We start from the raw sequence: 72,089 nt of genomic DNA, 5'->3' as shown, positions 1-72,089 counted from the left end.
TCTGATTTGCTTAGCTTTCCCTTACTTAAGTAAGTGTTAAATTCAGTTTCTAGGTTTCAGATTTGGGGTTGTGGTCTCACCCTTTGATATACTGTACATTTTTCTTAAGAAAAGAGACTTGTTCTTAATTTAATAAGAGTTAAAAAAAACACAAAGTACCAGGTTTTGGTACTAACTATAGTAAGTAGTAAGTGAAGGGATGTGGGAAAGCAGTATGTGAGCATTTGTTTTAATTATGTGAAGAAATAACTTTATGTGTTTAAAACTTTTGATTTTGTCCTATTTTTTTTTGCAAAACAAAAACCCTAAAAGTAAATAAAGTCACTCATGATCCCATCATCTTCATTTTTGAAATATTTAAAAAAGTAAAAGTCTTCTCTGATCTTCTTTTTACCAATCCCACCCAACAGAGGTAAGTGCTATTGACTATTTTATGTCAAATGTAAATTGGGCACAGGGGTGTTATTAATAAGCCTATTTTAACCAATTGCCATGATGTTGCTGTAGTGTTTGGAATGTATTTTATATAGTTGGATATAGTTTAGTAGTTTTAACTTGGTTGTGAACTTCTTGAGAACAGTAGTCATGCTATATTCACCTTTGCAAAACAGATTAGGTATGTTACATAATAGGTTTTTGACAAATATTTATTGAATTGAATTAAGAACTAAATTTCTCTTCTAAGATCCCATTTAATCTCTGGTATAAGAATATAACACTTAGTCCTAAGGGGATATGGGTCCAACTGTAGTAGACTCTTTGGGATCTAAAGTTTAAAGTTCTAGGACAGTGTTACTCAAAGAGTGGTCAACTGGTAGTCTATCGAGTAGTCAAGAGAATTTGGCATCTCAGAGGAAAAAGCAAAAGTAATTTTGTTGACACACAGTTTGTAAATGTGAAAGTAAGAGTAGTTACTACTTTTTCAAAAATCCTCTTATATTCTTAGTTTATTATTTTTAAAATAGATATGATTTTCACATGATTCAAAATTGGAAAAGGTCTCCATCCAACCACATTCCCTAGCCAATATCGATCAGTTTATGTATCCTTCCAGAGGTATTTTACAACATACAAGAAAACACCACACACACACAACTTCCCCTCTTTTTACACAAGTAATTTAGGCTATACACTCTTCTGCAACTTATTACGTGCAACAGTATGTCTAAGACAACTTTCCATATCAGTACACCAAGAGTGGCCTCATTCTCTTTTATAGCTACAGAGAATTCTTGAATGGGCCCAGAGATTGTTTTCTTATTGCAATGAAGGTCTTAATAAATAACTTTGTACAAATGTCACTTCATATACATTAAAATCTATTTGTAGAACAAATTTCTAGAAACAGAATTGCTGGTGTAAAACCATGTAACTTTACTAACAATTGTCACTCCAATAAACTTTGATGGAAAAAAAAGAAAAAGAAACAGAATTGCTGAGTTAAGATGTATATGAATTTGTAACTTTTAAAGTTACTACCAAAATCACCCTTCATGGAAGGCAATTCATGGTCTCATGCAAATTAGAGTGTCTGTTTCCCCATAGTCTCAGCCACACAATACATTTTACATATATATATATATATATTCTGATACAATAGTTCAAAAATGACCTTTCAGTGGGACACTAATTTGCATTCTATTGTGAGTGAAATTAACAGTTTTTTCCTATGTTTGAGCCATTTGTGTTACCTTTTCTGTGACTTGTCTGGTTGTATGAATTGCCCATTTTTCTACTGGTTTTTTTTTTTTCCTTAGATTTTAGGTGCTCTTTCTATTAGGAAAAACAGCCCTTTATGACACTAGTATCAAGTGATTTTCCTCAAATTGCCATTGCCTTCTGACTTAGTTAATGGTACCTTTTTCCATGTAGAATTTTTTTTAGTACAGGATTGAATTTATCAAGCTTTCTTTAGCAGCTTTTGAGCTCCTAAAAAACTACTTGTAAATTTCTCCAATGATTTAATCTTTTTTATTGTTATAAATGGATCTTTTCATCTGCTTGATGACTGATTTCTGAATATTAATTTCATACCAATCCTCCTGAATTCACTTACAATCTCTGAAATTTTGTGTGTTTTTTCCTCAGATTTTCCAGATATATATAATCATATCATCTGCAAATAATTTATAAATTTACCATTTCCTTTACCCCCAAATGAATCTTTTTTATTTTTCTCAAAAAGTTTATTACTATATAATAAACTCAACACTTAGCAATCTTTTTGAGATATAATTAAATTATACATATAATATATATAAATAAGTTATGTAATTAAAATATAGTAAAAGTTACCATTTGAAAGTGTGTATGTTAGTGATTTTTAGTATATTTGTAAGATTATACAACCATCACCACTATCTAATTCCAGAACATTTTTGTTACCCCAAAATAAAACCCCAGCTATTTTCCATTCTTCCCTCTTCTTGACCTCTGGCAACCACCAGTCTATTTTTTGATTCTATGGATTTGCCTATTCTGGATATTTCATATAGAAGGAATCATACAGTATGTGTCCTTTTATGAATAGCTCCTTTTACTTAGCATGATGTTTTCAATGTTCATTTATGTTGTAGCATGTACCAAAACTTCATTTCCTGGCAAAATAATATTCCATTTTTATGGATTTACCATGTTTTTTAATCCATTCATCAGTTGATGGACATTTAGCCACTTTTTCGCTATTCTGGATAATGCTGCTATGAACACTTATGTACAAGATTGTGTGCAGATGTATGTTTTCATTATATATACCTAGGAGAAGAATTGCTTGGTCATACAGTAACTGTAGGTTTAACTTTTAAGGAACTGTCAAACTGTTTTCCACAGGTGCTGAACCTTTTTTATTCCTGCCAGCAATGTATGAAGGTTCCTGTTTTTCCACATTCTCGCCAACACTTATTATCCTTTTTAAAAATTATTATAGCCATCATAGTGGGTATAAAGTGGTATCTCATTATAGTTTTGATTTGCATTTCCCTAGTGATTCGTGGTGTTAAGCATCTTTTCATGTGCTTACTGGCCATTTGTATATCTTCTTTGGAGAAATGTCTATTCAGATCTTTTGTCCATTTTTTCAGTTGGGTTGTCTGTTACTAAGTTGTTAGATTCTTTATCTATTCTAGATAAAGTCCCTTATTAGATATAGGACTTGCAAATACTTTATCCTATTTTGTAGGTTGAGTTTTCACTTTTTGGATAGTGTCTTTTGAAATAAAAAATTAAATTTTAATCTTAATGAAGTCCAATTTATCTGTTTTTCTCTTTTGTTGCTTGTGTTTTTGGTGTCATATCTAAGAAACAATTTCCTAATGCAAGGTCACAAAGATTTACATCTATGTTTTCTCATAAAAGTTTTACAATTTTAGCTCTTAGATTTGGGTCTCAATCCATTTTGAGTTAATTTTTGTATATAGTGTGTGGTACTCATGTTCCAAATTCATTCTTTTGTATGTAGATATCCAGTTATCCCAGAACCATTTGTTGAAAGTCTATTCCTTCTCCCATTGAATTGTCTTGACACCTATGTTGAAAATCAATTGACCATAAGTGTATGGATTTGTTTCTGGACTCCTAATTTATTCCATTCATCTATATATCTATCTTTACACCTGTACCACACAGTTTTGATTACTATAGTGTTGAAGTAAGTTTTGAAATAGGGAAGTGTGAGTCCTCCAACTTGGAACTTCTTTTTCAAGGTCATTTTGGCTATGTAAGGCCCCTAGTAATTCCATATGAATTTGAGAATCTGCAAAAAAGGCTATGGAATTTTAGCAGGGATTGTATTGAATCAATAGATTAATTTGGTGGAATACTGTCTTCTAGTACCAATATTAGGTATGCCAATCCATGAACACAGATATCTTTTCAATTAGTCTTTAATTTCTTCCAATGGTATTCTAGGTTTTACAGTATGAAACATCCACTTTTTCTGTTAAATTTATTTTTAAGTTTTTTTTTTTTTTATGCTACTGTAAATGGAATTTTTTTTTTTCCATTGGGGAAGGAGAACAGGACTTTTTGGGGGAACAATGAGTACTACCAGGACTCTTTTTTTCCAAGTCAAGTGGTTGAACTTTCAATCTTAGTTGTGGAGGGCACAGCTCAGCTCCAGGTTCAGTTGCCGTTGCTAGTTGCAGGGTGCGCAGCCCACCATTCCTTGCGGGAGTCGAACCGGCAACCTTGTGGTTGAGAGGATGTGCTCCAACCAACTGAGCCATCCGGGAGCTCAGCGGCAGCTCAGCTCAATGTGCTGTGTTCAATCTTAGTTGCAGGGGGTGGAGCCCACCATCCCTTGTGGGACTCCAGGAGTTGAACCGGCAACCTTATGGTTGAGAGCCCATTGGCCCATGTGGGAATCGAACCGGCAGCCTTCGGAGTTAGGAGCACGGAGCTCCAACTGCCTGGGCCACCAAACCGGCCCGGAATTGTTTTCTTAATTTCATCTTTTGATTGTTATTGCTAGCGTGTAGAAATACAACTCTTTTTGCATATTGAACTTATATCTCTGCCTCATTGCTGAACTCATTTATTAACCCTAATGGAGTTTTAAAAATTCTTTAGGATTCTCTCTACGTAAGATTATGACATCTGCAGATTGAGCTTTACATCTTCCTTTCCAATCCTGATGTCTTTTATTTCATTTTCTTGCTTAATGGCCTTGACTAGAACCTCTAGTACAATGCTGAATACAAGTGGCAAGAGCAGGCACCCTTGTTTCCAATATTTTTTACTTTATAATTTTTCCCCAAATTATAAAGATAACTTCATTAGCTAGGAAAATTTTGGTGGTGATAATAATTGTCATTTTTTTAACCTTGTTAATGGGAATGCTTTTAATATTTTTCCTCTTGAACATAAGCTGTCTTAGGGGTTAAAATAGATTCATGTCAAGGAAGTGTGATACAGTCTTATTCTTTTATGAATTATTTTTGAGTCACAAGTATATGTTAAAAGTTTTTATTAACTTTGTTTCAGTCTGTAGAGTTGATCTTCCTTAGATCTATTCCTAAGATAGATGTCCTAATATTTAATCATCCTGGATATCTGAAATAAACCCCATTTTGTCATTACTCTTTGAAGATATTTCAAGATTCTTTCTCCTAATATTTTATTTAGTATTGTCCTATCAATATTTATAGGTGAGATTAATGGGCATTTGTTTCCCTACAGCCTTTGTCACATTTAGTATCAAAATTATTCTTGCATCAGATAAAGAATTTGGAAGGTTTCTTTCTTTCTCTACGTACAGGAATAGCTTAAATAGTTTTGAAATTATGTGTTCCTTAAAGATGCAGCATAGTCACCTATGCAAAGCACCTGGTGCTTTTTGTGTGGGATAGTTCTTCGTACTTTCTTTTGTGGTAATCGATTTGTTTAAATTTTCTGTATCTTTTGAGAGCAGATTTGGTATAGTTTCTTAAAGAATCCAAATTATTGCCTGAAGTATATTTTGCTTTTTTTCTTAATTAACTTAGCTAAATGTTTACCTTTCTTTTTTTTTTTTTCCTTCAAGCAACCAGCTTTTGGATTATTTAATTCTACCATTTTTTTTTTTTTTTGGTTTCTAATTAAGTAGTTTCTACTTTTGTCTTTTTAACCTCTTGTCTTTGCTTTCTTGGATTTATTTTGCTGACCATTATTTAACTTCATTTAAATGCTTACTTCGTTTGTTTTCATTCTTTCTTAATAGTTCATATAGTGACGATTTCCAGCTTCTTTGTAATTTATTCACCTGTGGATAAGACCTAGTTTGAAATATTTGTAGATTCAGATTCTAGGATGTTTGTGTCAGCATAAATATAAGCAATTTATATCTGCTTAAGAACCAAAATCATTTACACAGGCACTGATAGGCAATGACAAGGCTGGTCAAACTTAGTGTTGGACATAACTTTAGTCTGCTAAAGGATGGCTAGGCCCTGAACTTTATGCAAACTTTTTGCATGGTAACTTGTTTACCCCATCTCAGATGGAAACTGCACCCCATGTACCTAACACTGACTAAAATTTCCTGCTTCCACCTTACTGTTTTTGCAATACTTGACACAGTTCACTAAGTTCAAGACTCCCTCTAAGCAATTTTAGTATACCCTTCCTCTTTCTACAGCCACCTGTCCCATGGTCTCTGCATATATATGTTTTGCTTTCTCATTCTTTCTCAGAGATGTTTCAACTTAGGGTTTGAGTGTCTCTCACTGCTACTAGTAGTCTCCCATCATCAAGTCTTGCCTTGCTAATATCCAGACTTTCATTTCTGCTCCATACCATAAGAAGTTGAAAGACGCTTTGAGTCCCAGAACACCATTGATTTTGGATGATAATTTTGTTGTTAGTGAGTTTTGCTTATTAAATAGTATATTTATATATGTAGTAGGTTTTTGGAACCCCTTAGAAAAATCCCTAGCTATTCTGAACAAATCTAGGTCAATGAACCACTATTCCGGCATGTTGTAAAAGTATTTAAAATGTTTCCTCAGTTACCAGTATCACATGGGATCTGATAGTAATGTTTTTATGATTGTTATTTTCTATTTTATGATTGTCTGCAATTCTATTTGGAATTTTCTCTTGGGCCCAAGAGCTGTTTAACCCAAGATATTTTATTTCCAAGTAGGTAGGGCTTTTGTTTCCTTGTTCGTCTATTGCTTTCTCATTTACTGAATTGCTACTAGAGGAAGTTGTCTGTACTGTTTTATCTTTTTGGAATATATTGAGCTTTCCTTTTTAATTGGAAATATAAATAGGAGATATATCTGTTTTCAGAATAACAGAATTTGACATATATCAATCAGCTCTATCTTATAAATTATGATATTTAAGTCCATTATATTCTCTTTTTTTATGCTTTGTCATGGACTGAGGAGTCCATGTGAATTAAAGTATCCTGCCACTAATGTATTGCTGTCTACTTCTCTGTGTAGACCTTAACTTTTGCTCTAAGGGCTCTGCTTATATTGATGCTGTTATTTGTATACAGAGATTCATAACTGTTATCTCTGAATTTTATACTTTAGCATATGAAGTGCCCTTCTTTGTAATGCTTTTTGTTCCAAACTCAGTCATATTTGAAATTAAGATTGTGACCATTTTTGTTTACATTAGCCTAGTCTGATTTACCCATTCATTTATCACTTTTTTAATTTTCATTTTCCATTCTTCTGAATCCCTTATTTTTAGGTTTTTCTTTTTAAAGTGTAGAATTTTTTTTTGTACCCCACATAACTTTTCCCCTATAAGTGGATGAGTTTAATTCATTTATAATTGTTACAATTATTTATAATTATTGATATGAAAGCTATGTTTAGTCATGGTTATGTCATGTTATTTTGTTACTATTCATGTTTTCAAAGTTAAAAATAATTTCCTGTGTGAGATTTTGCTTATTTATATGTGCATTTCTCCTGATGATTGTTTGCGTTTTGTCTAATGTCTAATCTTCTCTTTCTTTAGACAGTACTATAAATACTGTCTGAGCAATAATTCTTAGTATTCCTCTTCCACCTCTCCTCTCTCTCCACAGCTTCCAAATTTTAATTATATTATCTTAATGTTTATCTTTCTGTTTAATAACAATAATTTCCACATTTGTAAGTTTTAGTCCTACTTATCAGCAGTCCCTGTGATATCTACCTTATGCTTTCTAGTCATCGCTTCTTTGATAAAATTTGTCCACTGGTACGTTCTGCAAATGAGTTAATGTAAACAGTATCCCGAAGATCTTGTATTTTCAAAACCGTTTTCCTTTATACTTAAGCAATGGTTTGATTGGATATAAAATCCCTGGGTACCCCCTCTTTCCTTGAGGATTTTGTCTGTTTTGCTTTGTCTATAATGTCTTCTAGGAACGAATGTTGAAGAGAAATCTGAAGTAGGCCTAAGTTTTCTTCATTATGAGTAATATATTTTCTTTGACTTTCAAAGAATGCTTTATTTTTGAAATCTAATAATTTTATGAGCACCTATATTGGTGCTGACCATTTTAAAAAATAATACATGCCCTTTTACATTTTCAGACTCAAGTCTCCTATATCTGTAATTTTTTTATTGAGTTATATTTTTAATTTTCTTATTCCTTTATTTTTTCTTCTTTGCTTTCAAGATCTATGGATGTATGTTTTTCTCAGTTCTGGCTAATTCATATCATTATATTTATATATTACCTCTCCTCCTTTCCCATTTTTCTTTCTATTTAGAACTCTCACTAAGTGTTAGATCTTCTTATTCTATATTCCATATCTTTTAACCTTTTTTTTCCCCCCACATTGTCATTTCCTTTTTCCCTTCACTGCATTCTGGATCAGTTCTTCAGAGATATCTTCTGGTTCACAAATTCTCACTTGAGTTATCTAATTTAGTTAATCCCTCCACTGAGATTGTTGTTGTTTTAGGTTCTTATTTTGCCACTAACAATTATATATTTTTATTTCTGGTTTCTTTTGAATTGTTTCCATAATGTTTCTGTTCATTCTTTTCCAAAGCGTTTCTAGTTGAATGCCCACTTTTTCAACTGCATGATTTATTTAAGCACTTCACACATAATCTATTTTATGTTGTACGTATGTAATTGTAATTCCAATCCTTGAAATCTTTGGGTAATCTAAGTCTCTTGTTTCTGCTGACTCTCACTCATGATTATTGTGTTCTTGTGTGTTTGGTAATCTTGTTTGTGAATTCATTGCTTGATCATAATCTGTGGGAGTCCTCTGAACCAAATTTGGAGAGCTCTTCTCTAGACAAAGTTTGTTTCTATTTCTGTCAGTAACAAAGACCACTTCAGCCCTCCTTGGGGTTTTGGCTTAGAGTGTCTCATGTTCAGCTTGTCCACATGCTACCATTCCAAGGTTTGGTACACACAACAATTTTGTTGCCATGGAAACACTTTCTCAGGGCCAACACTGTACTTCCTGGCTCCCTGCCCATCCAAGCAGCTTCCTGTTACTTTGGCTCTCTACTCTTCTCCAAGCCATCAGAAATGAGGCTTCTGATCCAGTATTTTATGTGTGAGTATGACCCTGATTTCTCCCCAGCCAATGGAAACAGGACATAACAGGGATGTTCACAATGCAAACTCTCTCTTCTCCCCCACTATCACACATGCACACTGTTTTCTGCAAATACAACTTGTCCATGTGATAAATATGTTGCTGCACTTTCTCTGCTTCTTGGAATAATATGGGGTCCAAGAAAATTCTTGCAACCTCCTTTGAATCTCATTCCTGCCTTTGACACAAAAGATTTTGGCTATCCACAGGAGACTGAAGTTATGTCCTTAACCTTCAAGCAATATATTTTGCTACTTAACCCTATCCCTAACCCAAATCCAATCCTAAATCCTAAATCTAATGAGATTTTTCTAAAATAGGCACTCTTATCATCCTCCCATACTCAACCCTTCTGCTTATTTTGTAATTTAGCAACTTGTCTCATAGAGTTTTTTTCTTCTCATTCTTCTCTTTACTTTGGGGTGATTACCCCTCAAAAAGGAAAAATGCTAACTTCACACTACTGTTTTCAAATCTTAAGTGCCACTACATTCTTTGTGACAATTTCATTTCAGAAGATGGCAAATATACTTTAAAAATTGTGTTTGGCAGTTTATCTGGCACTAACACAGTTACACTAATATTCCATTACCAGGTACAACTCATCTTGGTCTAAAATTTTTTTCCCCCTTCTTCCACCTCCCCCCCTCCAGTTCAAGCTGTTGTTTCTTACTCTAGTTCTGTAGGACAGCAACCTGGACCATACTGGTATTATGAGCCTTGCTCTCCTCCCTGGCTGAGGCAGTCAGTCTCCAGTCAGCCGCTCACAGCAGCTCACAGCAGCTCACGGCAGTTCTCACCAGCCGCCCAGCTCCAGGGAAAGCCATTGTTCACAACCATAGCTGTAGAGGGCGAAACTCACTGGCCCAGGTAGGAATTGAACCAGCAACCTCGGCCTTAGGAGCACAGCGCTCCAACCACCTGAGCCACCGGGCCGGCCCTAAAATATTTTTATAACACTTTTATTTTACATGTGGTTACTCTTGTGTGGTCTTATATGCCCAATGTTTAAAGAAATGTTATCAAAGATGTTGAAAGTGTTTTACTAAAGCGAAAACATAGTGATGAAAAGAGTAATGTAATATTAAAGCTCAGAATGTCATAAATGTAAAAATTAAACAGGACCTCGATTTTTAGCTAAGTGAAGAGGCAAATGTGATAATTTCATAGAAACAAGTGAAAAAGAAAAACATGAAAAAAGTGTGACAGTGGATAGCTGAGAATTAGCAATCCAGCTATTTTTTTCATTGTGTTATCTTCTAAGAAACTTTATCAAGTTTGGGCATGAAGTTACATATGCTTTCATTTCAACTTCTAACCAAACACTGTAACCTCTGGCAGGCAACCCAATTAAACATTTCATTACTAAAATAAACAATATGGTTACAAAATTAAATAATTATTTTTGCTAAAATCAGAAATGTACCTGTACATGAACTTCATTTCTTTAGCATACATTTTGCTTTAATCCAAGCTAGCTTTGTCTAGCCTAACAGAACTGTGACTCACTTGCACCAGATCCTTCTACCTGTACACATACCATATGTCCACTCCCTTTCATCAGTAAGCCCTTAGGACATTAGGTTCTGCTCCAAACTCATCTAAGAAGAAAGCTTCAGGTCTATCAACCATGACCGAAATACAATAACCAGACCTCAACCTAGAATAAGGTTTTAGTCAAACAAAGAAAACACCATGGCCTTAGTGATAGTTCAGCTCCAGACTCATGAAAGCAGAATGGCCCCACCTACTTGCATCCCCTGGGAACCAGACAGAACAATGCCGTGATTGCCACCAGAAACTGAAGCCATGATCAATTGCCTGCTGCCTTAGCCCCCACCAATCAGGAGAGCCCATGACCATGATTAATGATTTCTCCTGATATAGCCCAGCCACTAGAGGCCACCAGGAGCCAGGTTTTTGAGAGCACAGGCTCACCTGTATCTCCAGGCTTGGCATCAATTCTTTAAATAAACCTTTACTTTCTTTGCTGCAATTTTCTGTTTGTGTTTTGTTTGGCTTGGATGCACTCAGGCAAATGGACCCTTTGAGTCTGTGGCAATAACAGGATCACATCGAGAAGGGAACACCAGGAGGTGGGGATTGTGGGGCCACTTTAAGAGTCTGTTTACCATAATACCTTTCAATGCTGAAAGATTAATGCTTGATTATGCCCTAGACCCTCATGGGGGTATCTCATAATATCTGGTATATGCACCATGATAGCTTTCTAAAATCCTGAAATTTAAAAATTTTGAGACATATCTGTATTCATGAGTTTTGGATAAGGTACTATATTACTATCATCATTTTACAAGTGAAAAAACTGTTACCAAGGATTTAAGTGACTCAGTCTAAGGAAAACTCACTTCCATGTTTCTCCTCTGCTCTCAATACTTCACTACTATACTACCTCACTTCCGACACCACCAGCTGTGTGGGTCTTCTACACATCAAGCAATTCTTCAATACCTACAACATAACTCAATTCTGACACTATCTATCTGGAGATAGCGTCAGATCTATTTGGAGATAGTCGTTCAGTCCTACAAGTACCCTCCCCATCCCACCCCCACTTCAGATGACAATCTCAACTCCAGGTTATCTGCTTTCTGACCTACTGGCTGTAAATTGGAGGTGCCCATGAACACCTCCAGGAGTTCAATCAATTTGCTAGAGCACCTCACAAAACTCAGGAAAACATTTTACTAGATTACCAGTTTATTATAAAAAAATATAATTCGGGAACAGCCAGATGGAAAAGATGCATAGGGCAAGTTTTGTGGAAAGAGGCACGGAGCTCCCATGCCCTCTCTAGATACACCACTCTCCCCAAATCTCCACGTGTTCACAAAGCTAGAAGCTCTCCAAACGCTGTCCTTTGAGTTTTTATCCAGGCTTCATTACACAGACATGATTGATTAAATTACTGGCCATTGGTGATTGACTCAACCTCCAGCCCCTCTCCCCTCCCCAGAGGTGAGGGGTGGGACTGAAAGTTCCAACCCTCCAATCATAGTTGGTTTCTCTGGCAACCAACCCCAGCCTTAACATACACTCAGGTGTAGCTGAAAGGCGGTTGTTATGAATAACAACCTTAAGGCTTAACCTTTAAGGCTCTGGAGCTATTTCAGGAAACCAGATCAAAAGACCAAATAATATAATAAAAGATGCTCCCATTGTTGTTAGGAAATTCCAAGTTTTAGGAGCTTTGTGCCAGAAACAAAATGAAAGCCAAATATTTATTTATTATAAATAATACCACACTCACCTTAAGCAAAAACAAGGCTTAGACTCTGAGGTCAGAACCTAAGGTTTTCCACATATGCAGACTCCAGGGTTCTGGGATTTAGGAATCTATGATGGAGATCGTCCAAGAGCTATCACCACCATGACAGCAAGCCAGGACTGAAGGCTTCAGAGCCCTCTACTCTGGGTCCTACTAGGCCTCTTTTATAAACTGCATAAACTGGGATCCTTGACCTCTAACTTCTGGTTGGTTGAAGCTATGAGAGGCACCAGCAGGAGAGGAAAAGGAAAATGGAGAACACGTTAGAATATTTATTCTTCCAGCTCCCTCCTGGCTGGGTTGCCATAGCCTGGCTATATCCCTCTACTGACCCAAAAGTCATAGCTACTTCTAGATGGCTTTACCTATGGCCACTCTCTCCAGGTTTTGGTAACTGCTCCCTCCCCACCCTTTCAGGACTAGGAGAGTTAAGAGCTTCCTGCTATTGCTAGCCCTAGGGTACTAAACCACCCTTACCCCTTTTTGTGACAGGTTTCTAAGAAAGCAGTTCCCAGGCTCTCAGCCCCACTTACAAAGTCACTAGGAGAGTAGTTCCCAGGCTCTCGGCCCTGCTTACAAGGTCACTGGCTGCCCATGCATGGGCAGGACACATCCCTGGGCAAGCACCTTTGTTCTACATGCTATGTAATTGTTGTGGCTACTCCAGCAAATGTGGGTATTGCGGATAATGACAGGTGCATAGATGTTGCCTCCTGCGCCCCCACCATTGGGGCTGTGATGCAGGAGGATCCCTTGTTGGGGTGTTGGCGAGTGTTGCTTCCCGCTTCCTACCTCCCAACAGGCTGCCATCGAGAATATAGTGGTATGAACCCCCTGTCTTTGGCTCCGTTATTGTTCCTTTTGGGTCATACCGTATACAGTATTCACCTGCCCAGGAGGGAGCTGAGTTCCTGTGTTACCATGGCATTATATATACCCCTGCTTTCCCTTAACTCCACCCATACCTTTGTAAACAGCCTCTTTATTAATATCTCCTTGCTTATCCTGTTTGAACTTGCCCAGCTTTCTCCTGCTTGAATCCTGAGTCATACATTGTATGCCTCAAACTCCTGGGAACTTGAAAGACACAGGTCTACAGTGAAGGGAACCAAACTTTTGCCACCGTGAAGCTACCATTTTGGGATATTGATTTAAGGTGGTTATTAAGGAATAAGACGTGACCCGCCCACTTCCTGCCTAAGAGATTCATATGGAAAGGCCTACTCCAGGAAGGGAAATGTTAGGATGTCCCCCTTAGCCTGAATAGCCTAATTTGAATTAAATATGGTAACTAGGAGGGCTTTAGGTAGGGGCCTGTTAGCTAGATACACCCTGTGTCCCATTGTTTCTGGGTTGCCTAGCAAGAATTTGCCTGCCTTGTGTTTTTAACTCTTCCTCAGCTACTTGTAAATCACCTTTTCTCACTTCCTAAATCTAAGACCCCATTCCCCGCCTTTCTCCTTTGTCCAAAATGTCATTTAAACCCTATATTGCCTCACTGTCTTTGGAATTTTCATGCTTATGTAAATTCCCCATGAGCATATACTAAAATTTGATTTTTCTCCTGTTAATCTCTGTTAATTTGATTATTAGTCTAGCTAGAAGAACTTAGAAGGTAGGAGGAAAAGAACTAATTTTTTTTAGCACCCACGATAGCCGAGAACTCAATAAAATAAATGGCCAGCTAATGGAAAATTTTAACAATACACAAGAATTCACAAGCATGGGCACTATTGTTTCCAGTTTGGAGTAAGACATCATAATGAGATTAAAAAAAAAAAAAAGAAACAAAAAGAGCACGTGTTATTTTCACATTGGCACAAATTAAGGGCTCTCCTACTTGGAAATAACCGGCACATGGTAGAATATAAAGTAGTGGCTCATCTGGCTTATCTTTATTCTGTTTATCTTCAGCCCCCTTCAGAGTTATAACCTAAAAATCAGGTTTATAAAATATATTGGACAAGAGATTGGCAAACTGAGGTTCTAGTTCCATCTTTGCCAATCGGCTGCTCAGAAATCTTGAAAAATCAGTCAACTTTTCTGAAAGTTTCCCAAACTGTAAAATTAAGGTGTTGGAATAAATTATAGCTATGATATCCTTTAGCTTTAAATCTCTGATAGCTGTATTTTATATGGTGAACACTGTCAGACGTTTTTATTTTGAAAATTAGGGACAGTACTATATATACATAGTCACACTTAAGAACCCAGCTCTACGTCCATATTGCTTGGTTTCAAATCCCAGCTCTACAATGAGTAGCCACGTGGACTGGGCATGTTTCTTAATCTCTTTGGGCCTCTGTTTCCTCATCTGGAAAATGGGTGATAATGGTAAAAATACCTACCAATCAGGGTTTCCTTAAGGGTTAAGTAAATTAGAATTTGCAAAATATTTACTGTGTGCAAGGCATTATTTTAACCACTCAATAAATGTTCACAGTTATCATTGATAAGATCAAAAGACACAGACAATTTACTGATCTAGTAGGCTTTTATTCAGCAATTCGTAAGTGAGGCAGCATCTAATCTAGCAGCAGATTGAGAGGAGCTCTGAAGAGCTGTACAAGGCAAGAAATGTCTACAAAGTGAGAAGGAAGGTATACTGGGCATTTGCTGATTGGTTAAGCAGGGCTACTTTCTTTATATGGAGCAAAGGGAAGTCTAGGTGCAGGGTCATGTAACTCGTATTAAGCAAGTAAGTGCTGATTGGTTGGCCTAGGACTTCCCTTTTCTGAGAGAGCTGAGCATAGAAACTTAAATTCCAGTTGGCAGTCAGCATAAGTGACTCCACCTTAGGCTTATTCTGGACACTTTAACAATAGCCAACTGAAATGATTTGGAGTTAACAATAGGTGATGATGTATATGTTATACTTTATTAAAACAGGAATTGATATTTTGAATCTAAATATAAGCAGGATGGCTTAAAAGTGAAGAGCCTAACTCATAGCCTTTTCTTATATTTTGAGCTATGACATGTAAAGATGATTTGAACAAAAATTTATTGCCATATATAAAATTGTAAGATATATATAGATATATATATACATATATATAAAGTTATACTTAATCATTTAATATAATTATTATACTTTTATACACACATACACTAGGAATAAATAGCACTATTTAAGGAAAATAATATCGCTTATTATTCTTATGTAACCTACCCTGAGGAACTAGCTATAATAAAGTTTTCTATATATGGTATCGAGGGTAGGAAGTGGAGGAGGTTCTGAGCTAGAGGACACTACAGTAAAGTGGACACAGCAAACCAAGAAGTGAGAAAGAGAAAATGACTTTTGCCCTTAACCTTGTCCTGTCCACAAATCACTTACCATGTACCAGAAAAGACTTCCATTCTTAATAACCTTGCATTCCAAGATAAACCATGAATAACAAGAATGTCCTAAAAGCCTTGACTAACAGGAAATCCTAAAAACTTTGCCTCCCAAGATAAGCCACAAAAACAATAACATCCTGTTTTCTGTATCAAAAGACGGGAACATACTGTTCTTATCCAATCTGAACTGTCAATTGCCATATCTGAGCTATAAATATCTGCCATATAATTTGAGCTATAAATCCCTCTTATTCTATTTGATGAGCCACTATTTTTGAAAACCTGGTTCCCTTGAACTGCTAGTAAAAATGTTCCTGTGTTCATATTTGTCTCGGAATTTATTTTGACAGAGAGTTCCTGAAAAGTCAGTAGTTGGAACTGATTTTCTTGGGAAGTCCTGAGGTTGGATGCACCAAGAGCTATCTTCAGGGGCGGGCCACTTGTGTAGTTGCACAGGACCCCGCCCTTGGTTTAATGCTCTATAACCATCTTGAAATTCTTAATAACTTTTTTAAAAGGGGCTCTGCAATTTATATTGCTGGTCTTGGAGACACCATAAACCTCTCTCCTGAGCACCCAAAAGGAGTAGAAAGAAGATGGTCGGTCTTTGGACTCTGACAGACCTTTTGATTTGGGAAGCTCCCACCTTCATCTATAAAATGATATACTTGTTTGATGATTACATGAGATCACAAAAGTAAGTATTTACCATGTTTGACACCTAGAAGGTCCACAGTAGTTCTGAATTGTCTCATTTTACTTTCTTTGAATTAGAGTTATGTCTTTATACCATCTACTTTTTTTCTCAGCAAGAGTCTAACTAGAATCAGCAATTCATTTGAACAAGTATTCATTATGAGAGTTGGGCTACTTATGTGTTCATTTCTTGGCTTCCCATTCATTCTTCCCATTATAATCAGGCTATAATCCTCCACCACCACCTCAGTGACAATCAGTGACCTTCTTGTTGCTAAATCACCTTGAAGTGTTATCATACTTGACCTCTCTACCGCATGTGACAATTTTGATCATGTTTACTTTCTGTAGCACCCCACTACTTTTTTCCCTGCCTCTTGGGTGCTCCTTCTCAGTGTCAATTGCCAGCCAATTGCTCTTCATCAGCTCTTTCTCCAAGGACTAGTTCTCGCTTTATATACATGTGTTGGGTGAGTTCATCTATTCCTTCCATTTCCATCTATATGCTATGAATATATAATTGTTCGGGTGTTTTTGATAGCAAGATAGAGAAAATTCAACTTCACTGATTTTAATAAACAACAAAGGGTATTAACTGAATTATGTAACAGAAAGTAAGTGTTGAAGTAAATTTCTAAGCCCAATGATGGAGCTGCTCCTGCCCAGGATGCCATGTCAGCAAATCAAAACATGGATAAACTTTATGTTCCTGTAAATGCTCTGCTTGAGCAGAAGTGCAGTTAATCCAGCCATCCAATCCCCAACTGCCAAGAATCTGTAATGATTTCCTTATTCTCAGATATGCAACCCCAGCCTATCAACTTAAGCGAAATACTCTTTACTTATTCCCCGATTGAGCTGTTAGCCTTATATGGAAATTTCTACCCTCCTAGTCTATCATACCCTGTTTCTTTGTTGCTGCTTCAAACATTCTATAAAACTCACTTTTGCCAAAACATCCCTCAGGAAGAGTGCTCCACTGCTTGTGAGGTACTGTATGCCCCTAATCCAGGATTGTTTTCCCTTGAATAAAGGACATCAAACTCATTGCTAAATTGTTTGATTTTTGTCATTTGATAGTAGAGAGGAGGGGTGGTGTTCAGGTATAGTTCAATCAGGACCCTAGCTGTTCTCCTGTGATTCTCTTACTTTGTCTTCCTCTATTTAATTTCATTCACCATGACAACGCTGAGAAAAGAGAGTGTGTTGCTTCACAAAGCATTGTCATAAATTTAAGGAAACTTCGTTCCCAGAAATCTTCAGTAAAACTTTTCCTCTTTTTCCCCCACTTTATATCCCTTAACTCATTTAATTGTCACAATAACCCTACGAGAGTGATACCATTTTTTTCATTGTGTTACTTATTTATTTTTAATTAAAATTCATTGGGGTGACTTTTCCTCCTTATTGGCCCCAAATGTGTCACATGCCCATGTGCCAATACTTGAACCTATTACTGTGGCTGAGGAAATATGGTGATTTCTTGATTGGTAAAGGCCTGCTAATCTTTGAATCAATCACTGCAATAATCACTGATTAGTTTAATCTAGACCCACCTCTGAAGATGGGGTCAGTTCCCCAAACCATATGGCTGTTACAAAATAAGGAATGGATGAAATGAGTATGTCAAGGCAACCACATGTACATCAGATCTATCTTATCAGTGGCAAGAGACTCAAAATAAATTCTTGATACAGTTATGCTAAGTATCTGAGAGGCTGGTTTGTACATACTGCAGGAGGCCCTAAAATTTCCAGCAAATTACTGTAAAAATAGTTCTAAGAATTGTGATCTCATGAGGACTTACACATCTTTGACCTTTAAAATAAGTGGCTACAAATAACTAGGACTTACCTTGTTATGTAATTACTAACTTACCTTGTTATGTAATTGGTATTTTCTTAAAAGAAAAAAAACCCCAGGTGTGATTACTTTTTTGACTATCTAGAAGAATGCAGGCACTCAAAGCTGAACACTTCATAATACTGGGGCAGTGACCTGCATTCTCCTGGTCTTGAAGAATCAGACAATCAATGGGAAGACCTAGATGGACAGCTGTGCAGCACCCAAGCTGGGCAAAACTCAGCAGGTAGGAAAGACCATGAAATCCTGTCCTTACCTGCTCTGTCAAGATCTTCCACGGTCTTCCAAAATCTAATGGGCCCCCAGAGCAACAGAGGATTCTTCCACAAAATTACTATATTTGTAAGTAAATGGATGTACTGTCACTGCTATTTAACCTCTTCTTTAAAAGTAAACCAGCACAATATCCAGATTTATAGCTCCAAGTCTATTTTCCATAGGTACTTCAAAATCCACATGTCCAAAATTTAAATAATCTCCCCCCCCCGCCCCCGCTTCAAAAAACCTAATCCTCTCAGCTCAATAAATGACAGTATCACATGCCACCCAATTCTCCAAACCCAAAGCCTAGAATTTATCCTGGAGTCATTTTCTCCTGCCCCACTCCCAATGAATCTCTAAATACTATCAGTTCTACCTCCATTACCTCTTGAATCTGTTCATTCTACTATTACTTTAGCTTACGATGTCATCAAAAGACGCCCATCAGTTCTCTGAGCCTCAACCTTGTGTCCTGTACAATTCACTAACCACTTAACAGTTTTAGAGTTCTTTCTAAAACTCATCTTTCCAGTGTATGTTCTGTCCTTACTTAAAAGAACATGCTCTTACTCTGCCCAAACTCCTACAGACAAAGCCTAAATTGCTTTACATAACACAAGCCATCAGGCCCATTTTAGCTTCTTAGATCAGGAGAGGACAAACCACCAGCCAGCCAAATCCAGCCCACTGCCTGCTTTTATACCATTTAAAGTTCCTACATTTTTAAATGGTTGAAAGAAATCCAATGATGAATATTTGATTATACTGAGAACTATGCAATTCAACTTCTGTGTCCATAAATAAAGGTTTATTGGAATACTATCCTGACCATTTATAATCTCTGTAGCTACTTTTGAGATATAAGTTAATAGTCGTTACTAAACCTGTATGGACTACAAACCCTAAAATACTTGCTATCTGGCCCTTTATAGAAAAAGTTTGCCAGCCCTTGCCCTACACTCATCTCTTACCACTCTCCTCTATAGCCATCCTGAACTAACTGAAGTTCCTAACAAACCACCCTTTTCTCTTTGACCTGCTCCGACCATCCCTCCATGGGTGCTCTCATAGAACTAACTCTGTCTTATCATTTAACAGTTATTCTGATTGTCCTTTTACTTGTCTGGTAAAAGTGTTCACCACCTAAATCCTCAGCACCCAGTACAATCCCTGCCCTCCTTCAGTGCTTGATAAATGTGTGTTGATGAATGAACAGCATCCTGAAGAGATGAACAAGACTGGGTTCCAATTTTCAAGAGCTTACAAAGGGAAAAGAGTAATATGAACAACAAATTAATCTACAAGGAAGAATAAAAAAGCACTAAAAAGTAACACATACTCTGCAACATATCCAAGGAGAGATAATTCCACCTGGAGAAAGGTGCTCCTTCTTTGTAAGGAAAGAGTGAAGAAATATATATATGTATATATATATATATATATATATATATATATATATATATATATATATATATATATACTGTTTCCCCGAAAAATAAAACCTAGTCAGATAATCAGCTCTAATGCATCTTTTGGAGCAAAAATTAATATAAGACCCGGTATTATATATTATGTTATGTTATGTTATATTATATTATATTAAAGACCGGGTCTTATATTATAGTAAAATAAGACCAGGCCTTATTGTGGGGAGCCATGGTTACAGGAAACTCTGAGCTTTGCAGAATGGCTCAGTTTATGCTACCTGTTTCCTCCCCCTGAGGCAATTGTCTCTGCCTGCACCTGAGGGGAGCTTGAGCTTGTAAGCTGCTGAGGAATTTGGTGGGAGCGGCCAGTTCCCAGACACAGAAGGCTGATGCCTATCAGGGCAATTGATAAGATAATTACTTGTGAGTTTCGGTGAATTTTGTATCCTCTATGTGAAAGCTAAAGAATTTACATTTGTTATGTTAATACATACTTGCACGTGCTCAAACTGCTTATATGGGAGCAGTAAAATAAACAGTGTCTTCAGGATCACTGAAGTCCCGCGATCGCCATCATATGTGAGAGTGTCTTTTATTCATTCCCACTCCCCCATTCGGGAACCCATCGACTCGTGACGGCTGGCCCGTCACACCTTATATTAATTTTTGCTCCAAAAGACACATCAGAGCTGATCTAAGTCTTATTTTCAGGGAAACATGGCATATATATATATATATATATATATATATATATATATATATATATATAAAAATATCTATCTATCTATCTATCTATCTATCTATCTATATATATATATATTTTTTTTTTTCAATGACAGACTGTCCAGCCTGAGAAAGTCTTACAAGAGTTTATTTGAGTCAAACCGATGACGATTGCTGGGAAGCAAAATCTCAACAGATTGAGAAAATGCTCCAGAGAATGGCAGTTTTGCAACTTATTTTATACATTAGAATCAAAGGAGAAGACGTAAATTTACATGAAGTTCATTGGTGTTAGATTAGGGAGGTGGGAGAAAGCAAAGGGGGAAAATCTCTGAGATCGGATAAAAAGCAAAATGGGGAGACACATACTTCTTTTACATTGGTGGGTACAGGATAGTTCACATTTACAGCACATAGAGATGGTATGCAGGCAACAAGTTAACAATGAGGGGGTTTTGTGGTATGGTGCTTCGGTGCCCGCAGTTGTGCTTTCGAGGAGTCTGGAAAAGAAAATTACTCTGACATTTCAAAGGTATGTTATCTTAGATGCACAAAGACAAGAGACAATTTCAAAGGTTGAGATTGATCTTTATCAAGGAAGCCACAAGCCTAGGACATGACTACCCACCATGATCTTCTATTAGTTAGGAATTTTTACGTTCAGACCACCATGTGGTTGCTTTTGGTCTCTGGGTCTGTAAGGTCAGTCATGCGGGCCTCCCCTGAGCTTGTCAGATTTAGTATGTGGCCCCCTTTTCATCCACAATATAAATATACCCTACAGATAACCCTTTGATAACCCTCTGAAGAACTTAGAAAAGAATGTTCACAACTCCAGACCACCTGACATCCATCATCCACACCGCCTGACACCTGGCTGATTACCATCTTGAACTAATCCAAAGACTGAGAATGCAGGACTGATTCTCAACAATGTGAATTTTGCTATAAAAACTCACCTTAATATTGTAATAACTTTGCATGGCGACACATAGTTACTAGACTTAGTGTGGTGATCACATTATAAGATAAATAAACATCAAATCACTATGCTGCACACCTGAAACTAATGTAGTATTGTATGCCAACTATAATTTAAAAATTTTAATAAAAAATAAAACCTCTCAACTTTTCTTTCTTCCTATCAACACTATGGGTAGTGCCTAGTTGTGTTTCTGACTTGAATAGGCTAAGATTCTAACAATTCTTTATCACTTATTTCTAATCAAAGCCTCCGGTCTGTGCTTGGTGGACATTTAGAATCCTTTCTGATATGAACACAAAGCTTCTACCTCCAGGATGAAATTGTTTCTGAGGTTTTTTGTTGTTGTTGGCATGCAATGTCTTCATCTGTAACATAAGGCTGAATAATTCCAACTTCACAGGATTAAATGAATATGGTTACTATTGAAAGCACGTAGCTCAGTGTTCGCTTCACAGAAAGTGCTAGCTAAAGGGCAGTCACTCCCGGATCCTCTAAAATGCTCGTCTTTCGGGTCATGGAGTCTGTATCTAAGGGGCTCTCCAATGTGCACCGCCAAGTGTACGGCCCAGCATCAACTGCATCCCTGCAGTAAGAGCAGCGATCTCTCGGCAACGCGCGACTTCAGGTGTACCGGGCTAGTCTGCGCGAGAGCCGAACTCCGACAAAACCGCCTGGAGCCGGAGCCCGCAAAGTGGAAAAACTACAATTCCCGTAGTGCTTCACGCGAGCTTAGGGCTACTCTATATTTTATCACCCCCCCAACCCCTGCCGCGGAGCCCTCAGAGGCTCCGCCCCAAGGATTCTTTGTTCTTTGCTTCTGCAGGCCCGAGCGCGGCCCCGCCCCAGTCACCGGAAGAACCCGTGCGTCGTCACTAGGTTCTACGCGTTGTGTGAGGGGTGGGAGTTGAAGGACGGTCTCTGGCCGGGCCTACGCGGCCTTGGCACCGCGGAAGAGGCTCCCGAGAATAGCCGCGATGTCCAACCCGCGGCCGGTCAGTCAGCTCCTGGATCTGTGAGTCCACCCTGTTTCCGCCTCTTCTTCGTCCAGGCCCAGCACCTCCACCGCCCGGCGTGCCCTTAAATGCTTTCCCTCCCGCCCCTTCCCACCTCCGGACCTACGTAGAGGCCCCACTGGTGTTTCTCTTCCTGGGCTCCTGGGTAGTCGTCTCTTCATTGAGGACAGTTGTGCCCAAGGCTGCTGGGCAGGGTTGCCCGTCTGTCCTCCGCCCATGGCGCCTCTGGGTGGGCGTACGGATTCCCAGTCAGCCTTGACAGCGCGACACCCCGGTGTTTCCCGGGAGTGGCCTGTTTGTGGCCGGAGCCGAAAGCCTTGGTAGAACAAAATTCTAGATGGGACTGTCAAACGCCTTCTGCAAAGTTCCCCCCAGTTACTGTGACTGGGATACATTGAGGCAGCACGGATTTTCGATTGCGATAACGGGGTTCAGCTGCCGGCACTGCCAGTCTCGAGCTGTGTGACCAGGGGAGAGCAACACGCTCTTGATCTGTAAAATGAGTGTAGCAAAGAGTACCTGTCTCATGGAGTTGTCGTGAAGGATAAGTTTAACGTGTGAAGTCCTTAGAAGGATGTCTAGTGTCAAAAGAAATGTCAAAGAGCTTTACTTGGTATGAATATTATATTGAGGGAGAAACAAGTAGCTCAGAGGCATGTAGTGATAGGATGGCTTATAAACAGAATGAGAAAGTTGTTTACCATGCTTATTACTCTGGGAGTTGACAGACAGCAGGGGGTTTGTTAAAAGTGATTATCTTATCCTGTTTTAGGAAGACTACTTAAGTTGGTGATCAGAGGCATTTACAAGAAATAACCTGTTAAATTTTGCTTTGTTCATGAAATAAACTAGGTTAAGTTTCTCATGTATGTGGCCTAATTGGTTTGGTCTGCTTGGGGGATTTTCCAGTGTGGTCTCCATTGTATTTTATTTAGAAAATCATTCCCTTTTGGTCATTCAGCAAGCTAAGAGTGTGAACCCATATAGTGTTACTGTCACCACCATTGCCCATGTAGTCATTGGGATGGATGGTCATGTAATCACTGTTATCTGTAGTTGCCTGGTCATCCCGGACATGGGCGGTGGGGTAGTGAATGTTTCAAGTTGTCTAATCCTGATAGATGTGTGAGTGGTTGCCAAAAGGCATTTAAAACTTTTGAGAGCATACAATGCACTAAGGAGGTTAATATGATTGTGAGGAGAATAGCCCTGCCTTGAAAAATTCCCTGGAGTAGAGATTTCCAGGAGCCAAAATTTAATCAAACAAATCAGTGGAAGAAGTGTTGCCTATTTGGTGAAAGATTGGTATCTGATCTTTAAGATCTGTTAAATTTGGGGGAACAATTCGTGATTTATTAACATAGAAACAACAGTTTTTACCAGTTACAGCACATGCACCTCCTTGTTGGGTGGTTAGCATTCTAAGGCTATGTAGTTGTCTAATGTAATTCTGACTAAATGGTTTATAGATTCATGCTATAATGATAGAGATTTTGCAAAGGCTAAGTTCTCTCCTAATGACATTTAAGTGAAGTCTTTTGTTGATATCCTTTCCAATAAACTCTCTAGGTTCTAATGTGTGGGGCACATTGTCTTCTTTTGGAAGTGAATCACAGAAAGCTTTCTGAGCCTGGTGGAAAGCCTTTCAATATTGCATTAGTGCCTTATAGTATTGAACTATGTCATGATTACTTAGGACAGGACAAACATGAGGATATCTTATTTCAGGAGGCAGTATAGGTAAGCTTCCATCTAAGTTAGGCTTCTATATGTAATCAATCAGGTATTTAATAAGAGGCATTTCTATGGAAACAAAAAAAAGATAAAGGTTAATAATTGGAGCAATTATAAACTCAGTTTCTGAGTATAAAGAGCAGCCAGGTGAGAAAATTTCTGGATTTGAGCATGAATCTTTAGATGATGGACTGAGGACGGCAGTTTTAATCTGATGGATTTTCCTGGTTTGCAGTTTGAATGTCTTTGATGATGCAATCAGGTGTTCTGGTAAGTGGCCCACACAGAAGTTTATGTGACTATTGTCTATACATGATCTATTATAGCCTCAACTCTGCCATTAGAGTGTGAAAGCAGTCATAGATAATACATAAATGACTGGACATGGCTGTGTTCTAAGAAAACTTTATTTACAGAAGCAGAAAACAGGCCAGATTTGGCTGATAGGCCATAGTTTTCTGACCAGTAGTCTAAGGCAAAGGTAACAGCTTTCCTTCATGCATTGTGCTGATCAGCCCATAATTGCAGTCTGTCTTCCAAAGTTATCATTTGGGCTGGACAGCTACTGACACCTAGTGAACACCATCAGCTTTCAACTGAGCTGACCTTCAATGAATCGGGCCGAGACATTTTGGGAAACCTCGGTGAATCAAGGGCCCCACTGAGCCAATGGCATTACTTCAGGTGGTATGAGTGACGATTAAAGTGTCCCTGAAAGCGGTCATTTTTCCACAAAAAAGGAAGATCCCTCTAGAGCCAGGTCAACTGTGATTTTTCAAAAAAATTATAGTTGAGGGGCAGCCGGATGGCTCAGTTGCTTAGAGTGGGAGATCTGAAGAACAGGGTTGCTGGTTCAATTCCCACATGGGCCAGTGAGCTGTGCCCTCCACAACTAGATTGAAGACAATGAGCTGCCTCTGAGCTTCCAGAGGGGCGGCCGGTTGGCTCAGTTGGTTAGAGCCCGAGCTCTGAGCAACAAGGTTGCCGGTTCAATTCACTCATGGGATGGTGGGCTATGCCCCCTGCAACTAAAGATTGAAAACAGCAACTGGACTTGGAGCTGAGTTGCGTCCTCCACAACTAGACTGAAAGACAGCGATTTGGAGCTGATGGGCCCTGGAGAAACACACTGTTCCCCAATAAAATTAAAACAAAACAAAACAATTCATTAAAAAAAATTTATAGTTAACATACAACATATTTGTTTCAAGTGTACAACACAGTGACTGAACACCTACATACCTTACAAAGTAAAGTGACCACCATAATAAGTCTAGTAACTATCACTGTATGAAGTTATTAAAATAGTATTGACTGTATTCCCTATGCTATACATTACATCCCCGTGACTTATTTATTTTGTAACTAGAAGTTTGTACCTCTCAATCCTCTTCACCTTTTTTGTCCTTCCCCTTACAACCTTTCCCTCTGGCAACCATCAGTTTGTTCTCTGTATCACTGTGTCTGTTTCCGTTTTGTTTGTTCATTTGTTTTGTTTTTTAGATTCCCTGTATAAGTGAAATCATACAGTATTTGTCCTTCTCTGTCTGACTTATTTCACTTAGCATAATACCCTCTAGGTCCATCCATGTTGTTGCAAGCAGCAAGATTTTATTCTTTTTATGGCTAATGTTACGTTGTGTACATGTATGCCATATCTTCTTTATCCATTCTTCTATTGATGGAAACCTAGGTTGCTTCCATATCTTGGCTATTGTAAATAATGTTGCAGTGAACATAGGGGTATGTGTACCTTTTTGAATTACTGTTTTGATTTTCTTCAGATATATGCCCAGAGGTGGAATTGTTGGGTTGTATGATACCATGTTTCCCCGAAAATAAGACCTAGCTGGACAATCAGCTCTAATGCATCTTTTGGAGCAAAAAATTAATATAAGACCTGGTCTTATTTTACAATAAGACTGAGTCTAATATAATGTAATGTAATATAATACAATACAATACAATACCAGGTATAATATAGGTGAACCACACCCATATAAGATGGCAAACTTAATCGATAAATGTGTGTGTTCTGACTGTTCCACTGACTGGCCATTCCCCCATCTCTCTCCCTTTCCTTGGGCCTCCCTGTTCCTTGAGACCCAACAATATTGATGGTAGGCAATTTAATAACCCTACAATGGCCTCTAAATGTTCAAGTGAAAGGAAGAGTCACATGTCTCACTTTAAAACAAGCTGGAAATGATTAAACTTAATGAGAAGGCATCTCAAAAGTTGAGAAACCAAAAGCTAGGCCTCTTGCTCCAAACAGCCAAGTTGTGAATCTAAGGGAAAAATTCTTAAAGGAAATGAAAAGTGCTACTCTAGGGAACATATGAATGATAAAAAAATGAAACGGCCTTTTTGCTGATATGGAGAAAGTTTTGGTTATGTTTGATCTGTATAGAAGATCAAACTAATCACAACATTATTCCCTTAGGTCAAAAGCCTAATCCAGAACAAGTCCTTAATGCTCTTCAACTCTATGATGGCTAAGATTGGTGAGAAAGCTGCAGAAGAAAAGTTTGAAATTAACAGAGGTTGGTTCATGAGGTTTAAGGAAAGAAGCCATCTCTAACATAAAAGTGCAAGGTGAAGCAGCAAGTGCTGATGTAGAAGCTGCAGCAAATTATCCAGAAGATCTAGGTAAGATAATTAATGAAGGTGGCTACACTAAACAGCAGATTTACAATGTAGATAAAACAGCCTTCTATTGTAAGAAGATGCCATCTAGGATTTTTATAGCTAGAAAAGAGAAGTTAATATCTGGCTTCAAAGCTTCAAGGGACAGGCTGACTCTCTTGTTGGGGCTAATGCAGCTGGTGACTCCCAGTTGAAGCCAATGCTTATTTGCCATTCCCCAAATCCTAGGGCCCTTAAGAGTTATGCTCATTTTACTTTGCCTGTGCTCTCTAAATAGAACAGCAAAGCCTGGATGACAACACGTATGTTTACAGTGTGGTTTACTGAATAGTTCACTGTTGAGACCTACTGCTCAGAAAAAAAGATTCCTTTCAAAATATTGCTGCTCATTGACAATGTACATGGTCACCTAAAAGCTCTGATGGAGATGCACAACAAGGTTAATGTTAAAAAAAATTTTTTTTTAAATAATGTTTTCATGCCTGCTAATACAATATCCATTCTGCAGTGCATGGATCAAGGACTAATTTCGACTCTCAAGTCTTATTATTTAAGAAATACATTTTGTAAGGCCATAGCTGCCATGGTGGCAGCTAGAGGTGTAGATTGGTGGATTATAGTGATGGATCTGGGCAAAGTAAATTGAAAACCTTCTGGAAAGAATTCACCATTGCAGATACTATTAAGAACATTCATGATTCATAGGAAGAAGTCAAAATATCAGCATTAACAGGAGTTTGGATTCTTCCCTATGGTTGATTCCAACTCTTATGGATGACTTTGAGGATCCAAGACTATAGTGGAGGAAATAGCAAGAGAACTAGAGTTAGAAGTGGAGCCTGAAGATGTGACTTAATTTTCTGTACTCTCATGATGAAGCTTTAATTGGTGAGGAGTTGCTTCTTATGGATGAGCAAAGAAAGTGGTTTCTTGAGATGGAATTGACTTCTGGTGAACATGCCATGAAGATTGTTGAAATGACAACGAAGGATTTAGAATATTATATAAACGTAGTTGATAAAGCAGTGGCAGAGTTTGAGAGGATTGACTCCAATTTTAAAAGAAGTTCTACAGTGGGTAAAATGTTATGAAAAGCATCACAGGCTACAGAGAAGTTGTTCGTGAAAGGAAGAGTCAATCAATGTGGCAAACTTCATTGTTTTCTTATTTTAAGAAATTTCCACAACCACTCCAACCTTCAGCAGCTATCAACATCATTCAGCAGCTATCAACATCAAGGCAAAACCCTCCAGCAGCAAAAACATTACAATTTGCAGAATTGTAATGATGGTTAGCATTTTTTAACAATAAAGTATTTGCATATTAAAATACAAGTGTGTATATTTTTAGACATAATGCTATTATACACTTAATAAACTAGAATATAATGTAAACATTTATATGCATTGGGAAACCAACAAATTTCATGTCATTCACTTTATTGCAGTATTTGCTCTATTGTGGTGGTTTGGAACTAAACCTGCAGTATCTCCGAGGTATGCTTATACTTGAGAAAGGCTTGTCTGAATACTCTGGCAGCTATTAAGTCTTTAAAGCTGTGGTTTCCCCTTTCCTTCTTGGGATTCTATTTTGTTTCTACTGGGGTCCTCAGGGGACAGAGATAGGCTAGGAGGCTAGTTACATATTCCCTTTACCTCTCTACATGTGGCAGAGGCTCTATTTCGGCATATTATGCTGAGAATATTGGGGTCTCAGTCTCACTCATGCCAGCTCATTCATGGGTGGAGGTTCTATCCTAGAAGAGGCAAGCCCAGAAGACTAGAGGCTACTGCTCAACATCCTACTCCTAAATCAGGAGTGTCACTCAGAGAGAAGCATATCATTATCCCTGCTTTCAGCTCTGAAATTGTGGCTCAGAGATATTTTCCACAGTGGGGGAGCAAGCTGCAAAACAAAGAATACCACAGCTCTCAAGAAACTGACTTTATTTGAAACAGAGGGTTGGTAAAGTTAAAGCCTAAGGGCACTCTCAAAATCAATGGAGGTTTTGGTATTAATTACAAAAAGGCTTATCGCTTCATGTGAGACACAAGCTAAACATAGGCTAGCAAGTTTACTAGAGAAAACTCAGGAAAGATACATTTAAGAGGAGTCTTGAGGTCAGAACAAACCTTAGAAACTAATACCACAAAGGAGTCCAAAGTGAACTGGATGACATTGTGGAGCAATGTACTCCCAGGTATTGTTGAAAACATTAATTGAGCAGTCAGTCTGCAATGGGTGAATGCTAACAACGAGGTGTGATACCAATAGAGCAGGGGTGTCAAACTGCAGCCCATGGTCCGCAATCCATTGTTAATTGGCCCGCAGCAAATTCCAAAAATATATTTAGTTTACTTAAATAAAGCAGGTGAGGCAATACTTACTTCACCTCTAGTGAGTGGCCCAGCTGTTTGTGTATTTTACTGCATATGGCCCTTGGTAAAAAACGTTGAAAAAAGTTTGGGCACCCCTGCAATAGAGGCTTAACAGAATAATCAAAGAGATAGTCAAAGAGAGCCCTACTAAAACCACTGTCGTTGCAGGGTGACAATGCTTGTGCCCACTAAGGAACAACATCAGTGTTTGCATACAGTAAGGGAAATAAACTTCACTAAAATAGTCCTGCCGTGTTACTAAACAAGTAAGCAAGTACACAACCACAAGTCTGGGGGGAATCTGTATCCAGAGTTACTACATTATATTATTTAAACAGTTTTAAAAAATTTGCAAGATAAAGAAACAAAAAGTATGACCCATACACAAGGGGAAACAAACAGACCACAGAAACTGTCTTTGAGAGGACCCAGATGTTGAGCTTCATACAAACTATTATGAAGGTGTTCAGAGAACTAAAGAAAACTACACTTAAAGAAGTAAAGGGGAAAACAGTTTGGCAGTTCATCAAAAAGTTAAACATAGAATTACCATATTACTGAGCAGTTCCACTCCTAAGTGTATACCTAATAGAATTGAAACTAGGTACTCAAATAAATATTTGTACACAAATGTTCATAGTGACACTATTCACAATAGTCAAAAGATGGAAACAAACAAAATGTTCATCGCCAATGAATCAATAAACAAGACATGGTATAGTCATACAATGAAATGTTATTCAGCCCTAAAAAGGAATGAAGTACCAATACATGCTACAACATGGATGAACCTTGGAAACATTATGCTAAGTGGAAGAAGCCAGACACAAAGGGCCACATATTGTATGAATTTATTTATATGAAATATCTGAAATAGATAAATCCATAGCAACAGAAACCAAATTGGTAGTTGCCAGGTACTGGGGAGAGAGAGGAATGGGGATTGACACCTTAATTCGTACAGTTTTTTAATTGAGCTAATGAAAATGTTTTAAAGCTACATACAGGTGATGGTTGTACAATATTGTAAATGCACAAAATGCCTTTGAATTGTACACTTTACATGATTTTATACTATCTGAATTTCACCTTAATTTTCCCCCTTTCTTCCACCTCCTCCCACCCCCACTCGGATTCAAGCTGTTGTTTCTCAGTCTAGTTGTGTAGGACACAGCTCCCTGGCCCATGCTGGTATTGTGAGCTTTGCACTCCCCCCGGTTGAGGCAGTCAGTTACCAATCGCCAGTCGGCTGCTCACAGCAGCTCATGGCAGCTCTTGCTGGCTGCTGGCCACTCACACAGACTGCCGACCACTTAACACTGGCCACTGGCCGCTCCTGGCAACACACAGTAGCCCACGGCAGCATAGCAGCCCGTGGCAGCTCACAACAGCTTACGCCAACTTCCGGCTGCTCATAGTAGCCCAGCTCCAGGGAGAGCCATTGTTCACAATCTTAGCTATTCCCACACTGGCCCATGTGGGAATCAAACCAGCAAACTCGGTGTTTGGAGGATGGCGCTCCAACCACCTGAGCCACCAGGCCAGCTCCCTCACCTAATTTTTAAAAAGAAAAATGAAAGAAGTAAGGGAAGGTATGACAATGTCTCATCAAATAGAGAATATCAGTAGAGATAGAAATTATCTATAAAGAAGAACCAAATGGAAATTGATAGAAATTATATATATAAAAAAGAACCAAACATACAATGTGACATATAGATGATGTATTACAGAATTGTACACCTGAAATTTATGTAACTTTACTAACAATTGTCACCCTAATAAACTAATTAAAACAATAAAATAAAAAAGAACCAAACAGAAATTGAAAAAGCACAATAACTGAAATAAAATTGTCTAGAGGGACTCAACAGTAGATTTGAACTGGCAGAAGAAAGAATTAATGAACTTGAAGATAAATTAATAGAGAGTATGCCATTTAAGGAACAGAAAGAAAATGAAATGAAGAAAATGGAACAGAACCTCAGACAAGTATGGGATACCATTAAATATGTCAACATACATGTGTTGGGAGTACCAGAATGAAAGGAGAGAGAAAGGAAGAGAAAACTTTTTTAAAGAAATAATAGCTAAAAGCCAGATTTAATGAGCAACATTAATCAGCACATCCAAGAAACTCAATGAAATGAAATTAACTCAATGAATTTGTAAGATAAACAGAAAATGATCCATACATAGAAATATAGTAAAAATGCTGAAGCCAAAGGCCAAAAAAAATCTGAAAGCAGCAAAAGGAAAACTACACATGTATAAGGGAACCCCAATAAGCTTAATAGTGGACTGCTTACCAGAAACAATGAAGGCAAAAAGCAGTGGGATGACATATTCAAAGTGCTGAAAGAAAAAAGTCAACTGAGAATCCAATAACTAGCAAAACGCAACTTAAAAATGAGAAAAGGATCTGATTAGACAGTTCTGTAAAGAACATACACAAATGGCCAACAAACACATGCAAAGATGCTCAATATCACTAACCATTAGTGAAATGCAAATCAAAACCATGAGATACTACTACATAGCCACTAGGATGGTTATAATAAAAAAGACAAATAATATCCAGTGTTGGAAGAATGAGAAATTGGAAACCTCATACCCTGCTTGCAGGATATAAAATGGGGCAGCCACTTTGGAAAACGATTTGGCAGTTCCTCAAAAGTTTATACATACCCTATGACCCAGCAGCTTATGTGACCCAGCAGTTGAACTCCTAGATATGTTCCCAAGAGAAATGAAAGCATATGTCCACCCCAAAACTTGTACATGAATGTTTATAGCAGTATTATCCATGACAGCCCCAAAGTGGAAACAATCCAAATATAAAAATAGAATATCTATGACCCAGCAGTTCCACTTTTGGGTATTTATCCAAAGAAATCTAAAACAGTAATTCAAAAAGATATATGCAGGGGCCGGCCCGGTGGCTCAGGTGGTTAGAGCTCCATGCTCCTAATTCCAAAGGCTGCCCTTTCGATTCCCACATGGGCCAGTGGGCTGTCAACCACAAGGTTGCCAGTTCAATTCCTCGAATCCCACAAGGGATGGTGGGCTCCGCCCCCTGCAACTAAGATTGAACACGGCACCTTGAGCTGAGCTGCCACTGAGCTCCCGGATGGCTCAGTTGGTTGGAGCACAGGCTCTCAACCAGAAGGTTGCTGGTTCGACTCCCGCAAAGGATGGTGGGCTGTGCCCCCTGCAACTAGCAATGGCAACTGGACCTGGAGCGGAGCTGCGCCCTCAACAACTGACTGAAAGGACAACAACTTGAAGCTGAACGGCACCCTCCACAACTAAGATTGAAAGGGCAACAACTTGACTTGGAAAAAAAGTCCTGGAAATACACTCTTCCCCCAATAAAGTCCTGTTCCCCTTCCCCAATAAAATCTTTAAAAAAAGATATGTGCACCCTCGTGTTCATTGCAGCATTATTTACAATAGCCAAGATATTGAAGCAATCTATGTGCCCATCAATAAACAATTGGATAAAGAAATTTTGGTACATATATACAATGGAATATTACTCAGCTATAGAAAAGAATGAAATCTTACCATTTGCTGCAATATGGATAGACCTAGAGGGTATTATGCTAAGTGAAAAAACTCACAGTGAAAGACAAATACCATATGATCTCATTTATATGTGGAATCCCAAAAACAAAAATGAACAAACAAAACAGAAACAGACTCATAGATACAGAGAACAAACTGATGGCTGCCTGATGGCAGTGGGGTTGGAGGGTTGGGTGAAAAAGGTGAAGGGATTAAGAAATACAAATTGGTAGTTAGAAAACTGTCATGGAAATGTAAAGCAGAACATAGGGAATACAGTCAACAATATTTTAATAACTATGTATAGTGCCAGGTGGGTACTAGATTAATTGGGGGGAGTCACTTCGTAAATTGTATAATGTCTAACCACAGTGCTGTACACCTGAAACTAATATAAAATAATATTGAATGTCAACTGTAATTGAAAAATAAAATAAATTTTAAATAAAGGAAAATTAAGGGGACTTCAACCAGCCCTATCTTCCCTCATACTCAATATCAATGTTTCTTTTAGGAGCCCCATGCTCTGTGGTTCACAAGTAACTAACGAGTGAAAATGAAGCATTTTGTACTTTTTGGAAAAATAAGATGAAAATGTGTTCAAATTAATTAATAATTAGGGATTGTAATTTAAAGCCACAATGCATTACTACTATACACTCACTAAATTGGCTAAAATTAAAAAGAGTGACAATGCCAAGTTTTGAAAAGGATGTGGATTCCAAGAACTCTAACTGACTGATGGTAAGATTGTGAGTTAGTATAACCACTTTGGAAAACTGTTTGGCATTAAACTAATATTTTTATACCCTATATTAGCATACCCTATGAGCCAGTATATGTACTCCTAGATATATACTCAATTGAAACACAGGTACATGTGCACAAAAAGATGTGCACAAAAAGACATGTCCAACAGTATTCACATTAACATTCAGAATAGTAAAAAATTATAAACTGCCCAACTGTACATCAACAGTAGAATAGATAAATTGTTAAAACAATGGAATATTATGCAGTAGTGAAAATGGACATAAACCAACTGAAAATAAAAATGAGCAAACTATAGCTATCTGCGTGCCTGCAGATGAATCTTGCAAACATATTAACAAAAGAAGCTAAAGAAAGATGGTGGAGCAATTTTAAAACCAGACTGAATAAAATCTGAAGTGACAAACATTAATATTGTTTGACAGGGACACTGCTTAATGATAATAAGAATATTCCACAAGAAGATATAATGATCATAAATATGCAACGAAGGCTATAATCTTATAAAAAGAAAAATTATCATAATTACATGAGCAATTGACAAATTGAGTCATGATAGAAACTTGATAATACACTACATTTTATAAATATAAAAAACAGTATTCTATGTTACTTATGGATTTACTTTATTATTAAAAATATAATAAAATCACGGACAGAAACTTTTAAAAACTTCAGGGTAGAAGTTGCCTCTGCAAAGGGAGATAAAGATAGTAAGTCTGAGTAGGCTTTATTTTATCTGAAATGCTTTGTGTTTTAAGGAGGATATCTGATACATTATGATAAAATAGTAAAATTTTAAAATTCTAGGTTTTGGGTACATGAATTTATATCATTCTATTTTATTTTTCTGTATCTTTGAAATTTTTCATTTTAAAACACATTTTAATGCACATAAACTAGCAAAAACTAGTTCAGATGAAAAGAAAATTTTCAAAATACAAGTATTATAAACTAAGAATTCTACAGATTTAGTAGAACATAGAACATAGAAGAATTAAATAATACTATTAATAAATAATCATATTCCCATAATAATTTTGTGTACATACACAGATATGTACACAGAAATACTCATATGTTAACATAGCCTAGAAACAGTGGAATGCTTATCAATGGGGGAATGACTAAATCATTCACACTGTGACATATATAGCCATTAAAGGAGAATTAAAACTATACTTGATGCTTTAAAGAGTTCCATAAGATATTGAATAAGGTGTAGAAAGAGTGTAGAATGCTGTCATTTAAGGAAACCCTTTAAATGTGTGAGTATGTGTGTGTCTGTACAAGCACAGAGAAAAATAAAAAAGAATATATACTAAGTTGTGGGAAGAATTAAAATAATGGAGGAGGGAAGGATAAGAGAGGGAAAGGCCGAGGCAACCAAAAGAGGAAAAGAAAAAATAAAGATAGTCCTAAAAAAAAAATTTAAGTGAATGCCCACATTTATTCATTATGTAAATTTGGGAAAATTTGTATATTTGTATATTTGGGAATATTTGTAGGCAGAAATTTAAAAAGATTTATATTTATTTGTTTAAAGTATGAGTTTCTCAGATAGTTGGAATTTCAGGCCACATGAGATATGTTGGTTATATGTGTCTTGGGTACAATTCCGGTACTAAGTTTGTTATTTCTATGATTTGCACTATTTGTGGGATCTTTGTGGTTATAATTCTTTCTGTAGTGATTTCCTCATGTGCATAATTTTTAAGAATAATAGTGAAAACAAGATTGATGGATTAACAGATAAAACTTGTCAATGAGTAGTCCCTAGTTTAATGTTTATTTAGGAATATATGACTGAAATCTTGTGTCTTAGGAAATAGAGACTGACTTAGAAAAAACACTTTTTTTGGTCATTTAGAATGCATTTGAGTAAACAAGGTATGCTGAGAAAAAAAGTTAAAAATCACAGCAGTTAAAAATCACTCTTCTAAGAGGAAGAGCTGAGTAAATAACTGAGTCCAGACTAAGCTTTTGAATCTTACAAAGCTTAAGTTATAAATATTAATATAAATATACATCCTCTTTATGAAAGGACTAAGTACTAACAAACAGCATTAAACAAATATTAAGAATCAGTACTGGTACAGTATCATTTACTATATCATATTTGTATTTCAGATGCCTTTGGTGCTTCATGAAGAATATTTCCAGATATGTCACAGACATTAAGCCTTTGCCTCCCAACATAAAAGATAGACTGATTAAAATAATGAGCCTGCAGGGGCAGATAACAGATTCGAACATAAGTGAGGTAAGAGTATGTACAAATGTAAAGCAAGCATATTTTACTCTTTGGATATGGTTTCAGATTTCTGGAGCAATTGTATATAGTAGGATTAGTAATAATTTTAAAATATAATATAACATCAGAGTTTTTTATTTCTCCAGATAACCAGAATGTTCATGTGTAGTAATTCCTAAAAACTCTCCTACCATTCTTTCATTTATTTCCCTTGTCTTCATAGTACCAGTCCCCTTGATCTCCATATTTTCAAAAAGTTTTAAACTTTTTTATCAATTATACCCCAATAAAACTGGAAAAAATTAAAATGAACATGCAGGGTGAATAAACAAATGGCAAAAAAATAAAAAAGACCCACAATGAGATATTTATTACATCATGACTCTAGTACACAAAGCACACTTAAGTGTAACAATACAGCAGGTCCTTGAATGACATCATTGTGTTATAATGTTGATGAGGTGCCATAGAACTAACTCTTGTTTATATCAATTAGCCTGTGGTAAAATTGGTTTCGTTATATGTTGTTTGGCTTAAAGTCATGGAACCTATTGATGACATTGAGGACTCACTGTTTTGTGTGCAGTACACTTTGATATTCTCTATTTTATTCCGTTATATCTTACTTCCTTTAAAAATGTTGATCACAGCGTAATAAATTGATTTTATCCATTCATGGATGACAATCAGCAGTTGAAAATCACTCCATTAAACTCTTCTCATTCTTTTTCTGGATTCCTCACACTTCTGTTAATTTATACTTACTTCCCTTCTCTACAACCAAGCTAAAATTGGCTATTCTGTAAGGCAGTAAATATAGTAAGGGTCCCCAACCTGAATTAAAACCCTAGTTTTGCCATTCTTTCTGACATTGAGCCTCAGCTTTCTTAATTGTAAAATGGGTTTGTAGCTATCATCACTGTGAGCCGAGACTAGAACTACAGTAGTAGTTCCCCCTTTATCTGTGGGGGATGTGTTCTAACACCTCCAGTGGATGTCTGAAACTATGGATAGTACTGAACCCTATGTATACTATGGTTTTTCCTATGCATACATACCTTTTCATTTAAAGGAAGCACTTTGTGGCTTCTCTTTGGCATATCTGAATTATCAGCATCACTCTTCTTGTGCTTTGGGGCCATTATTAAGTAAAATAGGGTTACTTGAACACAAGCACTGCAATACCTTACAGTAATCTGATCACTTAGATGGCTACTAAGTGACTACTGGGCAGGTCGCATATACAGTGTGCATGCACTGGACAAAGGTATGATTCATATCCCGGGCAGGACAGAGCAGGACAGTGCAAGACTTCATACTACTCAGAGAGGTGCACAATTTAAAACTTATGAATTGTTTATTTCTGGAATTTTCCATTTAATATTTTGGGATCATGGTTGACCATAGGTACTTGAAACTGAAAACTGAAATCACAGATAAAGGGCGGGGCTATTGTATAATTGCTGTCTTTACACACATTCTGTCCAAAGCCTGTGATCAAAAGCAAGCAGACTCTGATGATAGCACTCCAGCATGTGACCATCCCTGTGACTTCACCTTGTAATTGTGCTTCAGGGTGTCTTAGTGTTTCTTCTACATTAACCTGATGTGCCTAATGCTTTATTTTCTTCATGTTAACTTGCATTTGAACATAGACATTTTAGTGTTGTAGTCTGCTTGGCTCTGTGGAGGTAGAATACTATGTCCAGATTCTTACTGTTGATGATTCTGTGGGTCTATATAATTTATGCATGGCTAACAGATGAAACATTATGACACGACAGAAAATTGGTGAGTTCCCTTTCCAACTATCTCCATTTTGTTCTATCTTTTTAGTCTGTATTTCAGGGATTTAAATTTTTGTCTTATGGCAATCTTTAATATTCATTTAAGCCTAATATTACCACAATAGAAATGGGGTAAGAAGATGAATGAAATAGAAAAAAACAAAAGTATGATTTTCCTTGGTGCTCTCCCTCTAATCCCCATCCTTACAACAGTGCTGCTTAGAAAACTATTCAAAAAGCCAGATTAATATCTGGTGCAAAGATTAATATCTGGTGCAAAATTAATATCTTTGGAAAGCTCATTTTGTAATATTTCCTAAATCCTTTTATAGTCTCTGAATGGAGAAGGCCTTTTTTGACATGACACTGTGAAAGAGAAACAGCAAAATGGAGTTGATAATGTCAAGAAAGCAATCTAAAATGGAGCCAGGAGCCTCTAGAAAGCTGTGCTAACACATGCCCTCCATATGAAACTGAATTTTTCATGTGGACTAAACCACAAATGGCTGCATCCTGATACAGTTCCTGGAACTGGCTCTGCATCACTGAACTCCATTAAGAGATAAATTTTTCGCCTAGCAATATATATAAGCAATCAATCATATATATATATATACACACACACACACACACACACACACACACATACATATACATATACATATACATATACATATACATATACATATATATATAGCACAGTGTAAGTCGGCTTGCCAACACCAATCACAGCTCTTTTGAAACAACTTGTGTAAACCATTTGCAAGCCCTCCTTTTTCAGTTTTTATAAACTCTCTCTCTTTTCCCCTCCAAACACAGTTGGGTTTCTACCTAAATCTATGTGTCCAGAATTGCAATTCCTAAAGACCCCAAATAAAGCTTCTGTTTGCTTTGCAGTTCTTTGTCAAAACTGATTGACATTACATGGTGTCAGAGAAGTGGGATCCAGAGTGACTTGCCTCCACTTCCGATACCTCCCTTGATTTGAGTAAGGTACCAACAAGAGTCCCTTGCACTCTGTCATCTCCCCAGTGGTCCCGGATTATTGTGGTAAGTCCTCCTGGACCTGAATCTCCCACTTTGGTTGAGGTTCAGGCTCTATTTGGGCATCCTCTGTTGCCAGCATTTTTGTCTACAGAACTTAAAACACCTGTGTGGCAAGTAATTACTCTTTTGAAAAATGAGAAGTTCACTTTCTAAAGGGATGGCTGCTGAACAGCCACCTTCTGGAACTTGTACTGAATCTATGTCCAAAAATTACAGTCCCTCCTCATCTTGCAAATTTCTGTCTTGCTGGACCATAATTACCGAGGACAGTTTACAGTTCAACTGGCCAACTTGGGGCTCTTTTGAAATCCCTAATTTAGTCTATCTCCACAGTCAATTGGAAAAAAGCTACAAAACTAAGCAACCTTATAGGAAGCGTATTTTAATTGACATTTTGAGGCCTCCAAACCTATAAGTGATTCAAAAACTGCTTCACTCAAAAACACAAGTTCTAAATTAATCATAGCAAATTCCGAGTTATCTCAGAGGCTTACTAAATTTGAAAAAACTTCTAAATGTTCTTCTGATGTCTCCTTATCTACAACTTCTGCTCCTTTGGTTCCTGTCTTTCCTTTCCCTCTTTATCCTTCATTCACTGAGCTCCCTTTTTATAAGGATGAACTTGAGGCTCCATTAGACACCCCCTACTCTTACTGCCCCATTTAAATTCAAGCCACTGAATGGGCCTGGCCCAGGATGAGAGCCCCTTGTTTCTTATATGCCATGGACTCAAGCTGAACTCGGTGCCATTACTAAATATTTCCCTAATTCCAAAGAGGACCCCATTGGGTTTGCTAGAGAATTTTTGCTCACTATCCAAACATATGAACCAGGGTTCTCTGACCTCTATCAGCTTATCCACCTGCTAGTAGGAGAAAGACATGCTAGAGAATGGATAGACAAGGTGAGATAGAAAGACTCTATTAACTTCTGTTGAGGACAAGAAGCCATGAACAAGGTCTCAAAGTTGGCTAAACTGCTTCATGAAAAGATACCTGAGGCTTTCCTTGAGTTACTGATTGGCAGAAAATTCTAAAATATCTTTAAAAACCTCATGAAACTGTTTTTGATTACTATGATAGATTTGAAAAAGTTTTTAAACAGTATTCCAGTGCAGATGAAGTCAATGGTGACACCTCAATACATTTTAATTCATCTTCTGTTGAGGGTCTACAAGACAAACTTGAACAACAGGTTAAAAAAATGACAACTTCCTTGGGCCACCATGCCACACCCATGATTTAGGAAGCTATGCCGAGCAACTCTCCTGAGCTATCTAAAAAGATACCAAAATGGAAGCTACATAAGCCCTAAATGCCCAAATTCAAGCAACTCAAGTAATGAATAAACCTTTAATCTGTAATAATTGATGGTTAAATCTCCCTCTCAGGGTCCCTAAGGCAAACCACCATTTAAAAGGGTTTGTAATTATTGCAGAAAAGCCTGGGTATTGGAAGAAAGATTGTTTAGAGCTCAAAAGGCAATTACAAGGCCAACAGCCCTCTTGCGACTTCGCCTCAGGGATTCAACCAAAGTTTTCTCAGTAATAAGTTTGCTCCAAGGATCAAAAAGGGAGCCTTCCCATGCTCCTTACTAATTCCTTAGGAAAAAGTGATCTATTAGGAATGAGGAAACTAAAGACCTGGTGAGTGTTGGAGTCACCTTCTCAGCTGTTAGTCCCACGAGCCTCCATCTCTCTTCCTTGGAGTACTGAAACCATACAAATGGTAGAAGTTTCCAATCAACACGACTGTCTCCAAATCTCTTCTGATTACTTTTCAACTTAGACCTTTTCAAGGAACTCATCAATTTCTTTTAGTTCTCTCTGCCCCTATTAATCTCATAGGATGAGACTTGCTTGAAGCTCACAAGCCCATATTTTCTTCTCTCAAAAGGGGGAAGTGTGCTTATATCTTGAGCTTTTAACTAATGACTTTCAAGAGAGACTTGTCTATGGACTCATCCATAACTATTTTTTTCAGTCACCTTAATTGACCCAAACCCTCCTTTTGATTCCATTTCAAATGAACTGGTCAAAAAATGCCACCAACATCGGTTGCATTCATTCCACACCAGCAATGAAAATTCAAATTGACAAAATAAACCTCTGCCCAACATCCATCAATACCTTCTAAATGCAGAGGCCATTGAAGGAATCATTGAGGAATATCTCAAACAAGGCCTCATCTTTCCTTGCATGAGCCCTTGTAATAACCCTGGAGATTTGTTCAAGAGCTAAGAGCCATAAATAATGTAGTCATACCTAGGCACTCAGTTGGGCCTAACTCTCACACCCGATTCTCAGCCATACCACCAAATAGTAAATTCTTCTCGGTTATAGTTCTTTGCAATGTGTTTTTGTTTTGTTTTTAGCATTCCTGTTGATCTTGAAAGCTAATTTTTATGTACTTTCACATGGGAAGGACAATATACTTGGACAATAATCCTCAGAGCTGCACTGAAAGTCTGATTTACTTTTCCCAAATTTTAAAGGCAGATATATAGTTCCCTTACCAGTCCACTCTTTTACTCCATGTGGATGACCTCCTCCTCTGCTCACCCTCTGAAGCATCCCTTAAATATAATTTCTACTTCCTTTGAAAACTAGCAATAAAGGAATATAAGGTATCTAAACAGAAACTGCAATTCTGTGAAACTTCCTTTCCTTTAGACCCTTTGAGGTGTGGCAAATGGACTTTATTTAGTTGTCCCCTTCTCAAGGATACAAATGTGTGTTAGTAAAAATTTGTGTTTTCTCATTGGGTGGAAGCATTCCCATGCCACAGAGCCACAGTCTTAGCAGTATGTAAACTACTAGAAAAAATCTCTACTTGGAGAATCCCTGCAGAGCTCCATAGTGACCAAGGAACTCCTTTCAAAGGACAAATTATATAATCTGTATGTAAGATCTGGCCGGTTTTGCAACATTTCCAATACATTTATCATCTCCAGTTTTCTGGTCTTGTAGAACGGACTAATAGGATAATCAAAACTCAAAATAGCAAAACTTGTAGAGACTTTTAATCTGCCTTGGAATAAAGCTCTTCCTTTGGTATCACTCAACCTAAGACCTACTCCCTTCGGCAAACATAGACTGTCTCCTTTTGAAATCATTATCGGAACACCCATGAGATTAGATCAAGGAATATATGAACCTGCATTGCTGAACGGAGACCTCCTGCTTTACTGTAAAGAGCTTACGGAGGCCCTTAATACTAACTCACAGCTCATAGAACAATCTTTCTATAGCGTGCTCCCAGGAGATGGGCAATATCATGATCTCCAACCCAGAGATTATGTCTGTTGGAAATGCCATCTCCATAAAGATACCCTTCATCCATAATGGAAAGGGCCATATCACATATTACCAGCTAATCCTTGTGCCACTAAACTTAAGGGTATTGACTCATGGGTTAATGTTTCTCATTTAAAAAGGATACCCACACCTGAGTGGTCGTCTCAGCCTATTGAGATCTTAAGCTGAAAATCTAAACAACTCAAGACCACCAGTAGAATTTTCATTCTGGGATTGAAGCAAATGACACCAGATGTAGACAGCTGTCTCAAGACCCTGGACCAGGCCAGTCCAATCATACATGAGTCCACTCAGCAACCCTTACATTTGGTCTTCCCTTTGACACCTTTGTTTCATTTACTGATTATATTAACATCATTACTTAATTTTTGCCTGAACAAAACTCTTGAGAAAATAACGTTCCTTGTCTTCACTTGTTAGTCTAATTTCAAGATGAACATACTCAGATGCCTATGTCTGCTTACTGCAATGACTACCCTATTTGCCTTTCAACATCCTTTTGCTCCCACTGTCCAACCATTATCCAACAGTGCCAACTTAACTGACTGTTTGATGTGCACCCATTCTCATGATGAACCAGAATTAGTGGCTTGGCCTCTAAGCCTTGAAAGCTTACAAAACCTAACTGGACATATGGAACATGCAACCTTTCTGTAGCCAAATCTATCTATATGGTCCCCCCAACCCACAAGGGAATACCCATAAATACAGTCTGGACTTACTTATGATTTGTCTGTTTTGAAAATATAAATTTTTCAAAATTTCCTGCAGAATCTTGGGTTTTGGCCCCTTAGAAATGTATAACTACACTCTTTTGTATGATTCAGATGAACATGAGTTCACACCTCGATGGGCCTTAAGTGACTACAATGTTACTTCTTATAATGCCTCTCTAGTATGGCGAAATTCGGGAAATAACACCATTTAATCCTAAAAAGATGTCCTCCTGCTTTTGAATACTACTTGGGGGCTAGATAAAAAAATGTGGTGTTTGGTGGAAAATAAATGAAATTTATCTCTTAGGGAATACCAGCCCCCAAACTTGGAAGAACCAAACCCGTGCTAATCTTTCAATTCTGACCCAAATATATAGAAACCTCAGGTCCTACTTTAATCATTCTCATGTTGATTCATATGATGACTTTAATGTCTTCTGCATTGATGACTATTATGATCATCTAATCTATGGGGGACATGAATCCCTGCCTCAGAAATAGGACTTAATACTTCCCCCAGAGTCTGGGTTGAACAGACTAATACATGCTTTCACTTGAGGGCACTGGGTATTTCTTCTTATGTGGGACCCAAATATATGTCACCTTGCCAACCCAATAGTAAAGTGGATATGGTATTGTTATGTCACCAGATGCTGTCACCAGAAAGTCTCTCCTGTCCTCTGTCATTATCCCCAGTGCATGCCCTTTTGTGTATAAGCTTCAAAACAAACCAAACAGAATTGGGATTTCAGGTAATGGTTTTTCCAGTCTGCTTTCCACCCGAAACCCCATAATAGATAAGCAAGGTTTTGGATATGCCTTCGCTAGAGCTTTCCTTCCTTGGCTTGGAGTAGCTGAACTAGAAAAGTCTATCAGAAATCTTTTTTGTTCTTGTAGCACAATCATAGAATGCTACTGTAACTGCCCTTGAAGAAAAGAAATGACTGACAGTCTGGCTGCGATAGTAGTACAAATCCAGAGCTCTAGATGTGTTAGCCACCCAACAAAGTGTCCTTGTGTGCTATTGGGAGAGGAATGCTGTTTCTATGTCAACATCTCAGGTAAACTGATACAACAGTTTGAAGTTCTGAAATAAAATATAAACTCCTTGAATAGGCAGAACATTACCCTATAAATTGGGATTAGATAAGACTTATTTAGCTGACTGCCTGCAGGAATAGGAACCTGGCTTTGTTGTATATTACAGGCTGTGATCATCTTGGTTTTTGTGATTATACTGTCTGGCACCTTAATGAGGTGTCTTGCCAGGTACTTCGACCAACAACTAATAGCCACTACCAGACTAATAGTAGCCCAGTGCCCAGATGTGACAATGAATAAATGCGACTGAGACCACCTCTACAAAAGAACTTTTGATCTGAGGAATATGTGACTTAAGTCTGCTTCCGACCAGCCTCCTTGTTGCTCAAGTGTTGCCATAAACTCTCCTATTATACTCTCAGAAAACTGCTTTCCCTCCTGTGTGGAACATGGCATACCAGCAATGAGCCTGCCTGGTGATGGGGATCAAGGTTGCTTTTTCATTGATGGTCCAGGGATGCTTCCTAATGATTGAGCATCAAAGCTTTCTAAGGAAATAATCTTGATCAAAAGGGGAAACTGAAAGAAAACAGCAAAATGGAGTTGATACTGTCAAGAGAGCCATCTAAAATAGAGGCAAAAGGCGTCTAGGAAGCTGAGCTAACACACACCCTCCATGTGAAACTGAACTTTTGAACTGGACTAAACCACAATGGCAGCATCTTGATAAAATTCCTGGAATTGGCTCAGCATCACTGAACTTTCTATTAAGAAATACATTTTTCACTTAGCTGTAGACGTAAGCAACACTCATATATAGCACAGTGTAAGTCGGCTTGCCAGCACCAGTCACAGCTCTTTCAAAACAACTTGTGTGACTCCTTTGGAAACCCCTTTTTTTCTGTCTTTATAAACTCCTGTCTCTTTTCCCCTTGGAACACACTTGGGTTTCTACCCAAGTTTGTAGCTCCAGAATTATAATTCCTAAGGACTGCCAATAAAGCTTCTGTTAGCAGTTCTTGGTCAAAATTAATTGACACCAAAGTTAGAAACCAAGAAGAAAAAAGATTGATGTATTTGATTACATCAAAACGAGCTGCTTTTTGGCAAGAAGGAAAAGAAAGAAGCAAAGTCAAGTAGCAAACCAGGAAAAATATTTGCAATACGTATGAAATTCTACAGGTTTTTTTATCTTGACAATTTAAAGAATCTCCACAAACCAATAAGTAAAACCAAAACAAATGCTAAAATAGATGAATCAGGAAATATTCAAAGGAAAGAAATATAAATCACCAATAACGTATAAAAGGACATTTAACCTCATTAGAAATAAAAGTCACAGTTTGTCCTTTAGTTTCGCAGAGACTTAAAAAAAAATCAGTATTTGTAGTAGTGTGGGGAGATGTCACTTTTATTCACTGCTGATGAGAATGGAAATTGATAAACCTTTTAGGAGGACAATTTGGCATTAACTGTCAAAAGTCCTAAAATTTTGTATAACATTGATTCAGCAATTTTACTTCTGGTATTTTTTTCCAGTTTTATTGAGATATATTTGACATATAACATTGTATAAGTTTAAATTGTAAAACACACAGTGATGTTTTGATACATGTGTAGTGAAATGATTAGCACAATAGGGTTAGTTAGCATCTCCATCACTTCATGTAATTACTATTTACTACTGGTATTAACCTCAAGAAAATAATTCAGCAAAGTACAGAAGTACGAGTATGCTCATCATAATGTCATTTATAATAGAAATACTTGACAGTTATATACAGCATATAATAAGTGAGACACCTTTATTTCTCACAAAATGTTATCCTCATTTTAATAATGAGGATAGTGAGGCACCAAAAAGAAAAAGATCTTGATGACACTCAGGCTTCAAAGTCAGGCCTCTGCCTCCAGAATACTTGTTTTTAATCACTATACTATATTGCCTCCTAAATCAGCCTAAATGTTCAACTTAAGTGTTTGCCAGTGTAGTATGCATTTAATAAGTTATGGTGCATGCATAAAATGGAATAGTGTGCAACCACAATTATTTTTGTAAAAGGTGCTTATCTGACAAGTATTATGGTCTGATCCCTTTTCAAAGGTTTTTTTTTAAAACCTCAAAAAACATCAAAACTAATGTTTTTCTTTGGGTGTTGGTATTACGGATAATTTTAGTTATAATGGTTAAAAGCGTATGGCCTTTGGAATTAAAAAGACGTGGTTTCTGATCCTAGCTCTGCTCCTTTTTTGGTGGTGTACTTTGTGTTGCTGTTTAAGCTCTGGGTACCTCGATCCCTCGTTTATAAAATGGCAATGACCAATCTCTCAGGAGTACGAGAGAGAGAGAGAGAGAGAGAGAGAGAGAGAGAGAGAGAGAGAGAGAGGGAGAGAGAGGGAGAGAGAGGGAGAGAGAGGGGGAGAGAGAGGGGGAGAGAGAGGGGGAGAGAGAGGGGGAGAGAGAGGGGGAGAGAGAGGGGGAGAGAGAGGGGGAGAGAGAGGGGGAGAGAGAGGGGGAGAGAGAGGGGGAGAGAGAGGGGGAGAGAGAGGGGGAGAGAGAGGGGGAGAGAGAGGGGGAGAGAGAGGGGGAGAGAGAGGGGGAGAGAGAGGGGGAGAGAGAGGGGGAGAGAGAGGGAGGGAGGGGAGGAGAGAGAGAGAGAGAGAGAGAGAGAGAGAGGGAGAGGGAGAGAGAGGGAGGGGGGGAGAGGGAGGGGGAGAGAGAAGGAGAGAGAGGGAGGGAGGGGAGGAGAGAGAGAGAGAGAGAAAATTAAATGATATAATGTACATTAACACTTAATACCGTTCATGGTTAAGTGCCCAATAAATAGAAATCATTATTTTTATCATTTTTCTGTTTGAATGTTTTGCAATAATAATAGTGCTTTACTTTTATATTCAGAAAAGTAAAGCCATTTCTATTTTGGAAAAAAATAAGTAAAAGAAAAGAAAAATACCCCCAGAAAGAGAGCTCAGAAGGCTTTGAAATTGATCTGGTATTTGTTGCCCTCAAGTAAACATTCAGTAATACTGTTTGTTTGTACCAGCTCCCCAAAATAAGAATAAAGGAGGTAAGTGCTCTAGATAAGCAATACTAGTATCCTAAAAGCATTTGTTGTATACGAGATTAAAGACATTCCTGCTGAGCAAAGATGCACTTAGCTAGAATCTTTAATAGTAAACAGAACTACTGGAAGAGGATAAGCTCCCCCACCGCCTTGATTCTGCTTCTGAGGTCTCAGTCTATACCAGCCATTTGTTCTCAACAGTGCTGTGTGTTCCAGTAAAGACTTTGGGGGCAGTAAAAGCTGCTCCTCCAGGTGGAAGTAGACTTGGCTTTTTCCTGCCTTATGTATCATTCTCCACACAGACATGTTTCTGTGTTCTTTGCTGCATTTTCCATCTACCATTTGTCTGTTGTGACCCCCAAAACACTGAATGTAGAATAAACATTTATGCTTATAGGGAAAATTAATTTTTCAAAATTGTGTATATATTACAGATTTTACATCCTGAAGTCCAAACTCTAGATCTACGGAGCTGTGATATTTCAGATACCGCTCTCCTGCACCTGTGTAACTGCAGAAAACTCAAGAAATTAAATTTAAATTCCTCAAAAGAAAACAGAATTTCCATAACTACAAAAGGTATGTTTAATCCTGAATGAATTGGTACATTACTATTCACCATCTGATATAATTTTGGAGCAAAAAAGGGGAAAATATGTCAAAAGAGAATATGAAGATGTCAAAGAAATAGAAACTGTATCAGTAAAAATAAAATAAAGAATCCAAATTAGAATTCTTGCTTATAAACGGCTGGAAGTTAAGAAATACACTGGGTAAGTCAGTACCTTGTATTTTAAACATATTTAAAATAAGCATGGATGGATACCTCTGTATTTTAAATGTTTTGCCTGGTATAATGGAACAAGAAATGATCAGTTCATACCTTGTTAAGGCTTTTTTGATGCACTGTTGCAACAGAAAATTAAATTATCAGATTAAACTTCCTATCAGTCTGTACAATTCATAGGTTTTTATAGCCAGACAATTGCATTTTTCAGTGTCACTATTATGTGAATTAGTGAATTTTCACCATTTTTTTTTCAAAATAGGGGTTTTTATTTTTTGTTTACCTTTTTCTTCAGTATAAGAAAGAGGAACTTAACTAAGTTTCTGGAAAGTTTTGGGAGTAGTTGGCTATATTTTGCAGTCATCTTTTTTAGCAAGTTAGGATATTGATGATACTGCAAAGAAGCATAAGTTGTGTGTTTTTTTCTTTTGACCCCTGCCTGGCCCTCTTCCCTGCCTTCCCTCCCCTCCACCCCCAGCCTCCACTCCACTCTGTTCTCACACCAAGATGCTTAAGTTTTTAAATGTTTACACAAATAATGACTCACTAAAAAGCACTTTCATGCTGGACAATAATGAGTAAAATAAAAGTTCTTTCTTAAGATATGGAAAGCAAGAAAAATGACCTACACATAAATTTACCATCTTCCCTTTTGTGTATTTTGCCCATAAAATTATCTTTTCACAATGCTATAACGTTTGTCCATGACTGAGAGGCCCTGGATCACCTAAGCATTCTTTTATTTAATTGGCATATTATCACGTACCAGTCTCCAATGTGCATTTGCCTCAGTTTAATTGGATTTAAGGACTTCCCTTTTCTTGACCTGCAGTAAGATTGATCCAGGATAACAGAGAAGGACCATGGTGGTAGAAAAGGGCAGAGTCAAAGGGGGAAGAGACAGTGTATAGACACAGGTATGATTCCTAAGGATAAACATGGAAACAATTACTTAAAACATTTGGGTAGTTTAACTTGGCTTTCTCTTCAGAGTCCACAAGAAAATTAACTTTATTATTTTAAAACGTTTTGTTTTGACAAAGGAGAATCATTTACTAGTGAGTTACCTAATTTGATTCTGAATGATTTGGCTACTTCCTAAAAGCAAATCTGCTCTCTATCTACAAACAATTATGGCTCACCGTTAAATTGCAGATATTCTGGAGACTATACTACAGACTGTGTAGAGAATTCCTGAAACATTCCAAAGGATTGTAAATAATGATAGCATCACTGGAAAATAAGCATATCCTCACAGATTGACTAGTTTGAAAAAGGCTATCATGGAAGGGAATGTATCAGTACTGGTCATTGCTAAAGCAAATCAGTCACATTTCTCATATATATAAATATATAGCTCATTGATACATAATTGTGTTTTCCCCAGGAATAAAAGCTGTGGCTTCATCTTGTTCATATCTGCATGAAGCTTCTTTGAAAAGATGTTGCAACCTCACTGATGAAGGAGTCCTTGCTCTCGCACGCAATTGCAGGCTGCTAAAGATCATTGATTTAGGTGGCTGCTTAGGGATTACTGATGTGTCCTTACACGCATTAGGAGAAAACTGCTTATTTTTGCAGTCTGTTGATTTTTCAGCTACTCAGGTAAATGAAATACAGACTTGAAATACAGAGACTGTGTTTGCCCAATGTATTTCCAATGACTCATTAGAAGAACATAATTATTTTTGTTGTTGTGAAATTGTTGACCATTTCATGCTTTGGTAGTTAGTAATTGCAATATAATTTGGCACATTCTGCTCAATTATTTTTATGTAAGGGTGGAAGGTATGTGTGGCTAAAACACATATTTGCTGAATGGGAGGCAATAAAACTATATCTAAATGAGTGACGATTTTTAGAAAATGTTACTTCCATCGTCTCCATTTACGTGCTGTGTTGCTTTTTCTTTTCGCTTAGGTGTCTGACAATGGAGTGGTTGCACTTGTTAGTGGACCTTGTGCCAAGAAATTAGAGGTAATTTAAAAATATCTATAAAGATGTTGTTAACTGAATTTTTATATTATCCTCAGAATTTTTTTTTTAAACCTAGCAGACAACCAATGCCTTATTATCAATTAGGTATTTTCATGGACTTTTTTTGGATTTTGGTCTCTACCTCTTTATTTCCAGAGTAAAGAAAAATTGGTAAAGAAGGAAATAAAGTATGCTTTAAAATAAAAATCCATCTTCCTTCCAATGAAAGTTCTTCTTTTCCAAAAGTTTTAGCTTGTAACACATTTAAGGATAACCTTATTTTGGATGAAGATTGTGAAAAGTTATCAGTGTAAAGCAATATTCTTTAGAATTTTCATGTCTAACTGATAGGTCTAGTTATTCTCTTGCCGTTATATTTTTCTGGATCCATGAAGTGATCCAGAAAAGGATACTACTGTGACATAAAAGTTATTTTGAGCTGAAGATGTTTGAAAATCAACCCATGCAAAAGGAGACTTTGTCTGAACCCCCCCCAGCCACCAGCCTAAAAGCAAAGCCTTCCAAAAGGGTTCACCAGCCATCAAACCCCCTTCAAAGATTTTCCAACCAGTGAAGGTCACTCCTATCACTGGAGGAGTCAGATGAGAACTTGCATAAACAAACACCTCCCATCTACTTTCCTAATGTCATTTGTTTTTCTATCAGTGTCCTCTCTCCGCCTCCCTTTCCTCTATTAAGATATAAGACATAAACTTTAAATTCTAGCCATTTTTTTGGAGACACTTTGTCTGTGAGTAAAAGAGTGAGTAAACTTTTTTTTTCTTGCTAATCTGTTTTTTGCCAGTTTAATTTGCAGACTTCCAAAGATAGAACGTAAGAGGATAGAGAAAAGGTTATTTTCTCCCCAATAGCCCACATTGTACAGCCAGTTAAAAAGACCTTAAATTAATATTCAGCCTTTGGATTCAGTGACTGATGTGATACCTATAACTTTTTTCTAGATATATTTAAGAAGCCTCTTGTCCTAGGATTTGGGGTTCTTCCTTTCCCAGTTTATAGTGGTTTTTTTTTTAATTCTTACTTAATTTAATTCTTACTTAATATAGCTGAGCTTGTCAACAATAAGCCACATCATATCCTTTTTGGAAGTAAGCAGACTATAAATGAATTATAAATGTTAGTAACTAAGTTAGTAACTCAGTTAGTAACTAACTAAAGTGAGCCATGGCAGGAAGTCACATCTAGCCTCTGGCTTCCTTGACAAAGATCAGTCTTTACTTTAAGTGAGCCTGTCTATTGTCTTTTTGCATCTAGGATAATATGCCCTTGGAATGTCAGTAATCCCTTCTGCCTGACCCAAACAGGAAACTGCAGTATCCCTCATTATTCTTCTTCTTCCCCTGATTACCATCTCTGTGCTGTAAAAAGTAAACTATTAACTATCCTTTACCCACATATGTGAAAGAAATACCTGTCTCCCGTTTACTTTTATATCCAATCCTAGAGATATCCCTGCTTTGCTTTCTCCCACCCCCTTAATCTACCACCAATGGATTTCCTGTAACCCTCCTCCTTTGATTCTACATACAGAAAAAGCTGCAAACCGCCATTGTGAGGAGCATTTTCTCAATTTGTTGAGATTTTGCTTCCCTACAATTGTCATCAGTTTGGCTCAGATAAACTCCTATGAGCTTTCTCTTAGGCTGGATGTTTTCTCGTCAACGTAACTATTGTAATAGAATGGCAGTACCATGTTTTTGCCAAATATTTCTCCTTGAGTTATTGCCCAAAGAGATTATTTTTTGTGATATTTATATATATCTGCATCCTACTTATATGTATGTGTGTATAAAATAGCATATATATATATTTTTACAAATCTATTAATGAAGAAATTACCTTGTTTTTCTTATACCGAGTCCCAAATTCCAAATCACATGCAAATATAAGGGCAATAAACTCTGCCATTATTTTTACTATTTTAAATACTACCATTTGTTGAGCACTTACTGTATTCTAGCCTCTACGCTACTACCTTACATTCACTAGGTTATTTAATTCTTAGAACAACATTATCCTATAGTCACCATCAATTTTAATAAAGTTCTTAAACTGTTAACCCAGTGTATCACTTTCTAATTAAACCACCAGGAAATTTGTTGTCATGCAGTGATAGGAAATATACTTCATGTATTTACTTTACCATTATAAAATTGGAGCACCAACCTAAGCAGACTTAGGAAAAAATCCAGTAGCCAATGTCGACGAAAAACATACAGCCTAAGAGAAAACTTATAAGAGTTTATTTGAGCCAAACAGATGACAATTGCCGGAAAATAAAATCTCAACAAATTGAGAAAATGCTCCTCACAATGGCGGTTTGCAGTTTATTTTATACATAGAATCAAAAGAGGAGGGTTACAGGAAATCCATTGGTGGTAGATTGAGGGGGTGGGAGAAAGCAAAGCAGGGAAATCTCTGGGATTGGATAAAAGTAAATTGAAGAGACAGGTACTGTACTTTCACATAGGAGGGTACAGGATAGTTAATATAGAGATGTTAATCAAGGGACAAGAATAATAATGAGGGATTCTGTCCTTTCCTGCTCAGGTCTGGAAAAAAGGATTTCTGACATTCCAAGGATGTCATCTTAGGTGCAAAAAGACAATAGACAGGCTCACTTAAGGTGAAGACTAACTTTATGAAGGAAGCTTCAGGCTAAAGATGTGACTTCTGGCCATGGCTCGCCTTAGTTATGATTTTTTTTTTTTATGTTCATGCCATCTTATGTGGTTATTTTCAGTCTCCTGAGTTTGTAAGGTTTAACCTGTGGCCCCTTTTCCATCCTTTCAGTAAGTGTTGATGATTGTAGTGTCCTATCATTGAATTTTTCTTTTTTTTTCTTTTTTTAATTTATTTGGGTGACAATTGTTAGTGAAATTACATAGATTTCAGGTGTACAATTCTGTATTACATCATCTATAAATCCCATTGTGTGTTCATCACCCAGAGTCAGTTCTCTTTCCATCACCATATATTTGATCCCCCTTACCTTCATCTCTCATCTCCCACCCCCCACCCCCCTTACCCTCTGGTAACCACTAAACTATTGTCTGTATCTATGAGTTTTTGTTTCTCATTTGTTTGCCTTGTTCTTTTGTTGTTTTTGGTTTATATACCACATATCAGTGAAATCATATGGTTCTCTGCTTTTTCTGTCTCACTTATTTCGCTTAGCATTATACTCTCAAGTTCCATCCATGTTGTCACAAATGTTCCAATATCATCTTTTCTTACTGCCGAATAGTATTCCATTGTATATATATACCACAACTTCTTTATCCATTCATCTATCGAAGGACATTTTGGTTGTTTCCATGTCTTTGCCACCGTAAACAAAGCTGCAATGAACATTGGAGCACACATGTCTTTATGGATAAATGTTTTCAGATTTTTTGGGTAGATACCCAGGAGAGGGATTGCTGGGTCATGTAGTAATTCTATTCGTAATTTTTTGAGGACCCTCCACACTGCCTTCCATAACGGCTGCACCAGTCTGCATTCCCAGTCTGCAACAGTGTATGAGGGTTCCTTTTTCTCCACAGCCTCTCCAACACTTGTTACTATTTGTCTTGTTGATGATAGCCATTCTGACTGAGATGGGGTGATATCTCATTGTGGTTTTTATTTGCATTTCTCTGATAATTAGTGATGTTGAGCATTTTTTCATATGTCTATTTGCCATTTGTATGTCCTCTTTGGATAAATGTCTTTTCAGGTCTTCTGCCCATTTTTCAATTGGGTTGTTTGTTTTTTTGTTGTTGAGTTGCATGAGTTCCTTGTATATTTTGGATATTAGCCCCTTATTGGATGCACTGTTTGCAAAAATCATTCAGTTGGTTGCCTCTTTATTTTGTCGATGGTTTCTTTTGCTATGCAGAAGCTTTTAAGTTTCATATAGTCCCAATTCGTTTATTTTAGCTTTTACTTCCATTGCCTTTGGAGTCAAATTCATAAAATGCTCTTTGAACCCAAGGTCTATAAGTTTAGTACCTGTGTTTTCTTCTATGCAGTTTATTGTGTCAGGTCTTATGCTTAAGTCTTTGATCCATTTTGAATTAATTTTGGTACATGGTGACAGATAGCAGTCCAGTTTCATTCTTTTGCACGTGACTATCCAATTCTCCCAGCACCATTTATTGAAGAGGCTGTCCTTCCTCCATTGTATGTTTTTAGCTTCTTTGTCAAAAATTATCTGTCCATATTTATGTGGTTTTATTTCTGGGTTCTGAATTCTATTCCATTGGTCTATGTGTAAATTTTTCATTTTTTCATCAAAGCTTATTTCTGTTAAGTATCAAAATGTTTTCATGGCAGTCTTTCTAAAATTTGTTAGAACTTCATTCCTTCCTTCAACAAAGTACATATAGTGAATGTATTTAAACCTCTGGCTCAGAGCATCTTTGTGACAATTTCTAACTGAAATTGAAATACAAAATTTTCCATCTTCTTAACTGATTCTTCTCTTGTGGGTGATATGTATGCCTACCTTTTATCAGATACTCTGTTTTAATCTGTTGCTTTTAATTTTTCCTATTCTGTTATTTATGACTTGAAAATAAATTTGATTAAAAGTTTAAGCACATCTTCTAAGATTGACAAATACTTAGTACCGATTTATGTTATGACATTTATTGACTGTTATGATTGTTTCTGAAATCTCTGTTGATCTGAGTTCCCAGTGAACAGGGACCATTTTGTTTGTCATTTTACCCCCAGGTTTTACAGCAGTTGTAGACACATGTACCTCAATAAATGTTCTCATATTCTTACATTAGTCATTGTATAATTTTCTATAATCTTCATGATTAAAAGTTTAATAGTACCTGCAATGTTGTAGGCACTGGCATATCAGAACAAAATATGTCCATATGATTCTTTAATCATTTTTCTGTTGTTAGTAATTCAGATAATTTACAGTTTGTAGCTTTGAGAAATAATCATATGTTGGAGCATATCACATATCACTTTTTTCTTCTATTGCTGTAAGAAACTCCTAAAAATGGAACAAGTGGCTCCATAGATGCTAATACTTTTTTAGTAGTCCTAAATTCATGTTGCTAAATTATTCCCATTAAGATTATATTGTAAATTCACGACTTTTGCCGGGACCCCAGTTTGCTAGAATTGAGTGTTTTCGTTCTTTTTTTTTTTTATGCCTTAATTTAATATATTTTAAATGGAACCTGAGTCAAACACTGTTCCTTGCATCTGTTGTTCTCAAATTGTATTTCTTTGTCTGTAGCCTTTGCCAATTTATAGCAGAGGATGCCTTTGTGTTTTTATAACATAGGATACTTTTCGCCTCAGTTTTTATGAAGGAAACTCAGTTTTCCTTTATTTCTAAGATATAATTGATTATAATATATGTACCAACGTAATATCAACTTTCAAGAGAAAAGAAATACATCTACCATAAATATACATAAACTATTAGATGACTGTCACTTCCAGAATTGTTAAAATGTTTTTTCTTTTCCAACCAAAGCAAGTTTGGTTTATTTGAATGCTTTCATTAAATTTACCATTTTAACCATTTTAAATATACAATTCAGTGGAATTAAGCATATTTTACATTGTTGTGCAGCCATCACCACTATCCATCTCTAGAACTTTATCATCATCCCAAATTGAAACTCTTTAAAGGGACAAAACCCAAAATCCTACCTGAACCATTTATATTTTCAAAATAGATAAGTTATAAGTAAGTCTAGATTATATTTTATGGGTGTTCCTTTGTGCGTTGGGGGACCTTACAGATAGATTTGGCTACAGGAAGGTCACATGTTCCATATGAAACTTTTTACTCATTAAACAATAACTTCCATATGAAACTTTTTACTCATTAAACAATAACTTCCCATTACTCCCTCATGACCCTAGCCTCTGGCAACCTGTAGTCTACTTTCAGTCTCTATGAATTTGCCTATTCTAATCACATTTTGTTTATCCATTTATCCACTGATACTTGTTTCCATCTTTTGGCTATTATGAATACTGCTGCTGTGAACATAGGTGTACAAATATTTGTTTGAGTCCCTGTTTTCAATTCTTTTGAGTATATACCTAAAAGTGACATAGCTAGAGCATATGGTAATTCTATGTTTAATTGTTTAAGAACCACCATACTGTTCCCACTCAGCTATACCATTTTACATTCTCACCAGCAATGTAAAAGGGTTCCAAATTAGTACATCAAACAAGGGATATGTATTTCAAACATACAGAAAAGTATAGAAAGTAATGTAACAGAGGCTTGTGAACAAACCGGTTGAATTTTAACATTTTCCACATTTACTTCAGTTCTTTTTAAATTATATGGCATATCTAAACTCCTTCCTCATTTATCCTGTTTCTTCCTTCAGAGGTAACCACTACTCTAAAGATACCTATGTATCTTTCCTTGCATGTTTAGGTACTTCATCAGTGTCTCTCTCTCTCTGTCTATATATATATATTTATTTATTTGTTTGTATATATGTATATATGTGTATATATATATATACACAAGATAATAATATTTAAATTTTTACATAGTAGTTTTCTAATGTATGTGTTCTTTACAGTTTGCTTTTTTAATTCAATTTTGTTTTCAAAAATTTTTTATTCAAAGTTTTTTTAATTTTTCAAGCTTTATTGAGGTATAATTTACATACAGTGAAATTCACATCTGCGGTGCTTTATAGACTGGTTGGACATTTAACTTATAAAGCTGCTATTACTTCCAAATTACTGCAGACTTACATTGGTCTTTTCTAAAGAGTTTTTCTTGCAAGTAGATACTTGGTTCTTTTTGTATCAGAGTATTTCCCAAGCATTTTCATACTGTTATTATAGACATATTTTTTCTTTTGATTATCTTTTATTTTTTAAATAGGAGATTCATATGGGACATTGTAGAAATCTGACTGATGAGGCTGTAGAAGCCGTCCTTACTTGCTGTCCTCAGATACGTATATTACTATTCCATGGATGCCCCCTGATAACAGGTTAGTATGATAGACTGCTTGGGTTCAAATCCTGGTTTTATCTTTTAATAACTGTGTGTTCTTGAGTAAATTACTTAACTCATTCTATTATTCAGTTTCCTTATCTGTAAGATGGGTATACTGACAATATTTACCTCATAAACTTGGTCACGATGATTGTCTGACGACATTTTATAAGGTGTGTAACACATAGTAAGGGCTCAGTAAATGTTAGTCATGATGGTGGTGGTGGTGGTCGTGATGGGAAGTGTTCAATAAATGTTAACTATTGTGGGGATGATGACTGTGGCAGTGATAATGGTCATGATACTAACTAAATATGATGCTTTAAATACATAGTAAAAAAAGTAAAGTTTATAATATTATATCTATCTAATATGCTAAATGACCTGTTAACTGTAATCTCATCAATCTTGAGATTCTTCAGAGCCCACTTTATAGCACCCCCCTCATCATTGCATGTATCGCCTATATGCAGTTCTCTTGATTCAAGCAAATGTGTTTGGAAAATATGTTTAGTGATTAATCTAATTTTTAACCAGGAGTTTTAACTCAGAAGGACTGAATACAGGGGATTGGTACATGAATATACTACTTTGGGGGTTGTGAGAAGTCAAGCAGAGGCTCTCTCGTCATCAAACAAGGCAGAAAATTATATTCTAATCCTAAATAGTAGGCTATTATAAGGTGGAGGAGACCACAGTATGTGAAATATAATAACAGCAACCTTTGATAATAGATCTTTTCAGAATACCAACTAAAATTGTATAAATCTACCCATTGAGCTACGTGTACATTTAATCAATACATTGAACAAGCAAGTGCTATAATACTCTGAAAGTGACTCTATTTTCTTCATACTGTTTTAAGTACAGATCTGCTCTAAAGGGGCTAATTTTTTCCAAAGCCAGATGAAATATCAGACATGTGCCGTTGACTTTTCTTGTCATTCTCAGATAGTCAAGTCTCATCATTTCATATCACAGAAACCTTCTCATTTCAGTAATTGAAATGTCTTAGGCCTATGTAATACTCAAAACAAGCTAAAGCTTTTTGCTCCTCCAGTCAGCTCAGGTTTGCTGTAGGTGGATAGACTGCAGTGGATAAGGGGACATTGTTAGTTTCTCTGTTTTATCATCTCATGCCTCGCTTCCTTCCCCAGCTTGCCCACCATGGTTTCTGACCCCACCAGTGTCAGTACATCGTCGAACTGGGGTGAGCAGGAGGGGAGATAAGAGAAAGAAAAAGTCTTACATTACCATTACTGCTGTAATCTAGTGTTAGCCCTCTGTGCTCTGAGGGTGAGCTGATGCTGATTCATGCTTTCCCAAAAGTGGGACACTTTTGAGGTTCTTCAGAGCCCACTTCCTACCACCCCCCTCATTATTGCATGTATCTCCTATCTGCAGTTCTCTTGATTCCAGCAAATGTGTCTAGAAATATATGTCACAGTGATTAATCTGATATTTAAACCAGGAGCCTTTTTAGATAAATGACATAATTATTGAGATCACTGGTAACTAAAGAGATATTATCAGTTGGTGAATTCAAGAGAAATGCCTAGCCAGTATGATTCCAGATACCAGGAAAGCTTAATGCCACTAAACCTTTCCTCATCCACATAATGACTCAAAATGCTGAATTTACCAACTCAACTTTAAGATCCTAAAGGACAGTGGTTATGCCATGTAATTCTTTTCTTTTTCTTTTGTCTTCTATCTCTAATACAGTGTTGTATACATATATTCAATAAGTATGTATAATTCTAGATTAGAAAAGTAAAATTAGTTATATTTTTCTATACAATATAGCTACGTCAGTGAGACATCAAATTGGAAATTTCAACTAAGGCAACAAGATACAGCAGGTATAAAATTCAAAAGTGAGAGAAATGGCAAAGATGACAATTTTCAAAAGAAATATGTGAGAACCTATTTCACAGCCCTAGAAACCAGTCATCCACAAAGAGGTTTTAAAGGATTGAGACAATGATTATTGAGAAAGGATTTTGGTGAGGACTTCTTTGGCTAGTGCTGCTGTTTTTGACCTTTTACCTAGAGCCCAATGAGAGGAGCTTCAGTGGAACTACTGGAACCTGATAATGCGCCCTCTGCATAGGCTAGCTGCTGACAGTAGGAGTGAAGGAAAGTGCATTAAATCAGCCTGAACTCTCAGAATCTGAGGATGCATAAGTATTGCTCATAGACCAGCTGTGGGCATGGTGGGAGGGAGAGCCATTCTAGAGAGATGAGGGCAGAGAGGGGATTGGGTGTTTTGCAACTTAAAATGTGGTTGGACATTTTATAATAGGAAAGATTAGAAAGTCATACTATTACCTAAATGTTCATCCAGAAGCTAGGGAAGAATGATCCCTCAATGAACAGAGACAAAGGGATATCAACACTGTATCTTAACAGCCATGCTTTTTCAACATATGATTTAAAACACCATTATCAAAAAATGTTATATATTTAGAAATATTTTTAATCACAAATAAAATGATAATTTTAATTACAAAAATATCTCAGTTAATCAGAAAAACCATTCCCATGCCTGTAGTCAATTAAAGATTACTTCCCTTTCTACAGAAAAAAGCTTTTTAAGTATTCTGATTTATTCAGAGGTCATAACACCTGAAAACATAATACAGTACAAAAACCTAAACTGATTCCTAATACTAAGAGATTTACGTAAGCCATTCCCTAATTCAATAGATGTCCAAGTTAATGTATTTAGAAACTTGATCGAATAAAGCTATTTACTGGTAATCTCTAGAGTATCTATGGAATTATTAGATTATTCAATCTTTAATATTCTGTAATACCCTTGATACACATCAGTGAAATTATGAACATATTGTTTATTCTCTTAGCAGTGAAGACCCACCATTTCTTCCCAAGTTTAGGGAATTTTGTGACTGTATATTTCAGTCCTTTTGGTATTGCAATGAAAAGAGGGACCATCCAGGCTGTGTCTCACCCTCTTCAACGCAGGATCACTGAGGGAATGATTGCTTACGCCAGACCTTATAAATATGCTAGCAGAATTTGCCAGTGGAAAGCGTCTGTTTACATTGCTTATTTAATAGACCTGGAATTTATGAATTCGTGGTGTTGGGACAGTTTTTTTCCTGCGAACACAACCTTGGGAGCTTTCCATCCCTCTCCCTCCTCCGATATCTTATCGGAGCAGTTTCCTGCGAGCACAGCAGTTAGAGGCTTTCCCGTCAAAACAGTGTCAAGCGATCACAGCTGTTAGGGATGGACCTCCCCGGCACCCCGGCCAGATTTAACCAATCCCTTATGCCACAATAGCAATGGCGCAAATCCCCCCCAAACCCGGAGACCTAACCCTATAAAACAAAGCGCCCGACCCCAGTAAGTGCTCAGTCTTTTGGGAATAATCCCGCTGAGCCCGCCGGTGTAATAAAGCTGTGTTCTCCCTGATCTCTGCGTGCCGCTTGAGTCTCTCGGTCTCCGCCGTTCTTCCGCAACAGTGGCGCATGGCAGGCTGGCGAATTCACAGACTCTTTTCTACCTGTATAACTAACAGAGTATATAAAAATAGAGTCCCAAAACAGAACCAGCTTCCTCTGAGAACATGGTTCACACACATTGTTGAACAGTTGTGTTCATCTGAAAGCAAAATGTGTCCCATGTTTTAGTCTCTGTAAAAAATAATGTTCTGATGATGTTAACCTATGTGTGCATGTTAAAAGCATGTTTTTCTCCTTCCCTCTAGTATTTTGGTTTTATCCTGTCTCTAAAAGATACATGATAGAAATGTAATTCTAGAAGACTCCTAGATTTTGTATTCTTCTCTGTGTTTCAGAACAAATTCTTTTGGTTTTTCTTTGTATTCTTATATAGGTAATGAGATAAAACAACCACTTGCAGTTTGTAGTAATTTAGATAATATTTTAGGGTAGCATTTTTCAAATGCATCTCAGGACCCATTTACACTCTTAAAAGTTGAGGATTCCAAAGAATTTTTGTTTATGTGGGTTATATTATTAAATTAAAAATTGAAGCTGAGAAATTTTTAATAGATTTATTCATTTTTTAAAAATAACCTATTACATGGAAAAGAGAATTATTTTTATTCAGATCATTACATTTCAGACCATTGTGACTACTCTTTTTTGATATTACCCCAAACTCAGCAAGTGGTAATTTCTTAAAGGTTAATTGTAGTGTAGAAGTTGAAAACATCAATGAAATTTTCATACAATTACATTATAATCCATTGGTTTGTCTTGCATTTTGAATGGATCTTTTAACCCTATATGATTTTGTAACATCATGCCATGGCAGTTTGGAATGTTGGTTCTCTGAGTTATATAGATCTTTCAAATGGCAACATAGTTAATTATTTTTTAAAAAATCACATTTGTTAATATCACCACTGATGTCATCAGAAAGGTACTGGGTAGCTTTCAAGATCACAGTGGCAACTACAAATTTTCCAAAATTCACTTGAAAGCTAAAATGTAATCATTGGCTACCAACTCTATCATTTGTTTTCTTTGAAGTGACAGGCTTATTTAGCTCTTTTTCAAGAAATAGTCTGCCTAGTATCCAAATCTGAATAACCTTAGGTTGTCAGATGTTCTTTCAATTAAAAATGGTGTTCCATGTAATACTGGTTTGGTGGTGATGAACTCCTGCAGCTTTTTCTTGTCTGGAAAGCTCCTTATCTGTCCTTCAATTCTAAATGGTAGAGTATAGAGCATAAGGAATGTAGTCAATAACATTGTAATAACTAGGTATGGTGCCAGGTAGGTACTAGATTTATCAGGATGATAGATGGGAATGGGGTTGGGGGCAGGGTGAAAAAGGTGAAGGCATTAAGAAATACAAAGTAAGAATTAATACAGTAGGGGAAATGTAATCAACAATGTTGTAAAGTTCATGTAAGGTGCCAGATGGGCACTGGGCTTACCAGGGGGATCACGTCATAGACTGTGTAGATGCCTGACTACTGTGCTGTACACCTGAAGCTGAAGTAGAATAATACTGAATGTCAACTATAACTAAATATATAGGTATATATAGTCACGGGATGTGGAGTGCAACATAGGGAAGATAGTTGATGGTATTGTAACAGTTATATAAGATGTCAGAGGGGTAGGTTATCACTTTATGAGGGGTTTAAATGTCTATTATGTTGCTTTGTACACCTGAAACTAATAAAATAAAATAAAATAAAGTGTTCCATGAATAAAGTGACTAGTTCAGCTCACAATCCTGGAAGGGTCTTGCACGGTAGGATCTGTATATCATACTTTGAAAACTGCTTTCCTGTAAAGAAAAATTATCAGTAAACTTCAGTTCTTGAAGCAAGAGCATGACCTCTCTTTCAAATCTCTTATATTTCCATGTGGCTGTTCGAAGTGGTATAAGCAGACATTGAAATGGCAGGAGTTCAAAATTTGGGAGATATAATAATATTTTTGACCTGGAAGATTACCTAGTCCAGCATTTACCACCTGTATTACTGTTATATAAATGAGACAAAGATGATCTCTCTCTATATATATATATTGGTCCTCTATTTTACTTCTTCACAGCACTGGGACTAGTACCTTAAAATCCAACTTACACCAAACTCAAATTTTTACTTATCCAGTTGTTGTAAATGTAATCTAAATAAGCAGATTTTATCTATCCATCCAGAGCCTGCCTGCTTTGCACACCCTGAAAAACTGCATTCAACATTTACTACTCACAAGGAAGATAAAACCCAGGGCTATAAAGGACCCCCAAGCCACTGTTGCCCTTTGAGAGCTCTTTGCCCTAGAGATGCCTTACCTTGCTGTTTATGTAACATCCTGACACATAAACCCCCTCTTCAGTTCTCTGGGAGCTTCCTTATCTACTCCCCCTCTGAGGAGTGTCCCCACACACCGCACCACACACACACACACACACACACACACACACACACACACACACACACTTGCCTTTGGAGGGTCTCATGTTGTAAGGGATTTCCTTTGCATGAAAACCTATCAAAGCGTGGCCCAAATAAAACTTGTGTCCTACTGTCACCTTGTGATCATATCTTCCTTGATCTGTCCCCAAATCCTTTTAATTCAATAACTATAGTTATATGGTATAGTATTCTAGAAGACACCAGAGGTGTTACTGGGAAATGACATTGTACCTTGGCTCTTGTGTTCTTGAAGGAAAGACTTCAATCAAGAGACAGTTTGTGCAGCATGAACAGAAGTTTATTAGTAAAATAGAGGACACTCCGAGATGTGGAGCAGGCTGACCCGGAGGGAAGCAGCCTTGCCTTACAGTGAATCACCTCCCCCCTCCCTTCTCTTATGTCTCCTTCTCCCCCTGAGGTGTCTGGTCCTCTGGCATTTAGCATGCATTGTTTTGGTGTAGGGGCATGTGTAAACACACCCCTTTGTTTGGGGGCATATGTAAACACATCCCTTTGGGGCATCTGAAAACCTGGAATCCTGTTGGGCTAGTAAGGTATTGATGATCCTGATAAACAGGATGTGTCCCCCTCTTCTCTGACTTCTAACAACATATCTCTGATTTAGAGGTATGTGTAAGTCTGGAGTCCTGTTGGGCAGCCAGGGGTCTTGACCCAAGTAGGAGCTGCAGCAAGAGGCTGTCTAACCGGGGCTGGTTTTTTTTTTTTTTTTTCCTTCTGCTCCTTTCTATTTACCTGAAGTAGAAATATTGATGTAGGTGATGTTGGATCTGCCGGCAGTTTCTGAGTGTGGGCTGGGATTGTGTCTCGTGAAGCCGAAGAATGGAAACACGGACCAGGGAGAGGCAAAAAGTTTTAAAAACAGGATAGTTTATTAGAGGCAGGAGAAGAGGTTGTGTTGGGACGGTTTTTCCTGCAGGCACCCCCCGTAAGAACTCAATCTCCCCTTAATTGGAGCTGTCTCCGGCAAGCTCCCCCTAAGAGCTCAATCCCCTTCCTCCTCCCTCCTTATCAGAGCTGTCTCCCGCAGGCACCATAGTTAGAGGCCTCCTTGTCAAAACAAAGTTGAGAGAACACAGCTGCTAGGGACGGATCTCCCTGGTCACCCCGACCAGATTTCCCCCCAACCCGGAGGCCTAAACATATAAAACAAAGCGCCTGACCCCAGTCAGTGTTCAGTTCTTTGCGAATAATGCCACTGGGCCCGCTAGTGTAATAAAGCTGTGTTCTCCCTGACCTCTGGGAGCCACTTGAGTTTCTTGGTCCTCGCCGCTTTTCCGCAACAGTTGCAGCTCCCGAGCGGGAGGGGGTCCCGAATGGGGGGTGTCCCATGACTGAGGCAAAAGCTCCTACCTTTATACCTTCCCTTTGTCTGTTTGGGGAAGGGGAGCGGTTTGGAGAAGGGAACTGTTTGAAGAAGGGAACTGGCGCCTTCTAATGAAATTTGTCTACCAGGTTGGTTCTGCTTGCCCATCTTAAAGGAATTAGCAAAGCATCCACTCTTATCTATCAGATCAGCTCCATTTGTCAGGCCAAAATGAATTTTATGATTAACCTCAGGCCTTGTTACATTATGTCCTGGAGCAAAGGAGTGATTTCAAAACCTGAAGTTTTAGGATATGGCTGTCTTTTCTTTGTCTCACCAGGGACCTATCTATCTACCTAACAATCATACTCACTAACCTGTCTCAGTATGTCTCTGAGTCCCCAAATGATGTAAGGGACTTTTTAGTGAGTGAGTGTCGGGATCATGTCTCATGAGACCGAAGAATTTGGAAACATGGACCCAGGAGAGGCAAAGAGTTTTAAAAAGAGGATAGTTTATTGAAAGCAGAGTCAGAGCTCCCGAGCACGAGGGGGTCCCGAATGGGGGTGCCCAGTGACTGAGGCAAAAGCTCTTACTTTTATACCTTCCCTTGCCTGTTTGGGGAAGGGGAGCTGGCGCCTTTTAATGAGATTCGTCTACTAGGTTTTTTCTGCTTGCCCATTCTGAAAGAATCAGCAAAATAACCCACTCTTATCTATCAGATCTGCTCCATTTGTCAGGCCAAAAGGAATTTTATGATTAACCTCAAGGCTTTGTTAGATTTTGCCTGGAGCGAAGGAGTGATTTCAAAACCTGGAGTTTTAGGATCTGGCTGTCTTTGTTTTTTCCACCAGGGACCTCCCTGTCTACCTAATGACAAGTTAACTAACCTGTTTCATACCTACCCTATCAGAGGTATAGCATAAAAAAAAAAAAAAAAAGTTTATATGTCCAAAAAGTTTGGGAAATGCAACTCGCCAGTATGATGAATATTATCAAAGGCTGTGAAAAATATGATAGCTAAGAAAGAAGCTTTTTACTCCAAGCATTCCCCAAAATTTTTTAGCACAAAATACTATGTATGTTATTTTTCTGACCCCCGATTTCACAGAATAGGAAAGTGAGATACTGAAATGTTATTTGCCCATTGTGACACAGGTTTTAATAATACTGCCAAGACTAAAACTGAAATCCCAAGATACAGTGAAATGAGCACCTATCCCCAATCTCCTGCCATGTCTCCAGAACATCGAATAACTTATCTTTTATGGACCTCAGCTTTCCCTTATGTATGTTTGTCAGTCATACAATTAGGAGATCTGATAAAAGTTCATACACAATGGTTTTTATCAATAAAGGTTCTTAAAGAGAAAAAGCTGAAGTTTTTCTGCTACCCAGATCTTCCCTCCTCGTCCCCCTTTCCTGTCAGTACTGCTATCATTAGATGTTTTTGCTACCACCACTGAATGAAAATAAAGTAGGCTAATATATTCCCCTTTAATTTTTTTCTCCAAAGAAGACAATTGCTTTTTTTGGACTGAAAAGTGAAAATTCTTCCTTCATGACACATTATACAACATGTTTCCTCTTGCTTATGTATTCATGTGATTGCTCATGTATGACTATATAAGACAATACAATTGACAGTCTATAAAAAGAATATATGTATGTACCTATGTTTGCGCAATTCTAATATTATGTTAGCCTCACAGCAACCTGACCCCCACATTGGTAGTTATTGGGCACGGCTGGAGGAATGAGTCATGGGAGACCAAACAAATGAGAATTTGTTTGGCGTGTTTGAGCAGCGGGAGGTCAGGTTAAAAAACACCATGACCTCCCAAGCAAGAGGGTTATGGAGTTTTCTAAGGGGAGGTAAACAAGGCTGTTCTTCAATGCTTCAGGGGCTTTTGTTGCATCATTCATCGCAACTAAGGGTTTCAGGGTATGACGTGTCCTCTTACTGTACATTCTGGTTCCATGCCATTGTCCAGGAATGTTCAGGTCCGTTGATCATGGGCTCCTGTGAGAAAAATACAAGCCAGCAGGTACAAGCAAGCAGGGAGCAAGACAAGATGGCTTCTAAGATAAGATGCTTTCTATTCAATACAGTTTCTATTCAATACATTCCTGGCCTCTCTCCAGGCCTGAGGTGGTTTCTGCTCTTGGCCTAACAGTAGTACGCACTGCAGTTATCCATCAGATTCCCTGAATTAATAGGTTTATGTTCTCTACTATATCTGTAGATATTTATAATATTTCCTTCTAGTTAGACTATAAACAAAACTCCACACTGTAAGTTAGGTCTTGAAACTGTTAAGAAGCACTCTGATTTTATTTCTGCAGAAGAAACAAACAAAAAAACTAAGCTGCTGTTTTAAAATCCTGTAAATAATAGACATTATAGAAGCAGAAAAGTAACTCTTAAACTTAAGCTTTAATTTAATTATATTTATAATGGTGATCAGTAAGTTCAACTCACACACTTTTGTTAATCTTCTACGGTGAACATGCATTTTAGTTTCTCATAATTATCTAAACATGTTTCACAGTATTCACAGACGTGGAGGTTTAGATTTTAGAAGGGCAATAAAGCAATTGGATAGTAGCAGAGTCCTTATGTTTACATTAAAAGACAGGAAAACCCAAAAAGAAATCTGTTGCTTGGAATTGACTCAATTTTAGTGATGTCTGAGGATTTGTTTCAACCTGATTTCTTTACAAGTAAGTTCTTTACATAGATTCCTAGATGATGGCATTATCAAGATTTACCCCAAAGAGCCAAAACAAAGGTATTTAAGACCCAAGTGGTTTGTGGTTTGCTTCAGTTTCCCTATAATTAAATTGATTACTTGCTTAAAGGACAACTTTTTTTTTTCTTTTTCATTTTCTCAATCCTTTATTATTCTGTTACCTCATCCTTATTTATTCATTCATTACTATTCCAGTATCACAGAACGAAGCATTAGAATTCTGACCATTGTTAATAAAAAAAGGTGCCCAGCCTCACTTTTTTCCCTGTGTATTGTACAAAAATGTCTAAAGTACATTTTCCTTGATCATTTGGAAAAAATTAGTTTGTTAATTTATATTTCCCATGATTTCTGTTTTTTGGTGCCCCAAAAGCCCCTATCATGAATCTCTTTCAAAAAGTGGTCTCCATCTATATTAGTCGTAGATTTTTAGAGACACGGTGAATGTTTCCTTAGAAGTCTTTTTTTTCCCCCAACTTTTAAAATTTATTTTAAGTGTGTTTTTCCTGGACCCCCCATCAGCTCCAAGTCAAGTAGTTGTCTCAATCTAGCTGTGGAGGGTGCAGCTCACAATGGCCCATGTGGGGTTGGGACTGGCAACCCCGGTGTTATGAGCATGGTGCTCTAACCAGCTGAGCTAACTGGCCATCCCCCAGAAGTCTGGTAAACAACTCCCTTGTTTTAAAGATAAAAGAACTGCGATACAATGAGTTGAAATGGCTTGCCCCAGATCTTAGAAGTAGCTGATGGTAGAACTAGAATTAAAAACCTAAGTCATCTGATCCATAATTTCCAGTTCTTTCCCCCAATAGAATAATTTCCTGAGCCCGTAGTTTCTCCCTGTAGCATAAACTCCCAGGCATTGAATATTTCTACTGTTCAAACTCACAGTCCCAAATACTCTTTAGTTTCAGAGGAAAAGCTGCCTGAGGCGACTTGAGTAATGTAATACTGCCATCTAGCATAAAAATGTTTTAGTTACATAAAAATATATTGCATGCTTACTATTGGAGGGAGAGTCTTCTTATTTATGTGCAACAATAAATTCCTCCAGAAGAGTGACACAAATATAGTCAGAAAACAAATATTTATATATGTTTGATAACATTCATAACTAGTAAAAATGCCAAAATAATCCTAGAAACAACAGCTAAAATGAAATTAGTGTTTTCCAATTTTTGTTCTTTTATAAAATTGTATTGGCTATTCTAGGTAATTTGAATTCCCATATGAATATTAGGATCATCTTGTCATTTTCTTTAAAAAAACGAAGTGGGGGTATTTTGGTAAGGATTGCGTTGAATCTATAGATTTGGGAAGTATTACCATCTTTTTTTTTTAGTATATGTGCTGCCGAAGCGAGCACAAGTATTACCATCTTAATATTAAGTCTTCTGATCTATGAACATGGATGTCTTTCCATTTATTTAGATCTTCTTTAATTTCTTTCAACAATGTTTTAGTTTTCAGAGTATGTGTTTTTCACTTGTTATATTTAGTCCTAAGTTTTTTTTTCCTTTTTAATGGCAATAAAAATGGAATTAGTTTCTTAATTTCATTTTTGGATTGTTTGTTGCGAGTGTATAGAAACACAGTTGATGTCTGTATATTGATCTTATACCGTGCAACCTTGCTGAACTTTACTACTTCTGATTTTTTAGAGGATTCCTTTGGACATTCTATATGCAATATTACATAATCTACAAATGAAGATAGTTTTATTTCTTCCTTTCCAACATGAATGCCTTTCATTTCTATTTCTTTCCTGATTTCCTTGGTTGGAACCTCCAGTGCAATGTTGAATAGAAGTGGCAAGAGCAGACATCCTTGTCTTGTTCCTGATCTTAGGGGGAAAACATTTAGTGTTTCACCATTGAGTATGATGTTAGCTGTGGTTTTCCATAGATGCCCTTTATCATTTTGAGCAAGTTCCCTTCTATTCCTAGTTTGTTGAATGTTTTTATGATGAGTGTTGGATTTTTTCAAATGCCTTTTCTGTCTATTGAGATGATCATGTGGTTATTGTCCTTTATTCCATTGATATGCTGTATGTCATAGGCAGAATAATGCCCCACCCAAAGATATCCATGTTCTAATGCCCAGAACCTTTGTGTATGTTAGGTTATATAAGATTGCAAATGGAATTGAAAAGTTGCTAGTCAGTTGACCTTAAAATAGGGAGATTATCCCAGATTATCCAGGTGTGCCCAATGTAATTATTAGAGTCCTTAAAAGTGCAAGAGGGAGACAGAAGGAGAACCATAGAGATGGCAGCGTGAGAAGGATTCTGTCCAATGTTGTTCACTTTGAATACGAAGGAATACAAAGAATATGGTGGCTTTCTAGAAGCTAGAAAAGTCAAAGAGATGGATTCTCCCCTCGAGTCTCCAAAAAGGAATGCTGACCTGCTAAAACCTGATTTTAGCTCAGTGAGACCCATTTTGGGATTCTGACCTCCAAAACTGTATGATAATGAATTTGTGCTGTGTTAAGCCATTAAGGTTGTGGTAATTTATTACAACAGAAATAGGAAACTAATACAATGTATTACATTGATTTCCAGATGTTCAACCAATCTTGCATACCTGAGATAAGTCCCAGTTGATCATGGCATATAATCTTTTCTATATTTTTACTACATTTGGTTTGCTAGTGTTTTCTTGAGGATTTTTGAGTACATATTCTTTTTTTTATTTATTTCTTTTTTTTTATTAGTTTCAGGTGCACAAGACAAAGCAAAACTTAGACGTTTATCATTTATATCCCTCACACTGTGTGAACCCCCCTCCCCGCATCCACTATCCCTCTGACCGCGCACAGAGCCAACACATCGTATTCTTAAGAGATTGGTCTGTAGTTCTGTGTGTGTGTGTCATGTCTTTGGTATCAGAGTAATACTGGCCTCAGAATGAGTTGTGAAGTGTTCTCCCTTCGTCTATTAGTATAGCCACTCTAGCTTTGTTATAGTTGCTGTTTGCATGATACATCTTTGTCCGTCCTTTTACTTTCAACCTATTAGAAACCTGTCTTTAATTTAGATTTCTTGTATAATACATTTCCTCTCTAATAACTGATTAATAACTAATGATATTTTTCTGACAATGAATAAAACTATATTTGTTGTCTCACTAGCTGTTTCTTTTAAATTAGCTGCTGCTGTAAACCTTTATTTTCCCAACTATAATAACTTCTCAATTCCATACAGTCTTTTGTTCTTCTCCTTGCACTGAACCTTGGTATTTGGTCTTATTTTTGTTTTGCTTAAAATAAAATTTAGTAACCGTATGTTGGACCCACTTTTTTTTCCTATTGGTCTGTGAAATCTGTAAGTCTGAGAATCACTAAACTAGAACATTTCCAAGAGTAGGTTAGAGATATGTTGTACATAAGACATAGATTGTGTCTATGGAACAAGTTTGTTAAACTTCTGAATAATTTTTAAAGTAATAAATTTTTAGCAGTGTTTTTGCTTTGGTTTATATTTTTAAGACATTATAAAACTGACTTTGCAAAAGAGATGTAAACCTTATTAAAATCACTACTATACCTTGTGAATAATTGAAAACTATCTAAATGTCCAATAATACACATTGGTTAAATTATAATGAGTTTATAGAATAGTATCTATTAAAAACCATCCTTTATAATAGTATTGTATGACATGGAAAACTGTTCAATTACAGGTCAGTTTGTCTTATTCTAGTAACCATTCCCACCCCTAATCTTTTTGGACATGTTGCAGCTTCCCAAGGTGCTTTACCATACCTGTTGGCTTTCTTTAATCCTGCTCATTCCTTTGTAAATAGCGGCTTTATTAAAGCTGTTCAAATACTTTACTTTAGTGCATCATCCATTTCCTGCCAGGAGCCTGAGAAAGGCAATATACACAGGTTCATGATGAAATTACACCATTACCCTCTGGTTGGTGAAATTACAGAGAAACAATATATGCCTGTTTTTTAAAAGTATTACTATGATGTGTGCACTACAACTAATAACAGTGAGGGTTACCATTAATTAAATGTATTTTTAGTTGTATACTATTCTTTATTTATTATTTCATTTAATCCTTTAAATAACCCCATGAGATATAATAGTTATCATCCCCAGTTCATGCATGAAGACACATGAAATATCTCTGATTACTGTGAATTAATGTATTATCATTGTTTTCTTTTGTAGATCATTCACGAGAAGTCTTGGAGCAATTAGTAGGCCCAAACAAATTAAAGCAAGTGACCTGGACTGTGTACTGATGCTCATCGAAGCTATGATCTTCATACCACCAGGAAATGATGGTCTTGGAGATTGGCTTTCCAATGTATAATGTGGTTTGTGCTTTAACCAGACTCTTAAACACTTTAACAGTGCTATTAATATTATTCTGTTTGTTTGATGAGTTTTTGAAATGGTAATCCTAGCATGCCCACTGATGGATTTGGGGTGGGGGTAGGGAGGGTGTTTGTTTCTTAAACAACAAAGTTTTAAAATTATCTGTTTTCCCTGGAGATTTCCTTCTCCTACCTATTTAAGCTGTTATAAGAGAAACTTACCAATATGGATAGACATTAAGAGAATGCTAAGTAAAAGTATTTCTAAAAACATTAATTACCTTTCTAGCTATTTTCTGGCTCCTACCTTCCTGAAGTATTTAAATGCCCATTGGCCAAAAGCAAAGCTGAACATCCAGCCTATAAATTCTTTACAAATTTTAATATTTCAGTGAAATGAAGAAATATAACAATGTTCTAATCCATGATATCATACATGTTCGCCATTCCCCATATGAATGTTACTGAGACCCTTGTCCAACCACTTACTTCATTGATTTTTATGGCTACTTTTTCTGAAAAGAGTTCCCAGACCTAATTCCAACATGTGTATCTGTGTGGGGTCTCCCCACACGAACAAACAATTCTCAGACATCAGCCAGGTATCCAAGAATTCAACTCAATACTGACACTATCTACTTGGAGATAGCGTCAGATTCTATAGGTTAAAGGTTCAGTCCTAAAAGACTGCCCTCCTCCACCCCCCACTTCAGATGCCAGTTGCAAGGCCAAGTTGCTACCTGTGCTTCAGACCAATCAGCTACAAACTGGAGAGTCCAACGATTCCCTCCTTGGGTTCGATTAATTTGCTAGAATACTCAGAACTCAGGAAAACATGTCGATTCACTAGAATACCAGTTTGTTACAAAAAATATTAAAGGATACCAATCAACAGCCTGATGAAGAGATACATAAGGAGAGGTTCTGAACAAAGAACTTCTGTCCTCACGGAGCTTGGGGCCCACAGCGGTGGCAGGTGGAAGGCTTCTGGTTCTTCAGCCC

The 72,089-nt window shown here is 37.2% G+C and overlaps 1 protein-coding gene across 2 annotated transcripts; it reads left to right on the top strand.

Moving 5' to 3' along the window:
* The first annotated feature begins 22,478 nt into the window (after positions 1 to 22,478).
* On the top strand, positions 22,479 to 71,138 carry AMN1 (antagonist of mitotic exit network 1 homolog). Of its 2 annotated transcripts, none has more exons than XM_019736829.3 (7): positions 22,479 to 22,648; positions 35,876 to 36,008; positions 47,406 to 47,550; positions 49,146 to 49,363; positions 49,679 to 49,735; positions 56,634 to 56,745; positions 70,939 to 71,138. In XM_019736829.3, exons 1-7 carry the CDS (start codon positions 22,611 to 22,613, stop codon positions 71,010 to 71,012), a joined length of 777 nt encoding a protein of 258 aa, XP_019592388.1. In that variant the 5' UTR covers positions 22,479 to 22,610; the 3' UTR covers positions 71,013 to 71,138. The 2 variants fall into 2 exon arrangements, with proteins under 2 accessions (XP_019592388.1, XP_019592406.1); XM_019736847.3 differs by having other exon boundaries at positions 22,493 to 22,628.
* The last annotated feature ends 951 nt before the right edge of the window (positions 71,139 to 72,089 follow it).

The sequence above is a fragment of the Rhinolophus sinicus genome, chromosome 1, assembly GCF_057876585.1.
Source record: "Rhinolophus sinicus isolate RSI-liver-muscle chromosome 1, RSI-T2T, whole genome shotgun sequence".
Taxonomy (NCBI): domain Eukaryota; kingdom Metazoa; phylum Chordata; class Mammalia; order Chiroptera; family Rhinolophidae; genus Rhinolophus; species Rhinolophus sinicus.
Note: the sequence above shows the minus strand (reverse complement) of the source record. Positions and strands in the feature narration are given on the sequence as shown.

Excerpts from the sequence above, each read along its gene's own strand:
- AMN1 (XM_019736829.3), top strand. The coding sequence starts at position 22,611 with ATGTCCAACCCGCGGCCGGTCAGTCAGCTCCTGGATCT. Across the intron at positions 47,551-49,145 it reads AATTTCCATAACTACAAAAG|GAATAAAAGCTGTGGCTTCA; the intron begins GTATGTTTAATC and ends TGTTTTCCCCAG. Across the intron at positions 49,364-49,678 it reads TTGATTTTTCAGCTACTCAG|GTGTCTGACAATGGAGTGGT; the intron begins GTAAATGAAATA and ends CTTTTCGCTTAG.